The sequence below is a fragment of the Parus major genome, chromosome 11, assembly GCF_001522545.3.
Source record: "Parus major isolate Abel chromosome 11, Parus_major1.1, whole genome shotgun sequence".
Lineage (NCBI taxonomy): Eukaryota > Metazoa > Chordata > Aves > Passeriformes > Paridae > Parus > Parus major.
Window position 1 is genome coordinate 8,904,366 of NC_031780.1, and position 72,089 is coordinate 8,976,454.

Consider the following 72,089-nt stretch of genomic DNA (forward strand, 5'->3'; position numbering starts at 1 on the left):
AAGCTGGGATCCTCTGCTATAAGTGAAGGATTATGGAATATCTCTCCAAGTCACCCACAGCTTCAGGTGTAGCACCACTAATCCATGCCTGGTGGTATTTCCTTGCGTGTTACAGAGATGACCAGATAAAGAAAGAACTTAATTGTAACTCTGTGCTAAAACATCCTGTTTAGTCACTTGATGTTCTTTCTTTAGATGCAGTAATTAATTGCAAATGTGAACTTATAGGAGTTTTTTTTTAAACTAAGATAAATTACTAGCCTTTATCATGATTCCAGGAGTGTCTATAGCCATGTGTTTTAGAGAAGTGTGTAGCCTCCAGCTCATTTTAAAATTACATTTCATTGCAGTAGAGCACAAAATACAGCAGCATATTGTATCCTAATGCCCCTTTCTAAGCCCTGGCTTAAATTGCTGATTTAAACTGCATATTTTTAATGCATGTGGATGTTTTGAGGGTTTTTTTGTTTTTTTTTTTTTTAATTGTGCATCCCATTGTTAGATACATGTCCTCTCTGCACTGGCAACTATAGTGATAAGCACAGACATTTTTCTTTAAAAATGCAAATAATTTAATTTTAGATGATATGCAAACATTCTGTTCAAAGTCTGAAAATTCAACTAATATTATCTCCATTTCTAAGGGGATTCAACTAAGCAAATCAAAAAAGTTAAGTAAGAGTTAAGATGCTGAATATTTCTAGCATCTAGATTTTCACATTATATATGTAGTCAGTTATATGAACATAAATCTTGCCACTCATTAGCCAGATTTTACATTACATGTGAATTAGGAGATTACATGACTGTCATCAGAGCCAGCAATGAAACTACTTAAACAGAACAGGAAGAATGAAGAAGATTGGTTTTTTTTCATGCAAAAAGAGCAGTACTCAAATCCACCTAGCACAGCTCCTCTTCTGGAGGAATGAAAAAAAATTGAATGAAAAGCTCTGTTTAAGGCACATAATGACACTTCATTTTCTGACTTCATGAGATCAAGTGTGGCCAGAAAAATAGCAAAGTTTGGTTACTCTGACTGTACATTCTTCATTTTGATTTTGATTATTCTTATATATGTATGTGTGTACGTATGTATGGTCTCTTCTTCTTTCATGGTTCATCTCTGGATGGAAGGAAGATTATCAAGAGAATTTGAGTGGAATGGAGAAAAAAGGAATGTAGGTTACTTATGCTGTTTTTGGAATTCCAATTATAGGATTATTTTTTCATAGTTATAGTTATTTTGCTTATTTTAGCTTGTTTGTTCATGGAAAATATGTAGAACTGTTCATTCGCACTTTCCTGGAGTTTTTTATAGTTACAAAAGCTGATTTATCCTACTCAAACTATGTAGAATTTCCCAATTATTTTTATGTTAAACATAGGGATGACCACCTAAAAGAGACACGTGACAACAAAAGGAGAATTTTGTGAATGAAGAGCTAATGTTACAATTGATGTGCAAATACTATATAAATCTTCTAAATTTCAATTAAATTTAGAATTAACAAATAAAACTCCTGGTAATAATAAGATCATTGGAAGAATAAAGGAGATTAAATAGTTAGGCTGTGAACACTTGTGAGTGCATATTGCTCGTTAAGCCATAAAAAGCTGAACAATAGTTAACCAGTAAATTCTGTTACACACACAGAAATGCATCAATAAAATATTACTGTAATAATATTAAGATTACATTAACAAATGGTATTTTATAATAAGCAGTAAACTGAAAAAGAGCTGTGATAAGGATAGATAATCACTGTGTTTTATAAGACAAAATTAACAGCTAAATATGTCTGATTTTAGTTAGCATGTACCAGATGGACTATTTTTCAATGACAATTTTCTACTTGCTGAGCTTCTGTTTGTTCATAAAACAGTTTTTAGACTATAAAATCATTGTTTCTTAATACCTACATCAGCATAGCTGCAACATCATAATTAAGAAATATTCCAGTTTTTTTCTCCATGTTGATAGATGTGCTGTTCCCTCACTGATCCTTCAAAACTGAACACAAGGGAAAAAATTAAACTACACTTCTCTTCATGAAAACACCTCAGGCAAGTTTTCTAGTTTTGGCAAATCATAGAGAAGATCAGGGAGCAGGATTCCTTTCAAACTATGTGTTCATTTGGAAATGAAAATGAAAAAAATAGAAGTAAAGTGAATGAATGACAGCTCATTTCATTCTGTTGCATATGTTTGTCTAGGACTAATGTACACAGTATTTGCAACTCATTCTTGTTTGCCTTCTTGTTTGCCTAAAGAATTCTGCTCAAGATTCTGAATGTTAACACATGCCTTGAATTCCTATTAGTATCCCTATTTTACCTCTGGTACTACAAAAGTTCATAAATAGTTCTGCTTCTTGGCCTGGAACTATGCAGAGAGTCTGTAATGACAGACTTCAGTGATGAGCAAGTACAGGGAAAGTTCAGTAAATAAAGAGCAAGGCTGTGGTTCCAGTTTCCAAAAGGGAAAGGCTATATGCAGAACATGGCTTTCAATATAACTGGACATTTCCATTCTGTGGTTTTAAACATATGAATTTCAAATTAAGCCTAGGGTGGCTTTGATCTGGCAAGATTTTATTAAATGGAATCTATGTCTAAATTTTCCTTATATCTTGGCTTCTATTCTTTAAAGAATTATTCTTAAATGGTACAGACCAATATGAAAGTATTTTTAAAGTAATGAGAATGCCAAATGCTAATCTACCTATATAATCTGATTTTTACCATTTTTCCACAATTTCTTCAATATCCTTTAATATATTAATTTGATAGAGAAGAAAATGTCACCTATCTTGCATATGCATATGAATGTAAGTCATGTCTCCATGGCATATGGTATTCAGCTAAGCCTAGTATAGTTGACATATGTCTAAGTAAAGTCTCTTTCTGGTATTAGGTATTTAAATTTCTTCCTTTGCATTTGCTATAGATAAGATGACATAGGGCATTTATAACAGTAATAGAGATATTGTTTTTCTTGAACAAATTGTTCCTGTTTACTCAAACCTTTCCAGTGAGTTACTGGAAAATTTTGCTATGCAGAGTGAAAATACCTAATCTCTACTGCTGGTAATAAATTCAATTTGCAATGAACTGCAGTCCAACCTGACTTACTCTGTTGTCCATAAATGTGTGACATCTCAAGGACTGGAAGACTTTAATCTTCTGCTGTCATTGTTTGCTGTCCTACACTGAGGGAATTTATTGACATTTTTTGGGTAAGGTATCAGGAGTCTTTACCTTTGCTTTCCAGATTTTTCCTAGGCCACTGTTAAATCTATGAATACCTGCAGTGTCCAGCAGAGGGTCCTGCTTAGTTCTTTTAATTCCCCATTCTTGAATTTGGTAAGATACAGTGGGTCCCAGAGTGGAACCGTTGGCTTGTCATACTGCAACAAATCTGGATACTGAATCTTTCCAAAAATTGGATTCACTCCTTGCATGTTGCCATAGCAATATCAACTGCACATTCTGAAGTGAAAGTTTTTAATTTAAAGTGAATAACTGAATTAGGGAAGGAGCACTTAAAAGCTTTAGATGTGTTCTACTTTCCTAGACATCAATGATAATAATGTACCTTAACTTGAATTTGTTTTAGGAAAAGGAATGAGAACAAAGAATTCTTTAGTGGCAGAGTATGTCTTTTAATTATGTAGTTTACAATGACTGCAAAAATGGAGAACACAATTTGTAAGGTTAAATTGAAACACTAAAAGAAAATACTCAGTAATTTTGTAGCTTCATGAGCTACACTCCTGGGTGATAGTAGTCTTCTGCTCTTAGCTTTACTTCCTATAAATTCAGATAGAGTAGAGGAGATGTGTACAAACTATCTACCAGTGCAAACACATTCCTGATCCAACCATGTACATTGTTGTCTTTTATTTTCTCCTTAATCAGCTTTGTACTGTGATCAGCTTTCCAACTTTTGCTCTCTGCTGATGTATAGACTTGGAATGTTAAAAAATATATACCCTTTACAAAGAAAGAAATAAATCAGAAATGTCTGGATAGATTTACCAGATTTTTAACTATCTAATGTTTATTAAGGATGCAAATCTAAGGAGTGCACCCAGCTGGCATGCTACAAAGCTCTGCTTTTATGATGGCAGATCTGTAGGGCTTTTGTTGCTGCAAATAAGGTGGCACTGCTGTACAGTTATTACAACACTGTGGCTGCAGTAAGAGACTGGATGACAATTTAGTTGGGGTGGTTCTGGTTTTTTAAAACTATGTTTTAAAGGAAAATATTTTTCAAATACCTCTTCTCCACACTGCATCAAAGATCCTATTTAACAAGACCTGATTCATATTTAGACCTCAAAATTCAATAGTGACATGTTAAAAATACATGAACTGATTGGAACTTGCTGGTTGATCAGGAGTTTAGGAGAGTTAGTTCTTTCATTTCTATCCTAAATGGAAACTGCTGACATCTTGAAAGAATCTCTCCCTTTAATTGTAGACTTTGATTGCTAACACAGGGCTGTAAGTTTGAGCTTGAAATGGTAAAGTACAAAACACACAGTTCCAGAGATTTCTGAAAGAGTAGCCTTTTAATCTGGTTATTTGGTTTCATGTTCTTTGCTATTTTAAGTTTGTGCATATGGTTGTGCTCCTACATGATCCTACAGTGACTTCAGAACTGTTAGTGGTTGTTATCCTCAAAGCCTAAACTGCTCTTCTTATAGTACAGGAGTATGTCATTAGTTCAGGGCTGTGTTATTATCTCTGATTCCTTTTGCAACCTTGGATCTTCAGCTTCTGATTCTAACACTATCACTAACTAAAATAACACAAATAAAAGGAAGGCTTCCCAACCCACTGATAATTGTCAGTTTATGTAGCCATATATATCTGGATGCTGGCTGAGATTATAGATCTCCCCAGTGCTTATTATTTGTATTTCATTTCTCCATCCTAGGATGGAATGCTATATAATGCTGCGATTAAAAAAAAAACGTGATTTCTATATAAAATATGTTTAAAGCACCCTCACGCTGTGATGACATAACAGCAAACACAGTTCTTTCATTAATAATTTGTTAGCATCAGTTGCTCATGAAGAAGCTGACCAGTCTTTGAACTTCCATTTTGCCCCTTAAGTTACAGGGTAAAACATGGCATAATCTAAACTATCTGAATTAGAGTGTAAATCTGTTGGAAACAGAGCCTCATTGATGGTAGTACAATCCAGGATCTTTCTTCAAAAATAATGGAATTGAAGGGATTATGGTGGTTATAGCCACAGCATTATGACAGGAGAGAGCTTGTTTTTGGATTACAATATCCCAGCTACAATTTTGTCATTTCAAAGTCCAAACTCATTTTATTAAAGGATTGCTTTATTTTGAAGACAGAGGAAACTTCCTTCTACCTACTGGATGACATAAATCAACATGTGGGTATTGGGAAGGGAAAAAACCCTCTGTATTTTTGGTTTGCCACAAAGCTGTTTGCAATGCAAAACTGCCTGTAATTTCAACACATAAATACAAGCCTGATTACTGCATTTGAGGGAAAGCTATTTTTGACAATTTAACCTCCTTGAGAGATACAGTTTAACCACATTATCTTTGTGGAGCCCACTTTGTAAGGTGCTGTTGCTACTGAAATAGCTGTGGTTAGTGTGCTGGTTGCCTAGCTGTACTTAGAGCACCATGGGCTCTTTTTCCTATGTAAGTGGAGCAAATCATGTTATGCAGCTAGAGAACCTTATTCTAGGCTGGGTATCTACCCAGAGACAAGAACAGTCATGCTGAGAAAGTAAATAACTGTTTAACTGCAGTTATTTTTGAATAGCAGAGAAACTAGATACTGAAGTATTCTTTTCCAGTCTTGTTTTTAACATGTAAAACGTTGAACTGAAATATTGGACTGGGAGATTTACTATCCCAAAGTTGTCTGGCCTTACCAGTTAAAGATATCAAGCAGTGGAATAGACTTCTAAAGAAAAATGGCTGATATGGCAGTAAAAGACATAAATTCAGATTTAGTTCAGAGTTAGGATTAAAAATAAAGACAGGAAAGCATATCAAGGCATTTGGAAGCAGCCATGGCAACCATTTAACTTCTTTTTCTTTCAATTACATTGTAATTTAAAACATTCTAGGCTTTTGACTCAGTTTATATGAAATGGAGTTCTAAAAATTACTTTTATTTTCCAGAAAAAATTACATTTTGTTCTATGTTCTCACTTCCTTGCCTTCATATGAAGGCAAATATAAGCACTGTTTTCCACTGACTGAATTATTTTCCTATGAGATCTTCCTTTATTTCTATTTTTAAAAGAGAAGCTCTCTTTTTTTTATTCATGGAGCTTAAAAGAAGTGCATGCCAATTCTTACTCAGAGATTATTTTGCATTTCGTTACAGGATTCATGCATCAAACATCAGTGTAGCTTAAGAATACTCTGCCTGCTAGATTCCTACTTAAATGTTTCCAAGCTGTTACAAGGCATGTGAAATACAGATCCAAACCTAATTTAAAGGGATTTGTGCAACCATGCATCACAAATATAATACCTAGGTGAATCATAGATTTTACAGGTCTAAAAATGCACTTAATACTTGCCTTATGAATAAAATATAGTGGTTGCCTGGCGAGCTCCAGACCTTGAGCTGTAGAGTTTTGACCATAGGATCCATTACAATTTGGGATACAACCTTACTTTATGAAAAAATGAGGTCTGGAGGACTACAGCTATAAGACTTTATAGTCTAAGTAATTTCTAATATGCAAAAAATCACTGAGTTCTGAGAACTGTTACCAGTTTGGAGTTCCAAGTTTGACAGTTACACTCAAAGCTGTGTGAATTAAAATAATGCTTTAGACAGTAACACATCACTAGAGAAACTAAACCATAGTGGTATTATTTTGCAAATGGTTTTGAAAGAAAAGCATAACTTAATACCTATGACTCTCCTGTGGATATTAAATTGTATTTCAGCATCAGCTAATGTAATAGAAGTTTAATTTATAATAAAGCCTGTTAGGATTAGTTTAGTAGTAAATTAAACATCTACCTATGAATACTGTTTGAAATTTATCCTTCAAGGACCTTTTTCAGAAGCAGACCTTGAGTTTTATATAGAAGTGTTACTGTATTGATTTAAGGAGCTTTTTAAGCGAGTAGTGTCTTCTAGTGCAAGCAGCATTTACCTAATACTTCATTACACATTTCATGGTGTGATGTGCCATCTAGTGTCACATTCCCCAAAAGGAGGAAAACACTATAAAATCCTTCATCAACAGTACGCTTGGAGAGTTAGGGGATTCTCTATATGTTGGGTGTTCAGGAATAAACTGATCATAAACAGCAAAGAACTAATGGTTACATCTGTTTGTACTGACTGTTTAATTTAATATTTGCCATGTAGTGCTCTGTTCAACAACCCTTGTTGTCTGTGGACACACATCTATTTAAAAACTCTTTTCCCAGCTACAGCCATGCATTTTGGTGTTTATGCCTAAGGAACTGTTTATACCTGTATAACAGTTATATGAGGGTGCTCTCTTCAACCTATACTTACAAAGAAGTTAAAATACAAAGAGAAACAATTTTCTAAGGGCTTCTAAATGCGTATACCTGGGCAGGGAAAACTGTTAATAGCCCCAGAGATTTTGTAAGGATTACTCCTACAATATGCTTTGTAATGCAATGGAATAGTCTTTTAATAAGCTTAATTGGTCAGCGTTGACTTACTCTGCTTCTATCCTACAAACTGATGGGGTTCCATGCAGTCAGTATGTATGTTATGTATGCTTAAAGACCTTTTACAAAGCTATTGATACCTGGGAGATTTTTTTCCCACCTCACACAATAACTTACATAATGATACATCATTCTTATTCATCAAAACAACAAGGAGAAATGGAGAAACTCACTGTATTCAAGCTCTTTGTGTTTCTGATATTTATGTTGATCAATTTTTTAGCCTCATTTTTAACAGTTTCAGTGTAGAAAACAGTGCAGAAGCAGTATGTTTTGTGATCTGTCGGCCATCTCATCTGAGATGGGAACTGTTTAAAGTACTTGCCAGACAAATACAACTTTATCTTGATTGTAGTTGAAGAAGGAAAGTGGCTTATAGTGAGTAATTTTGCTATGATGGTGGACTTTAGAATGACTGTATTTCTGACTTAGCAGCAGGTGAAGTTGAAGACTATACATGGAAAAGATTAAATGGCACATCTTACAAAAATGACACACACTTTTATTTGAAAATTAATGTCAATTGAAATATAGCAGATCTTTTAAAATTAAAGATTAAAATCATCTTGTTTTTAATGATTTGAATACATTGAGTTTAAACAGAGTAACTCTCAAATCTCTTCTGTTTCTGTATATATAAGCCAATTATACCACTACTCTTGTTGCACGTTAAGTTTTGCAAAAGCTTACATTTAGTCTTCTGTGTTTCTGTAACAGAAAGAAGCAAAAAAAAACCAAGAGAAAAAAAAATAAAAGAAAAGCCAAAAGTGATTCATACAATTCACACAGTTCACTATCACTTAAGGAAATTGGTGCTATACACCTTTCAGTACATGTTCATGTAGACACGCCACTCATACTCAGTTTTTAAAACTTCAGTATGCACATGTATTTAGAGTTATGTGACTAACATTTTGATTGACTGGGATATAATAGTGTTACCTCACAAAATTAGTTTTTATGGGAATCATAATTATAATCATTGTAAGAGTGTGAAAGAGTAAGTTGTTCTGTTCATTAGAAAGTCTGCCTGCAGAATTCTAATTTCACAATATTTATTGGCAGTGGTGGTGTAAGTATTGTGTGCAGCAGAAGGAGCTCAGCTTGACTGTTCAAATCCCAGATGGAACTTGGGCTTCTGCTGGTTGAAAAATTCTATATTTGAATTACAAATTCCTGCAAATGTTGATGCAGAAGAATAATCATGGAACAGGAAGAAATCAGAAAGCTGGAAAAGTAGAACTGATCTGAATAAATTACCTTCCACTTTGGATGACGTTTTCCTGACACTGCTGATGTCTGACTAACAGCTCGAAATGTCAAATGAAGCACAATATGGCTTCTATACCCCAGGACAGGATGCTCATCAGGCAAGTTATTAGTCTAGAGAGTTCTTCAATGTATATTAAGTCAAATTAAGGCACGAAATACCATTTTTATGTTAAGACCTAGAGAAATTTTTAATAACATTTTCATGGGCATTTTAAAAGGAACTGATGTGACGGATTTCTGGAATACTGCTACTCTTGCAGAGTCTCTAGCTGTTCTTCAGCTGGCTGCCTGTGTTACCTTACAGTTTTAAAGCTTTGGGGATGTAAGCTTTTGAAATTCCCTTCTAGGATGTAAGGGTTATATCATCAATTTACAGAAAACATCATACCTGCTACTCTGCACAGTAGGAAATAAACTCTGAAAAATGGATTTATTGAGAGATTTTAAAAGAACAAATGAAAGTGTATGTCATTTTGCCATCGTTCTTTTAATGCATAAAACAAAAAGCAGAAGTGACTCTTCCTCTTATGTTATCTTTTGAGGAAGTGGAAAGAAGAAATACATATTCCATTTTGTTGAATGAAAACATGCTAGTCTAAGTATTGTTACAGTGGCTCTGGGTGTCTGCTGGCCTTGGTGTCAGAGCAAATGCTGAGTGTTTTGTCTGGGGTTAATACTATGAGTAAAGGGAGACTGCAAAATACATAAAAGAGAGTTCAAAATCCTGAGTGAAAAAAGAAAAAAAGAGGTATATAATGGACAGGAAGAATGAATGAGTAAATGAGCTTTGTGAATATATTTAGGGAAAAACAAAATAAAAAGGGAGAACCTAATAGGAAGACAGGAAATTACAAATTAAACAAAAAGTATGTAAAGATGAGGGAAAAGAGTTCTTACACACCTAGAAACAAGTAGTGCTTTGTAGAATCCTTAAAAAAATATAATGCAAAATTATCAGTGGAATCTCAGTGTAGATCAGGGCATAAGACTTTAAGATAGCCTTTACTTTGATATGCTTGCTATCCACCCTGGCATAAAATATACACAAAACATCCAAAAATGTGCTGCCTGTCATGTGTGATCTACTTTTTTGAAAACCTGTTCCCATAGCAACATTGCTATTGCATGGTAGCCTAGGTATGTAAGTATAGCAAATTTAGTTTAAATTTCTATGTGTGCACATACTTTTTCCTGCCTGAATAAGCACACACACACACATACACATTGTGTGGGTACTCAGATGGCATAGTATATGTTTGGGAGCCCAGGACCCTTGGGTGGGATCCTTTCGCACCCAGATAAAAATGAATAGTAGAAATTAATGATTTATATAATATATTATAATATATAATAATAATAATAATAATAATAATATATAATAAAGTATAAATTAATGATTTCTATATGACCCTGAGGCTAGAAAACCTAAAGCTATAAAGTCTATAATTAGCTCTATATTTTTAAAGGTTTCAAAACTTATTTTTTAAAAGAAGAAATATTCTGTGGGTGTAGATTATTAACTGCAAACCTGAAATTCTGTCTGTTCTAAAGATTAACATTTAAATAGTGTATTTATGTTCCATCTTGAATTAGGAATGCTGTGATAATCCAGTTGGAGGTTGGTTGATTAATAACATACCACAGCTCTAAACCACAGCATACTGGAGTGACAGCCAGGCCTAGAAATCCATATGGTGAATTCCCAGAACCAGAAGAAATGTGCAACATTAGCTGAGAGATTTTATTATTGTTTTTCTTTTAATCAGGTAAGGATGAAAGTATAGCTGGTAGCATATGTAATAATGGTAAATGCAGTAGTAACAGATCCAGAGCTGCAGAACAGTGCTTGTCATGACAACTTTATACATTAACTTGCACAAATCACTTATCTCTGCACACCTACCTTTCTTAATCCAGCTGTACATGATGACAATGTAATTTGAGTGTCTTATGCCTGACTGTAGGTGAAAAGTGAACATTTTTCCACAAAGAATAAAAGGAGAAAGGACTCTCTGTTGACTCCAAAGGGAACAGGATGATATCCAGTGTTTGGTCACTATTATTTAAATGCTAAATAGAGGGGAATCCATACGAGGAGCGGCTGAGGGCGCTTGGCTTGCTCAGCGTGGAGAAGAGACTGAGGACAGAGCTCATCGTGGGCTGCAGCTGCCTCAGGAGGGGCAGTGGAGGGGCAGCACCGATCTCTTCTTGCTGTGACAGGACCCGAGGGAAGAGCTGGAGTTCTGCCGGGGGATAATTAGGTTGGATATTTGGAAAAGGTTCTTCACCCAGAGCGTGCTTGAGCTCTGGAACAGTCTCCCCAGGGCAGTGATCACAGCACCAAGCCTGACAGAACTCGAGGAGTATTTGAATGATGCTCTCAGGCACAAGGTGGGATTTATGGGGTGTCCTGTGCAGGGCTAGGAGTTAGACTAGATGATCATTGTGGGTCCCTTCCAACTCAGCATAATCTATGATTCAATTTTCACTTACTATTTCCTACATGAAAACCTGTCACCTGAATAATTTACTTCTGTTTCTACCTGCACTAAGCACTTCTGAACTCTGATGTAGTAGAAGTCACAGAGATTCAGATCAGATGGGTTGAGATGTTTCTCCTGTATCCTTTCTAGAAGTAAAAAGAAATTCTAGTGAATACTAGAGTTGCATATTTGAGAGTTAGATTTCTGCAGGGAGGCTCCTGCATCAATTCAGCCCTGATCTGACAAGCATGTGTTGCTATGGCAATGGAGATTATTGAGTGTGAACACGCTGCTGCAGCTGGGTGACAAAGCTGAAACCCAACTTTTTAATTAATTTTTATTTTTAAATTAAGGGGGAAGTTTTTTCAGTCAGCCTTAAGAACCCACTGTAATCTTCTATTGTAAATTAGAATGTTACTAACAGCTTTATAACTTTGCTTTCTATTCTGCAGCTGGCATGCTTGAGAGGCATGTTCACTCTGAGAAAACAGAACATAAAGCTTTCCTGGTTTAGTTTCCAGCTGCAGAAGACAATAGTAACACTTAACTCTAGAAAATAATTTTTAAAGCAAACATCAGTATGGGTAAACACATTATTGCCTGCATATTCTAGCCATGTTCATCAATGCATTAGCTCTGCCAGATCATCTTCTGGCAGTTACGTAAGGAAAATTAGTCAGTTTGAAAAGGAATACCTTAGTTTCCATGGAGCTCCTCTAGTTTTCATGGGCTTGTTTGTAGGTTAGAACAGTACTGTGGGTAGAAAATGCACTGAAATAAATGGAGCACAGAAAAGCAATGTAAAAAGATATTGAAGAAGAAAGAAATTACACAGTAAAGAATAATTAACATTAGGAACTACATAGGTAAGTACTTCTACAAGTTTTCAGATCACCCTGCCAGACACATAAATACTTTTGTCTTCTAAACATCTCTGAATTTTAAATAGTCAAAGACATTGCTTATTATTAGCAACATAGAAATTAAACATTAGGAATTGCTGTAATGTCTGTTTTGTAGATTTGTGTTTAGTTAGTGCTCTGCTGTGCCCCATTATTTCTGGACCAGCCATCAGGTGTACACTAAGAAAGTTTCCATGTGATCATGGACTCGTACATCCTGTCCTATCAGTTCTGACTTAAAGGATTAAATAAAATCCATCCTAAACCTACTCTCTTTCAGTTACAAGCCATTCCCCCTTGTTCTTGGGCTAAGTATCTCAGTGAATGAGACACCACTTCCTCCCCCAGTGCCATAAAAAAATCACAAATATCCACAAATACTGTAGAGCTCAGCAGGAACACAACTGAGAATCAGCTTGATTAAAAAATAAAAGTCAAAAATCTTTCCTCTGGCAGAGGATCACCATTTTTATGGTGGAAGATGCAAAGCAGCAGTATTTTCATTAGCTTTACAGATTGCAAGATGCCAGTTCTCAGTGCTCAGTGATCTTTGTCAAAAAGGCAATTGTGTCTGACTGGACTTTCCAGTGGATTGACTGTCTCAGCCAGCATCATGCACCCAGCTGTGTTTGAACTGATTGAGTATCCTCTGTAAATCTAATTATAAATATAAACACTATCTTCCACGGCTCATTAAGAGGATAATTACAAGTTTTGGAAACATCTCTAATGAAACCCTGCCAGTCTAGAACTGGAATTAAAAGTCACAAGCTAATTTTAAAGCATGATATAATAAGTCTCTGGACTAAATGTATTTTTTTCAGGCAGAAGTTTTGAAAGTTACCAGAAATAAAAAATTCAGTAATAAACTAGAAGATGTGCTTTCTTCCATAGTTGATTTTCCAGGGAAAGTCTAACTTAGAGAGCAGATTGATGGTAAAGCTGAGGAGAGTTTTAAATGCAATAAACTCAGGTTTGAATTCTCTGTAAAAAGAGAAATGCATAAACACACAACTTTAGAATCAATTGTGGCCACTTAAAAATGCAGCCTTTTGGTCAAGGGTATAACTGCTGTGTCCAAGCAGCTGGTCCTGATGCTTTTGCTGCTATAGAATCATGCAGACACCTACCTATTGTCCCTTTTCTAGCCATGCAGTCTTAGAATTCAAACACTGCTATTTTTTCTAGGAGATCTTCTTAACCACTGAAGATTTTGTTTGCCAGCTCTGGGGCAGTTCTAAGACCTGGATGAACCAAAAGGAAAAGTTGCATTTCTTGATGCACCCAATGAAAGTTTGTATTACAACATGTGCCATATATCTCTCCTGCTTTATGTGAACAGTTACAGAACTACAGAACTTTGGCTACAAAATATGAATGTCTTTAAATTCAAGCGTAGCAGAATTGTGGTACATCTTTGGGAATCCTGGATACTAACAGACAACTGCAAGCTAGGTTTGGAACTTGCACTGGGAATTTGTTCATCATGTTTCAGTAAAATTTTGCATCTCAAATTTAAAAAGAAGAGGAAGTGGGTGTAAAGACAGGTTTGCATCAAGAATGTAGCACTTCTATTCAGCCTTGAAATAACCATGTAAAATAAGAGTGCTTAGGAGGTAAAAACTGGAACAAGTAATTGAATACATAAATAAAGAGTAAGGAGAATTTTTCAAGTGATTCACTACCTTCTTCTGTTCTGAAGTTTGCCCACCCACTCCTACATACCACCTCCTGTGGTGCAGGACATTTTAATATAATGTGGGAGTTTAGCATACAAATTCCTACTGACTGCACTTGTGCATAGCTTCCCACACACCTTTTGAAATGGGGTGCCTTATTTAGAAAAGTAAATGAGTCTTATAGCTATGTCCTAAACTACAAGTGCAGTGGGTTGAAAATTACCCATTACATCCATTTTGAACTGATAGGCATTTCATAATTTTTAACTTTGCTACTGAGATGAGTTTGTACACTAGCTCTGAGCAGTTGGTAATGCAGAGAACGGTGGTCCTGTGCTGAGGACTGGAAAACTGCTGATGCAGCATCTTGAAACAAGGACCTTGCAGAGGGTTAAACCACAATACCACTGCAGTCAAATTTGCTCTGATGTTGACTCACTGCTTGCCTCGATGACACACACAAAGCTTAGGAGAAAATGAGTTCTTTCTCTGCAACCAATTCATAACAGAATTATAGTAAGGATGACATGACAACAGCAAAGGAGTCATTAACAGCTTATCAGTAAAAGTTTGTGACAAGTCTCAAATGACATGCTCTGAGCTGCTTCAGTCAGTTTTGTGTCTTACAGGAAGCTTCAGAGCCTGCTCCTATTTGCTGAAGGCAGCCAGAGCTTCCCAGTCTGTTTTGGTGCTGTCGGCTGGATCATGGTTGCAACTGGAACTCAGAGCTGTCATAGAAAAACAGATGGAATGTAAGGTGAGGTCTAAACTCCACTGCTCTTGATTGATCACAGCAGAGAAAAATATGGCATTTCCTGTTTTGAACCTGCCATTTCTTTGTAAATGAAAGTATTTTTATGGATTATGTGTTTGTACAGCTCTGAAAACTCAGTCTGAACCTGACCTTTCTATTCACTTTCTATTCATTAGTAAAACCAGACAAATCAGTTTAATTTCTCAATTTACTAATTGGAATACAGGAAATAGAAACAAACAATAACAAATTAAATTGTTTATTTTATTGACCTGAAACATTCAGGAAAGAATACTGACTGAACGTACACTTAGCATTTGCAAAAGCCTTTCTGAAAGGAGCAGTGTCTTACTCTATTCAATTAATGTATCTTGCTTCTTAAGGGCCTGATGCTAAATATTAATTCCCAAAAACAGCCTTACATTAAGTATGACTTTCTCATGTAGATTTGATCCCAAATCCTGGCTGCTTCATTGTACATAAATAGGGTGATGTTAATCCTTAAGTATTACAGAAACTGCATTTAGCTGAAAAACTAAATAAAATTTGGAATATGTAAATATTTAACAGAGGCTAGAAGCAAAGAATCATAGCAAAAGTATTTCTTCTTGTGCACCTCACTGTTTCATGCTTCTGAAAAACACTTGCCAGTAGTTGGTCACACTGGGACATACATCCAACAGGTCATTAGTACATGGGAAAGTTAATAACAAAAACAGGTGGAAAAGAAATAACATGATGACCTTGCATTTATTGTACAGGCTGGTCTGAACAGGGAGATGAAATAAACTATGGTCTGTATTCTTAAAATGGAAGACATGAAAAAATGGCAAAATACAGTGAAACTTGTGGTCCTTAGGTAAGTCTCTACTCCTTAGCTGGGAACTGAGACATCTTCAGAGCTGTAGCCTAGAGACCAGACCTGGGCAAGTCACTCACCATGAGTAGTAGAGGTCTCTGAAACCCGCAGTGCTAAATGGCTTCTAGCTAAGTGGAATTAGAAAAAAGGAGACAATGTTTCCTATCTCCACATGTAAATCCAAATCCTCTACTGCTCCTCACAGGAAACATTTTCCTTAGACACATGATCTATATATGGATCCTGTGCAAATAGTTGATAACTTTAGGATTCCCAGACTGCAGCAGTCTTTACTGTTTAGGAGTCTAACACCACACTCTTCTGGGCAGGAAGCCTTCAGTTAGCTCTTATCATGTAGATTTTGATGGAGGATGCCAGTAACTGCAGTCCAGCATGCTAAGTGTGTTTTTCTTTCTCTCTCATGCAGTTAGAATTTTCCTTTGATGAAGTATATTTTAAAAACAAATATCATCATAGCCCCACAGACATCATTCTATGAGCCCAGCCTCTCATTTCTTCCTGCTGCCTGACATTTCAGTTCTTTTTTCTGATTTCCTGACACTCTTAAGCTCTGAGCTAAATTCTATCTTTGTATAGGCATCCCTGCTAAGAAAACATGGGTTTCTTTAAGGTAATTTGTCATTATTGAAGCATTTGTTCTCTCTCCAAAAAGACTCTACGTAACACTTGATTGTCTAGAATTTGCTTCTGTCTGTGTGGAAGATTTTCATGCTGTGTTTGGCTTTTGAAGGTTTATTTTTAAATAGGTACTGAGATTAAGCATCATTTAAGCAAGGAAAAAAAACTTGGGCTCAATGACAAAATGGTTGGAAAGGTCTGAATTGAAGGCAAGGAGGAAACAGCTTATGTCACTGGACTAGGAGCCAAAATTAGACGGAGAAACTTCTGAATGGAATATTTGGTTGCTTCTTTATCTTTCATGTTCATAGAAAGATTTGGGTTGAAAGGAGCCTTAAAGATCATCTTGGGCCAACTCCTCTGCAATGGGCAGAGACTTTACGCTAAACCAAGTTGCTCAAAGCCCCATCCAACTTGGCCTTAAACACTTCCAGGGATGGGGTAACCGTAGCTTCCCCTGGGCAACCTGTGCCTCATCACTCTCTCAGTAAGAATTTCTTTATAATATTCAACATAAACCCATTGTCTTTCAGTTGGAAGGCATTTCCCCTTGACAAATCATGTCCTATTTTATGTCTGTTTTTCTTCATCATATCATAGACTGGCATAAAAATACTAATGGACATAATAGAAACATGGAATATGTGAAACAACATGTACTTATCAGTAGATGAAAAAAACAAGGATGCACCTTCGTAGTGGAAAAATGTCTTTGGAACCTAGAGTTAGTTCAGCAAGGTGAAATTACTAACAAGGAATGAGTTATGCAGAAAATGCATTAATTCACACATATTTTTCTCAAGTATTCTTTCCTCCATCCAAGAGTAGCACAGCTGCTTTGCCCTTACTCTGCAAATGATCTGCAGACTGAAGATGGTTTAATGACAAGACAAAAACTTTGGAGTTAAAGGTATATATTAGATTAGATTCCACCTAAAGGAATTTGAACAAGTTACCTATGTCTGAGTCAAACAGGGACAAGAGTTCTTCCTGCATCTAGAAACACCACAAGAGCTCAAGGCTGAAACAGTTACAGCCAGAGTGAGGATTTCACACATATCAGAGATTATATCATTCTTTGCTTTATGATTTTACTCCTACTGAAACCCCTTAACAATTCACTACACAATTTCTCCTTCCAAAGTCCTTCCAGACGTGAAATGTATAAAGCAGGGCTGGTCAATCCATGCTTTGGCACCTGCAGGACATGCTTGAGTTTGATCATTGTAAGTATGTTCTTGTGATGTGGATAGGCAAGGACCCCTTATTACTGCCCCTCTTGGCAGTGTTATCTCCCAGATCTGTTCACAGATACTACTGTCATCTTTCATCTGCACTGGCCACAATAGTATGTAGTCATAAGTATTTAAAAAGATTTCCTATATTATAATCTTGCCTTTTGTTTTTAATACAGGTACAAAGGCTCTGCTAGCACATCTAAGATAACAGCAGTGTTCCTGGCTAATCTTGACCTGCTTAGACCTGGACTAGAATCCTTCTTTGACTACCTCAGACATAAATAATACAAATAATGATTAAAACACTTAATCTGTAGGCACAGTATTTTCATGCAGTCAAATTTACCATCTGTCTTGATGATTTTACTCACATAAGGTGACATTTTTAGTTATACACAGAATTGCAGCTTGGTCAATAAATCTGCCTTCCCAGAAAGGTTACTAGGTGTGAGTCAGTGGTTACAAGCAAAGTGAAAACTTTTGAGGTACAAGATTTATCCATTATTCAGCAGTGCAATAAGAAAACAGAGCTGGCAGCATTTGCAGCACTTTTTAAAAAATATATTATCTCTTTTGTACGTCATACTACTATACACCAAACCCCTCCATGGAGTTGTAATGTCCACCTTGTGCTTTAATCTGAGCATGTAAATGGGAGTGAATATCTAATTCATGCCTTAGATTGTTTTACTCAAATTTGAATCAAGCTGGTTTCTTGCTTTTTACATCAGCTAGAAGTTCCTCCAGTAGCAGAGTCTACATATGTACAATTGCTTCAGAGCAGGTAACTTTTTGTGGGTATCTTTGTGGAAACTTAGGTCTTCACTTCCCTGCAATTCTGTATCTCTCAGGTGAAATTAACACAGATGTAATTCAGCATTACCTAAAAATCCTCTGTAACTTATATACTACTGCCCTCTACTGCATATTTAGATACACATATATATAAACCATTAAAACAAACTTAACATCACTATTTTTAGTAAAACATTGCATATTCATTTCTTACATTTCCTGGGCTCATACTACATTCCGGTTTTCCCTAAAGGATGTTGATTTGAGAGCTAAACGTTCCAGTTAACTCATTTGTTGATCTGAATGACCAAAAAAGACATTAGTCTTAAACCAAAGTAAACTATTAACCTCAGCCTTTGGAGGAAAAGGCCACAACTCAAGCAAGGGAAAGTCAATGTACTTTCTCAAAACTGCAATCCCATCATTAATGAAATCATCTAAGATGGAACAGCAAAATAGCATCAGACAATCTGCAAAATCAGTAATTTTGTTACTTGAAGGTCGCACAAGCTGTGCTAACTCCAGTCTTACATCCATACTCCAACATTAGACCACATGTGTCTCTCTCATGGCTTTGCATCACTCTACCAGGCCTTTTATCATCCTGTCCTCCTCTTGCCTGTGCTCTCAGCCTTCCCAGCTTCTTGCAAGAACTGGCACATGACTTTAGTGCAGGACCTTCCCCGTATTAATAGGTAGCTGGAGGAAGGCCACATTGCCCATTTTCCTGCAATCATACAGGGTCAGGAACCTTGAGGCATGCATGAACAAGATCTGTGCTGGGACAAGATGTCCAAATAGTGCACCTAGGGCACAGACAGGAACAACAGTCACTAACACTTAACTGGTATTAGAGTTATAAAAAAAAAACCAAAACAACTCAGATGCTCACAGTCTAGTATTACAGTTTCTTCAGAGCCACAATACACTATTTCTAATCAGAAAAAAACTGTTTTATACAACTATAAAACTGTATAGTCATCATGCACAGGTTTGTGGATCAGTTTGGAAACCAACAGTGTAAAGACAACTGCAGGCATTCAAAACACTTCACAACTGAGGAACTAATTTCAAAATAATTACCTGAGCAGAATTATAAGGCATCCTGTGAACTTCTTTTAACACAAGGCAAGCAAGTAAGATGCAAGCAAAAAGAAATTGAATTGTCTCAATCCCAGACCTCTATAAATTCAAGAACAATTAACAGTGAGCTTTACATGTACCACAAGACAGTAGGTGCCTTTGGGAGATTAAGCAAGAAATAATTACTGAGAGGCACCAAGCATCTTTAGCGAAGCAAAACACCAAGTTTTCATTTCTTCTGAGAACTGAGACATCACATTAATTCACAGTGGGAGACAATCTGTATTAGATCAACTTTATTATATTATCAAATTTGACAATAAAATATTCAAAATCTATTGAACACATTCATACACAAGAACATATAAAATGCCAGGCCTCAGAATATGTTCTGTACAAAATACTGGTTAGTGTAGAGCAGCAAAGTCACTGCCAAACATTCCCTGAATTTAAGAGGGCCTTGAACACACTGTGCTCCAAGAACTACCTTAATACCAAACATTCCTTCCTTTGGTCTGCAAATCCTTTGCAATTATTGCTAGTTATTGAAGCTTTCTGTTTTTATACAGAATCACATAGTGACTCTGAACCTCTTCAGAACGACTACAATGACAGCTGAAAGCTTCTTTCAGCATTTTCTATACATGTTGTCAAAAATAAACACATTTGGTCCTCAAGACTAGTTTTGGTTTCTGAAAATATCCTGGAAGAATAAAACTAAGTGAAAATTATGGAAAGAGACACATAATTAATGCTTTAGGTATAACAAAGATACATTAGTGAATTCAGACATTTCAGCTGTGCAGCATGGCAAAGCACCTGAGTTAATCCTCTTATCAAGGTGCCACATTCTCCTTAAAGATTTTTTTTTCAGATCTCTCTCCCCACAAGAATCGAGACAGCTCAATGCCTGTGGCTGCAGTAGGTCTGTAACAGTAATGCTCAGGATTGTCCCTGCAGAGGATCTGCTGCACAGAGCAGCCACTCCTCACATGCAGAGTGCAGTGGTTTCATTTCTGCAACTGGAATAATGTGTTAACTTTTCAATGAGAACTGCATCCTAACAGCAAGAAATTGCAAATTAAAGGGCTGATAATCATTTGGTAGGGGGAAAATAAACCCAAAAGCCCCCACACTTTCTGCACATAAAACTACAGCCTGCAGATGCACCATATCCAAAGAACACCAGAGGTGCTGTGCTTGCTCTCACACAATACTCAGGACTCAGGTACACACATTTCTTTACAACAGTACAACAAGGCTTTATACTGACAAACAACAGAACAAACAAACAAAAGCCTTGAAAAACCTTCAGCTTCATTTTATCACAATAACTATCACAAGTTTAAGGAGACATTCTAGGGTTTGTCTACTAATGGAAAACTGGTTTAGAAATCCTTAGGTTAAAAATACAGCCAACTAATCTCAGGAATACAGTACGAGGTTGCCAAAATTAGGAAAGAATAGAAAAGTTGTGCTCTTTTCTTCTTTTGGGTCACAAAAAGTACCAAAGGAAAAAAAAAGAGGAAAAAGAACAAGCATTCTCCAGATTAGGTTAAGAATCATTTACCCACATTGTTTTCTCATTTTTCAGCCCTTGATGTCTATGTTGGTATCCTACAATACATCCTCCAGCTCCACTCAAATCCAGTGCTCATTAACAGGCCTTCTCCTTCAGCAAGAAATACAGATTGTGATTAGCTGCTTTCTGTAATTTGGTCAAATAGCCATTTATTCCAAAACTGAATTAGACCAAGGAAGAGCTTTATCATCTTCAAGCAATCTTGGAACACAAGCCTGAAGCTTATCCAGCTGACAAGCCCTGCATCAAACAGATCATTGGCTAAAGGGCAATTCTTTGTGGCAATTTTTTTTGGGGGGGTTTGGGATTTTTTCCCCCCCTCTCCTTAATGTTGTAGGGTTTCTTATTCTGTGGGGATTGGTTGTTTAATCTGATTGGTTGTGGTTTGTTTGTTTTTATTTTTTCATTTCAACAATTACACATTACAAAGGCTGTGGGGAACTCAGTAGTAACTCTGGAAAAGTCTAGGTAACATTGCTGCTGGACTGTAGTGTCCTGGGCAAGTGAGGACAAGACTAATGATCCATTATAAAAATGAGGAAAATGTCTACCTTCCCTCAACAGAAGCACTAGGAAAAAATGCAGAGGGGGAAATAAAGCTACATAAAGGAAGTTAAAACCTAGTAAGATATTTTGCTTGTTGATGACCCTACTTCAAATTGTTTTGATTTAACAAGAGATTTCTGAATTAAACCTAAAGCCTTAAAACTACCTCCTGGTTCAATTCTATAACAGCAAAAGTTCAAGCCCATCAGTTCATATATCTTATTGATATGTCCAATGGCAGAAAAACATTTTAGGCATGCTACCAAAATAGTTAAGCCTTTGGACAAATTCAGCTTCTTAAGTAATGAATCCTTAATAGTTTGATGAGTTTCTGAAACTCCTGAAATATTTTTCTTGGACAACCTAGCATTTTTGAAAGCATTTAAAGCTGTGTTTTTAGAAAACTAAGTGCAGTCTGACTGGGTGACTGGTTTAAAGCAAGCAAGAGAGAATTTTTGAGTATAACTATTTCTCCAACAGGACTTCTGTAATCATGGTGGTAAATATGATGGCCTTTAGGCCAGAACTTCTGTGGAGGTCAGAGGTGAAATTACTATTTTAACATACAGTAGAACAACACTGTAGGAAATTACAGAATTGCGTGTTCAGCAATTTATAGGAACACTTAAGGAACCACATGTCCCAACTTCTTGAAACAGCAAAAATGAAACTTTTAATCTATGGGAAATTACTTTTAGTCCTAAAGCAAAAATTTCTTTGCAGTGTAATGCCATGGTGATCTAATCATGGCTTAGTCAGGTGACTGGATCAGAGCCAAAGTATTCAACTGAGAACAAGGTTTATACTCCATACAACATTATGCTGGCTTCCATTCCCCACTCCATTTCAGAAGTTCACTTTTCTTTAAATACTGCCCACCATCCGTTATTTCCACTACAGGAGGTGGTTTTCCACCCAGAAATGCAATTCCCTACCTTATAGATTGTTTGTCAGTATTCAATTAGTTTTGATTTATATGCTACTCCACACTGCTACAGTTATTACAAGCACCAACCACAGTTTAGTTTCATTCCCTCATTGAGAAATAAAGCACAGGCTGGGAATTCCTCAGACCCCAGATCGCATGCAATCAGGGATTCTAGAAATTGATGAGCAAACAATTCCTTCTTTCTAAAATAACCCAGTAGGGCTCCTAATAAAGAAGCTTCAAGTAATTCACACACCTATCTTTTCTCCTCCCAGGCTGTAATATATAGAAGTCTGGATTACGACAATGGTAGCACAGTTCCAGGCAGACCTCTTCCCTATTTTACCTAGTAGATATGCACATTTACAAACTAATCCACTGGGCACTGTGGATCAGAATATGCAAGATCCTTTAAAAAGCTTACTGTGTTTGCCAAATTGTTAATACCATTCCCTTGGACATCCTAAATTGCCATCCTTCTTAGTCTTCCACTCCAAACCTGCAAAGACCATACAAAGGAACTCTGGGGTCTATGACTCCATGTGGTATGTGCAAGGGGCTGCACAGTCTCCAAATGAAAGTCTATATGACCACTGGACACCACACCAGAGGCACCAAAATGCATATTTGACAAAATTTGCAGAATGTGAAAATACCATGAAGCATCATAAACACAAATCAAAGACAAACAATCATTTAGAACACCAAGCAACTTGAACACAACCTTTTAAAAAAGCAAAATAAATAATTCAAATATCTAAATATCAAGGGATTAAAAGGCATTTCCCCATATTTAAGGGAAGGCATCACAGGTGAGGAAAATAACTATCAACACAAGGTTATCACAAATCAAAGAGCAGCTTTTTCACATAGGAGATAGTAGTATCATTGGACAGCATTTCAATGTGCTCATTTCCTGAAAGCTCAAACATAACCACTTCTTGTTTTTGCATGTCCACCCACTTTCTACATTGCAAGGCACTCTGTAAATTCACTGTCCCATCCCCATCACTGTAGAAAATCTTGGGTTCTTTGTCAGGAAAGCTTTCATAATGGAAAGAATCGGGGGTTTCCACGCCGGTGCCATAGAGGCAGTGGATGCGCACCCCGGGCGGGGTCATGTGGTACACCAGGTGCTCCGTGTCCTGCCTCATCAGCCAGCCATCCTCAAAATTGATGTCCCTGTAGAACTTCCAGTAATCCCGGAGTGTGTAGTTAGCTGTGGGTGTGCTTACAAAGACCTTGTCTGGAGGCCACGTGTAGTTGTAGGGGAGCATCCAATTTGTGGAAACTGCTGATCTCTGCTGGTCTCTGATCTTGAGTGAGCTGATAACAGGGATTCTGTTGTTGTCACCTTAGGGAAAAAAGTAGAATTTCATTATCCATAAAGCAAGGCATCAATCTTAATCAGCAGCAATTACTAGCACTCATGGTGATAACATGAATAACAAGTTTGTTCCTCTGGCATACAGTGAATTTGAAAAGTTTTTCCTCATTTATGATTGTCTCGTAAATTAACTTCTGTAAACTGACTTTTAATAACTTCCAAAATTTAAATATGAGTTGATGAATGACTGAAACAAATGGCTTAAACTAACACATGACTAAGTGAAAATTTATATGCACCTTTCTGCATATTTTAACAATTTTTCTTCCATCTTGACAAAATAAAAAATTGCTTAATAAATACAGTGATTACTTTAAAAAGAAAAACAAAAACAAAAGCCTGAGACAGACATGAGTTTATATTCCTTGTTTGTTTTCGTTATCACAGTGTCTGTCATACCTCAATTCTTTTGTCAGTTGAACTTTCAGTTTTATTTTCTATTATTAGATCCAGCTGGTCCAGGTCAACCATGCCATAAAATAATTAAAAAGCTGCAACTGAAACCACTGTTCCTGAAAAGTATACTCTGGTGCTATTTCAATTCCATGGGGTGGCACTATTGCTTCAGCAAGGAAACACAAAGCATAGTAGTGCCATCTTTAGGAGGACTAAATGGAGACATTGCTAGTCTGAAACAATAGAGAAAACTCAAATGCACAGAAAGAATCATAAAGGTCCTGAAAAATGGGTCTCATGATACTGTGTGGTGTAACCACTTCACTGTGCACTCTCATCACTAAAGTGCTGAACTCTGCTTGGCAGCTTTCAGCAGAGAAAGCCCAAGTTCTAAACTGAACAATGAAAGGAATGTGTACAAGATTTATTTCCAGTAGAATAATCAAACACAGAACCTGACTATCCCAGCCTTCACTTACAGAACAGTTACAAAGTGCTTCTCAAATCCTTTGCTTTTCTCATAGGTGAAGAAGTACAGAATAGTACAACACCACATTTAAGTCAGCAGAAATAACAGTCAACAAAACATTAGGTGTAAGGAAGACACTGCTAACATTTCAACCTTTCAACATGTTAAAAATAGAAACAAACCACTATGAGCTTTGTGCCTTTCCCCACTGTAGTGGGGTCCAGCAAAGCTCATGTACAAGTAGCTGAAAGTATCACAGAAATCTCCAGAAAGCAATTCCACCTGTGTACTGTTTACCACTTTGGTAACACAGCTGTGGATTTGACATGAAGTTCCTGGCATCACATATTATAAACAGGAATGGGAGCAGAAAGAATGCATTCATAGAGTGCCTTGTCTTTCCTGCTGAAATGCAGTACTTTGGTATACTAGCCCTGATAACTTTAGAAACTCTTAAACAGACTAATGCCTTCCAAGGGCTGGTGGTGATGCTTTACTACAGAAACAGAAACAGCCTAAAACTGTACATTCTGATATTATGTTTGCCCATGTAACTTTCCCACGATTCTTAAGTTTCTGCTCAAAAATCATGGAAAAACTAAAACAAGTTTAGTACAACAGATACACAGATTAAAACATTACATTTTAATAGAAATTTAGCTATTCATTATGCATTAGTAGAATTAGCCACTTTGCTTGACGTGCATTATAAAGCATAGCAAGGTATGAAGCAGAAAAGTTTAATCCAACAGATATGGGACTATGGAATTTCATATAATTGTGTCATTTTATGAGGGTGATATCAACATTGCTCACTTCTTGCCATTTCTGTAGCAACTAAATATGTCAGACAAAGCCTGTGGGAAAAGGACAATCAATTTTTACAGTGGCATTTCAACAACTTAACAATGTGTAAATTGGATATTTGCATTGAGTCAAGCCTTCTAATTAGTAATGGAGTAGTGCACTACTGTTCAGAATCAAATGCTTTTGCTAAGCAAAGTATTCTTTGCTCTGTCCATGCATGGCTGGCTCTTGCTGTGTGTTTTGCATTTTGATGAAGTCCAATTTTTGATGTCAGCTTTGATTAGGAAGAAGATAGTGGATATCCAAAGCTAACAAGTCAGAAACAAGCTACAAAACCAAGCCAGAAAATCGAGAACTAAATGTTGAAGGACATGATGCAACTATGGTATCACATGATGGGGTAAGTGAACATTTTGCATCAGTCATTTTCAGTTACTTAGTGAAGTACACTGTGCTGCTTTGTTCAATGTTTTTGTTTTTTAGTCTCTGGTGTATTCAGTGTGCTAAACCCAAGAGCCCAAAGATTAATTTTGCTAATCTGTAGAGCTGTAACTTTCACCTGACATTTACACTGTGGATACTGGTTCCCCACCATCTCTACAAATTTCCTTTAATGTTAACCTCAAGCAGCTGTGTGATCATTAATCAAAAGAAACTGCTGAATGCTCTGGAGTCCTTGGTAGCTTTGCAATACTGAACAGAGTAAAATCAGGCTGGTGGCAGAAGGGACAGAAAGAGAAGGCATCAGGCCAAACAGCAGACAGCACAACAGTCTGCTGAAAAGAGGTCAGGAGAGGTCAAGAAGGGAGAAAGCTCCTGGTTACAGGCTGTGAGAAATCTCAGTTTACCCCCACAAATATGAAAAATAACAATTGGGTTACAAGGCTTGAAACATCAAGCCTTGTCATCACTTACAAAAAGGTATTTTTCCCTTCATGGTACCTTAAACTCTCATCCTGCAGTCTTACAGTCAACAGCCTCATTAGTATCGTGCATTACACACCAAACACAGGGCAAAGTCTCAAATTACCTACCTGAAGCCAGCACACGGAGAGTTTTAGCCACTCCTCCCCATGGAGCACCTAATGACACATAATCCTTGATGTACTTGTCTTTCCAATCCTGAGGCTGGCGGTTGAGGAAGTATAGGGTGTACATATTTCCCATACTGTGGGCAATCAGGACAACAGGGCTTCCATATTGCTCATACAGTAACTCTATCATCTTGCGAAGTGCCACAAAATAGTCTTCATTCTCATCTAAAACAAACAGATTGCATTGTGATCATTATTAATTGTGAATGCTGAGCTTTAAAAAAATAAGCTTTCAAATAACTGTGTTGAACTGTCTGTGGAATTAATAATGAGGACCTTAGAAATTCCAGTATTAAATGGGAGGGGTGCTGGTTTTGTGTGCCTATGCTTTGGTGAAATGGGTTTTTTTCTGTTGTTTTGTTCTGTTTTTAAGCAGGTTTTAAGTAGCAAGTTGTTTAAAGAAGAAAAAAAATAAAACAAGCTCACAACCCTGAGCTTGCATTTGCATCCAGGAGTACCCAAGCTCCAGGAGCTAAACAAAATTAAGTTTTAAATATAATTGTAAAGGATGGGATAAGAGATTCAACACATTATTTTCTGGCTAGGAGAGTCAAAATTTCATTAAAGTAACAGTATATTATTTACTTGGTGCCTTTCTCCAGTCATAAGGCGCTCCTCTTACATCTTCATCACGTTTGTAGCCCCAATCCACTAAACTCTGCACCAACATATAAAAGTAACTTCCTGTAAATATCAGATAAGAGAGAAAGACAAGAGTAACAAGGTTAGTGTGAGAAGCAGCTGTCAGGCACTACTGCAAAACAAAGTTCCAGAGGCATTATCTGATACCACATGTACACATTAAACCTGCAGTTTGCCTTTAATAATCTAGAAAGCTGCACACATACTAAACAAAATGAGTTATGCTCACTATCCCCCAAAATTGAGAGAATATCACTATTAAAACTTCTTACTAATTGGCTGACCTCTCAAACATTTTGGCAGCCAATAGTAGTATACACAAAGTGGATAAATCTTACTCAGCAGAGGTAAGTTTACTCTTGAACTGCAACATAATAATTTCTGAGGGGTTTTTGTCAGTCATAGCTTTTGTTGATTGTGAATTAACATCAGGTAGGGTATAACAGTTGGCTGGGCCTCACCAGCATTTATGCTTGGAAACAAATGCTCACCATATACTCCAAGGCAGAACTCTGGAAACTATCCCAAAACTATTTTTGTTATTTCTGGACTAAGACTTAAGTAACTGAACACAAAGCTTTTATAGCAAAAAGGAAAACAGTTGCAGACTGCATATTGAAAGATGTTACTTATTACAAGTTTGACACATAGGATTTAAGTATTCCCAGGACTAAATGCATCTGCTAACAGTGTCAGAACAGTCTACTGAACATCAGAGTCATATTTAAGTTTTGAACAGAACCTCGCTTGTTAGTTTGGAATGTTTATCATACAGTGCCTCAAGCAGAGTATTTAATCACAGCCCTGCTCTAGTTATAAGAGTGACCTAGTGTAGATCATTAAACACATCACTGCCCTTAAAGAACAGATCCATGTTATACACCACGTGAAGCTCAGTGCATTACTGACTACTCAACTCCTCACAGTCTTCAGCCACGGCAAACAACAACTCACAAAAGCTTACCAAACTCAGTGTTTTCTGAAACATGACTTCTACAAAAGCACCAAACAAACAACCCTGCAAACACATTAATGCAGAAAGCTTTTGCAGCACAAATGCCATTATATGACTATTCTGACACCAGCAAAATACAAGGACCTGCACACTGTGGTACCATATCTCCCAATCCAATTAACCCATTCCTAAGGCCAGAGATCTTACTCTTACTCAGAACTTGAGCTTTTGTTTCAGTTTTGCTTGTCAAGCTTCTGTCACAGAATTTTCTACACAACTCATCTCATTTTCAAAAAACATCTGTCCTCAATATGCCCACTCAGATTTCATCCAGCAAACTTAGGTTTGACAGAACACTAAATAACATGGAATTTTTCTGCCTCAAGCTATTAGGCCACGCAACGAACAATACAATGCAATGAAAACTCTTAAAAGACAAGTGAGCTCACAGAATTGTAATTTGAAATCTTATTTCAGAAGGTTGTTGCATAAAGACAAACTAGAAAAACCCTCCAAGCAACAAAGCCCTCCAGACACAGCTTGTACATACCAACGCTCCTTTTACTTGGGTCAAGAAATTCCAAAGAAAATGTCTGCCCAAATCCTGGGACTCTGATATCCACTCCATCTGGTGGTTCTGTAATCTTACTTGTTCGATTATATACTAGCCTGGGGAGGAGGGGAAGAAAACAATGAAAAAAAAAACCATGAAACATGTTTTATTGCCACATGACAACACTCAGCTACACTGGGTCTTACATTCTGAGTGCAGTACAAGAACTTTAAGTGCTGTTACTCAGAAGGAGGAAAAAACCCAACCCAAGCAGACATGACCAGAGTACTCTCATGGCTAAGAGGTTATACAGTGCAAACAATTATTTTAATGCTTCATGTGCAAAATCTAAGACATTGTGTCTCTGTAAAACTGAACATATGGACATGTGACTGAACTTCATCGTTAAAATATAAGCTACTTTATATAGTTCTATACCATTTGACTGTGCATCAAGCCACAAAATGGAAAAATAGTCTTATAAAGGGCATAGAAATGTGGCAGTAGGACTAAAATATCTAAAATCAGACATCAAAAATATTAACTACCTAAAAACAATTAATTTCTATTTAACTAGAAATACCCATACCAGCATGAGAGAATGCTTTATTTCCTGTTTAATAACAACTGGCACCTCAGGAAACATACTGAGGTATTGAGTGTTGTCTAGATACTTTTCAAATCAACTTAGGTTGTGAAGAATCTGCAGCATTGAGTCAGGAGTTTATTTCTTTAATCATCCCTATTATTATAGTTGAGGGTTGATTTGTTTTTAGTACTGTATCAGTACAATTGATATGCAAGTTTTTGCCCCTAGATGGAGTTTAAGAATCTAAACTGATGCACAAATCTCTTAACAAAAATCTCTCCAATTCATAAGGCATAGGGCAAGACAAACCAAACTGCTTTACAACAGCTCAATACATTCATAAAAAAGCAACATGCCAATACAATAGTTTCTAATTGCAACAGCTAATTATTTCTTGTTTTCATATATATTTCTATAATTTTTACAGGAACACTAATAAAGCAGACTGAATTATGAAACAGTGTGAAAGCTTTAAATTAGGCAATTTTTAAAACCAAAATATTTCAGGTGGCACTTCCTATGCATCAGTTTCTGCCCATTTTCTCTTGTCCTATTGCTTGACAAAAAAAAAAAAAAAACAACAAGAAAAAGCAGAAAACCTCCTCCTTGAGATAAGGCCATAGCAGTGTCTGTCAAGTGCTCAAACCTACACTGAGTCACTGGTAGAAGAGAAAGTGGTAAAAACTAAGAGAGCCTCTGCTCCTCATCAGCCATTGCAGTTACCTCAGATGCAACAAAGCTACATCTTCAGACCCTCCTGTTAGCCTACCCAGCAGAATTCCAAGTCATTCCTCTCACTGGTCTTGAATCAGAAAAGGAATTTACAGGCAGCCATTCTGCATATCAGCCTAAGGAAAGTATGTAACTGCACAGAGCAGCATTTCTGATCTTACCTGATATTATCAATCCAGCAGTCAATGATGACAGGCAGAAGCAATTCTAGATTCAGCCAGAGTGTAAAATAACTGTCTGTCTTCTTAGAGCAGAGATAGTGCACCACCGATGGCTTATCTAACTTTGCTTCCAACTGATTACCTAAGTCCCCCGGAACTGAAAAACATGAAAAGGAGAGCAAGATATAAAAAGGAGACAGTTAATTAAAGCACATAACATTTTCTATTGTAGTATACACAGCAAAATACTGCAGCCCTTATATGCATTATCACTGTACCCAGTGTCACCATCAGGTTTTGTAATTGGAGAAAAAAATACTATATAAGAAGGTACTATATATACATTTTCTACTGAAAATATATAAATATTTTCCAAGCTCATTAGCTGAGAAACCAACATGTAGATCATCATGATTCTGGATGAAGAGCTCCTAACTTCAAACAGCAGACTATACAGGAACATGCAAGGCCATCACAGAATCACTGGGTTGGAAGAGACCCTCAAGATCGAGTCAACCCATGCCCTAACACCTCAACCAGACCATGGCATTGAGTGCCACATCCAGTCTTTTTTTAAACACATCCAGGGATGGTGACTCCACCACCTCCCTGGGCAGACCATTCCAATACTTTATCACCCTTTCTGTAAAAAATATTTTCCTAATATCCAGCCTATATTTCCCTTGGCACAGCTTAAGACTCTGTCCTCTCGTTCTGTCCGTTGTTGCCTGGAGAAAGAGATTAACCCCCCTGGGTATAAAAATAAAGACTGTCTAGGACATTAACAAACTTATCTGTGTTTTCAAGTACAAACTGAATCTTTCTGACAGAACTGTTTTTTCAGAGCATCACAACTGCACATGCAAGTCTTTGTTCAGTTTAAACAGTTGCCTGCAAACTATCAATTTGACATTAGAAATGCAAAAAGATCCATTTATATTATTTATCTTCCCTTCTTCACATAAGACCAGAATTTTACAACACAAGACATTGTTTGCTAACAATATAAAAATGCAGTTTCATATCTTTTACATTCAGGTTTTGGCAACAACAGTTTTAACATTTTTTTCGTTTGGACACCTTACATCAGTAACACTTGGAGGAAAGGGTCTTGGGTATTTGCACCTTCTCAAGGCATATATTAAATGCCAGTATTCATTTGACTAAAGTTTATTCTTCCTTATTTTTTTAAACCCTAGATGGAAACAGGAATATTTTCCCAAAAAGAATTAGTCTTAACCAAACACTAACAATTTTCAGCATCAAGTTTTCAGAGAAACATCTTATATTCTGTTACATTTAGTCATTTTTTTCCTCAATAACCAGAGAGCCAAAAACATTTAATTATCTGAAAAGTTTTTCTGTATTAGAAAGCTAGAAGTTAGGTACTTCTTAAGGGTTCCCTCCACTCCTTTCATGTCAATAAAGCCCCCTTTTAGGGTATGCTAGTCAATGTTCAGTTTTGAATTTTTTTAATGCAGGTCTACCCATACATTTGTTCCCCCATATACCCCAGTAATCAAAACAGTTTGAGTTATATAATACACTGATACTGAAGCAATGGTTTAAGGAAAGAGATAATATCTTTCAGCAGAATGCCTAACTTAACTAGAAAACCAGATGTGCTTTTAGAAAAAACTTATTGCAGAACTGAAAAAGGCCAAAGCTTCAGATAACCACACTCTTAAAACCTCCAACCACTGCAGGTTATGCTGCACCACAAGATGTACCTCAGGATTTCTTTATTAACTACCTCTACTTTCTCATTAGGTTTTTAGGGGCTTTATTTTTGTCACCTTAAGTGAAAAGTTAAAAGGCCCAGTAGCTGACCATGGTTTATTTTAGGTCATATTTCAAGGACTCTGATATATTGGAAAGCATAGTAAGAGAGATTACAGCATTGCATCATACCCTAGAAAGAGTTTACTGAAGTTCAGTCTTGTAACCTCACAAAATCCTACTTAGTAATTGCTTAGAAAACTAAGGCAACAACTTGTTCCAGTCTCGTGCCTCTACCGTATCAGTGCTTTTAATTGGAACAGGAACAGAACGTAATTCTATTTATATCAATCTTTCATGATTGGCCACTTTCAGCAGCAGACCTGCCAAGGACAGAACAGGTTGATTTTGTCTTCAGTTTCAATACAAAACAAAGAAGAGTGACATTTTGTTCTAGCCTGGAATCTCACTTCCTTGGGTAAAAATAAAGTTCTTCCAGCAAAGATACCCTTCAAAGTCTTACATAAACATCTGGGGTATTAGAGTTTGGAGAACTTGCTGAAGTTTCCAAACTGCACTCAATCAATCACAAGCACTCCTGCTCAGAGCAGGGAAAACTCACAGCTGAAGAAGTTTCAGATTATAATCAAGATATATATGTATCAACAAAAGCACTGAAAGCAGGAAACTGTACAAAGTCTCACCTGCACTTAATGGAATGATCTTAGATTAACTGCAACTTTCATTTAGTTAAGATATTTTATCTTCAAGCTTCTGGAGGATAGAGGCTGTGCTCCTGTGTCCAATTCAGGACAGAAGACAAGAAACATGACATACCGATTTTTACTCAAGGGATGATAAGGAATAAGATGAAAAATGGCAATTTTTTCAATTCTAAACAAAAGATAAGGGACAAGTTCTACCTGTGCAAAGATAAAATGCTGTAGTTAAAAAATAAATTCTCATGTACAAGTATGATGCATGATTCTTTGTAAAGCAGGGATTAACAAAAATGCTTTTGTCACGTTTACATGTCCATATTAACAGTGAAGCTGCTAATCATTATCATTCACAGCTTGGGGCTTTTTTATTTTCTAAAGTATACCCTGCAAACTGAAGATGGTTCATGATGAACCTATAGGAAACAAAATACTATAGGAACCAAAATTTTGGGGTTTGATATTATGGAAAAAAACATGCAAGATCTTCACTCCTCAACCCACCCAGTTTAACAGTGTTAATGATTTACATTTTGGCTGGAGTGTTTTTTTATAAGTAACAAGTTAAAAAATATCACACTGAAGATTAATTCTGTAGGTTAAGGATGCAGCTCTCCAAATTTTCTGTGGTGCAATATGAAAGCAGCAGAAAAACATCTCTCCCTTTGCTCTCAGGGCATACAGAGGATGTACCTGAGGGCAGAATAATCTGTATGCAGTTTTTCTCCTCATCCTCTCAACTACCAGAATCTGTGGTTTCTAAGCCTTTTTGCTGGAAATATTAAAGAGAGTTCTTATTTTTTAAAGCCTGCAGACTGATCCCAAAATAACCTGTTTGTGAAGTTCTCCAAAATACATCAGCACTAGTTAAGACCAGATGTCCAAGACAAGATCTTTGGCAGAACCCTGCTTCCCTAATTTGCAGCTGTGTAATTCCTCTATTGATTTCAGAACTGCAACATTTGGAAAAATTAGATTTCTTGCTCAGCAGAAAAAAAGTGTTTTCATAAAATTTTGAGTTCTATCAGTTCTAGCACATCCTTCTTTTTCACAAAGATGCTAATCCCAACAGAACTCACTCTAATACATCAAATATAAGTATTTATAGTATCCTTGGCTAACTTTTTGGTCGTATGTGCCCTGAAAAAACTAGTAGATCTTCAACTGGGATGTGCTTTTATATGATTAAACTGTATGGAAAAACACATTTAGAAATATCACTAGAGTTTAAGAGACGTAACAGACTGTGAATTGCAGCAATTAGCTTTAGGATACATTCCTACTACTGCCTATCACAATCCTTAAGTCTTAATGACACATTTGCAGTTCCCACCAAGAGACAATAAGGAAATTGCCCCCTTAAAGTGACTTGCCTGAAGACTGCTCAGATAATAATGAAATATGTCCAAATACGAGGATCCTAAGAGGAAAAAAAAAAGGTACCTATTTAATAACATGGTGGGGAGCCTGGATATTTTTTTTGAGGGGAAAAAGAACGAAGGCCAGCAGCTGGCACTTTTTTACTACTTTTATCTGAAATGCAAATGCCTTTGGGTATTTATCAACTATTGTAACTTTTTAACCAGTATTATTTCCTCAAATAACTGTCATCTTTTTAGTTCTATAAATTAGTCTTCCTTCAAAATGAATCAGCTTTCCAGGAAATTAATTTTAAACTCTGACTACAGGTCTCTGAGAAGGATGTCTTCAAGTAGCTCATAGATTTCATGGACGGCCACAGAAAGGGCCTCGTTTAAAATTAGGAACAAGAAAGCAAACAACGTCTCACATGATACTTCCAGATACCTTGGATCACATGAGGCATAAACATTTAAATCACTCCTGACATCTAGCCAGCTGACCATACAAACACACACAGCTCAATTAGCAGTCAGCAGGAATTCACAGGCAAAGCTCTTTTGCATGTAAATCAATTATTAACAAACTTCATTTAGGTGTCTTTCTAGAAAACTTTAGCCAAGTACCTAACAAATTGTTTGCAGAAGGTATCAGAACATTGATATACTTATTGTGTTGAGTCAGCTCTAAAAGGTAAAGAGTTCAGTGCATCTGACACTGATCTTATAAGGATGGGTTATCAGCTCCAAAAGCATCCAAGACATGAGATAGAGTGCAGTGATTATCAATGGGCTATATGAGAGAATGAAGGAGGAAGAACAGCCACAAAAACTACTTGACATGAGCATTAAAGACAAGGCTGTTGAATATCACCAAACTGATAAGAGAAGTGTAAAAAAATTATAGTTAATCTAAACATAAAGCAGATATGCAGAAGTAATTGCACAGAATATATGTAATATATATTTTTAGTAGGTATTTTAGTAGAACAGAAGCCTTCAGTCAGTTATTTTCATTCTTAAACGAGATTTTCCTGTATGATTATATCTTCCTGGCTAAATAGAAAACACTTTTTTAAAGGCATAAAAGAAAGTCAGCATCATAATTAGTCTCCTTTTCCCCCAAAACACCTGGAGGAGTCTGAGACAATCACCTTAGGTTTTAATGAGCATTGTGCCTTGTATCACACCTTCAAGAAGGCTCTCCAAGTAAGGTTTTGACTTCCACCTGTTTCTTCTTCTCTGATATCACTATTATATGAATACACTTCAATACTTTTTTATTTAAATCTCAGAAAACCAAGCAATTGCACTGCAGTATTTTGCTGTCAGTTACTACCCATGGCAATTTGGTACTTGGTGTTGAATGAACATGAGCTCCAGGCATAGTAGCTCCTGCTACTAAGGAACCTCGAGGATGCACAGACCAGGTTAAAAAACAACCTAATCCAAGCAGTGTGGTGCCACTTTCCTCGTTCTTTGTGCCAGGTCCTCCATTAAAGTAATTCAACTACAAAATTAATCACTTCTGCCTCACCAGGCTATTTCCTCATGCTTTAGCAAGACAAAGGACTCCACAAAGTGGCCAAAAAACAGGTACAAGGAAAGCTGGGTGAGCACTAATGAGCTGCTAGACTGGCACAGCTGCTCCACAGACCCACCTTTCACCTGAGCCAGCTGTGGCTCTCCAAATCTGAGCACTGTTGCCATCCCAACTTGGGCCAAGAGTGACAAGGTTGTATTCATGCAGCTCAGCTGTTTTCAGATGTGAGATTCCTCGAGGCAGCAGTTTTGTCAGTACTTGGGCAGCAGAACAAAAGTTACCCATATATGAGCAACACTCCATATTTTGCAAGATTCTGCTCTAGTTCTCCCCCTGTTACTTGGGTAAGCACGGATTGCAACTGCAAAGTGAGGTCATTACACAAAAAGTTTGAGAGCAAGCTACACTGGGTCTTGTGACCATCCCTGGTCCAAAACATTTCTGAATTGATCATTATGTTAACAATATTCCTTTAAATAGCATTTCTTCTTTCTTTATTCCTTAAGATCAGGTGGCCAACTTGCCACACAGAGTATGACCAAACTTAACTTCCCTTTATACTAAGATGTGTTGACCTTCAAACAGATCAAGAGTGAGTGTTTTGATCATGAGAACCTCTTTACTAGAAGATAAAAAATTATTTTAAAAACTTAACTTATATGAGAAATTAGGAGTCTAGATGCCAGCCTGATAAATCAGGAGGATCAACTCTGTATTCCCACCTGGTATGGGCTCCAAATTCATCTTAAGCTTGTACAGGCTTGTATAATGCAGCCTTACACCTCTGAATCTTCTCATCTGTGTATCCAGGTGATGTGGGTTTTTCTCCCTTCCCCCAAATACATGTTAAGCCAGCACTTAGAATGATTCTCTAATTGATTCTCCTAAGCCATTCCATCATCCTTATCACAGTCATTCCTAAAAACCTTATTTTAACATGTCACATATACAAGAAGGATGAGGACTGAGCAGCAGGAAAAAAAAGCACATATTAAAATGTAGAGACTGACTAGAACACTAATAGATGCAAGTTCTGGAGCATTTGATGAAAAGCTACTGTAACAGCAAGAAAGTCTGTTGTAAAGCACTCTGGATGAATGTGTGCTCAGCCACACAGTATTTACCAGAATGTCTCTTAAGGAAATGTAGGTCAGCCACAGTTCTTAAAACCATCCTTAGGGAACATACATACTTACAGTAGATCCATCAGTAGTAAATCCACACTTCTACAATCAGTAGCCCTTTCTCCCAACTGCTTTTAAATCTTTGATTACTTCCCAGATAGAGTTCAATATTGGATCAGCAACTAAAATATCTCTGTCATCAAGAAGCTTGCACCTGAACAAGTGCCAAGGCCTATTGCTACATCCCAGCGCTACAGAGTGGAAAGATAGCATAAAAGATTGTTTCTAACCTCCTCAGAGAGAATTCAAAGAATTTTTCCTGTTTCAACTCCTGCCTCTTCAGACATCCTTCTGCAGTTTCTACTTCCAAATCCACAGCTTTTCACTCAGTTCCACAGCCTGTTAAGAACTGTGGATTTGTACACACTGTTCTTAGATAATAACATTTATTTAAAATGCTGTGTTAGAGTTTGCCCTTCTAAGACAGAAGTTTGTAACAGTAGTTACAAAGCCACCATCAGAGCCTAAATTATTATCAAGAAATGGAGCTTGAACTGAACAGGCCACTGATACTCCTTTTCCCCATATTTTTCCCATCTTCTTAGCTTTTCTTCCCTTGTGACCACCAAGGTTATTCAGTAATAAGAACATGCAGCATGGTGAATATGTTCACAGGACTCGCTACTGAGATTACTGTCACACTTGCTGTCTTGGGATGCTTAAGAATTACAGTTTCAGTAGACAAGTTATTGAATCACTTAAAATTTATTTATCTCTTCTTATCAATGGATGAAAAAAGCAACTAACAAATATTACTTATTAACTATTATATGAATATTAGCTGAATATTCAAACTATTTTGTGATAACACAGGCCAGTAACGTATGCTCCTTTTTTACATTATATGATGAAATAAGCCTCTTTTTTTTAATTTTACAATTCAACTGCTGGAACACACAATCACTCCTCTTTTCACATATGATTCCAACCTCTTTCACAAAAGGTTTATAGAGAGGAAAGACTTAAGCAGGGATGCTCTGGTGTTACTTAATGAGCTCGAGGTGTATTAAAGCGAGCCCTGTCTGTCCCCCGCCCGCTGCCAGGCCAAGGCAGCCCCAGCCTGGACCTCCCGCCGGGCCGGGCCGAGCTGAGCTGCCAGTGCCGGGGCAGCTGCGGAGCCGCCGCTCCTGTGGGCTCTGCGCCGCCCGGTGCCCGCGGAGCTCGGGCACTGCCGGTAGCGGGCGGGGCGCGCTCCCCGCGGCCGTGCCGGGCCCGCAGCCCCCCGGGCCCCCCGCGCCGCCCGGACGGGGGTGGGTAACGGGGCCGGAGCACTCAGCTCGGCCCCGCAGCGCCCGCCCCGCCGCCCCCCGGCTCTTACCCAGCACCACGGGCGGCCCCACGGGCCGGCGGGGCGGCACGCTCCCGCCGCCAGGGCACAGCAGCAGCAGCAGGAGGAGGAGGCTGAGGAAGGAGCTCCGTCCGGAGCGCGGGAGGAGCCTAGCGCCAGCCGGCAGGAACATCGCCCCTGCGCATAACCCCGGGGCCAGGAGCCGCCACCGCTACGCCGGGGCTGCCGCGGCCCGGCCGGAGTGCGGCCCCGCCGCCCGGCACGGCCAGAAAAGGGCCCGCCCGCCCCGCCGGGCCCGCCCCCGCCGCGTCACCGCCGAGCGCGGCGGGCCCGGGCGGCCGCTCGGCCCCGGCTGTGGGAGCTGGACCCCCCCGAAAGCCCTGTCAGTGTGGCTGCCAGGCACAAGCAGCTGCCCCCCATAGGTCGGTTCTGCTGGGACCGGCAGAACGCTCTGAGGAGGGAGACGTGCTGAGGGAGGGGAGCGTTTGTCTCTCATTATTTCGTCCACATTTGTGTAGTCGTGATAAATTCTAACAGCGAAGTAATTGGCGTTTGCTGCAAAACATGTCTAAAAATAAGTAGCGCATAAGGGGCGTGGTCAGCATGGTTGAAGGGAAAGCCAAAGTGCTTGGAAGAGCTGGGAATTTTAGTATTTATTACATGGTCAAAGGACTGGGCATCTGATAGAGAAGCTCACGGGCATACCTGCACTTCAGACAACACCCGACTAACCTGAGAGCTAATTGGTACAGAGGATCCCTGAGATCAGGTGTTTGGCAACACTGAGAGGGAAAAAAATCATTAGATCTTTATACATGTAACAAGAACAGCAGACCTGTAATTACAGTAATTTGGAACCAGAAGGATTATAAGCCTTTGTGCTTCAGCAATACCAGTTAGTAGGGGCTACGTGCTCTGTTTGGTGTATAGGTCATTTGGTGGGTGTCTGCCTGTGGAGAGGAACAAGGAAAGGTATTCACAGAAGCAGAAAATAAATAGAGAAAAAAATGGTACTTGGAACCGGTGTAATCACACCTTATGATCAGTCATGGTTGTGCTAATGGCCTGGACAAGGTTTCCTTGATTCAGTCATATATCTACTCCTGCTGTGGAAACACACTTTCTGAGCCAGATGTTAGCAATTCATGCTCATGATAAAGCTATTTCTGATAAGGTTATTTTGCAACAGGAGCACTGCACTGTCTACTTCACAGCTTCTTACATCCCCCAGTGGGTCTGCTAATTTTCAGAGATAATCCTACCTTGAATGGTTACTACATGAGGATGGACAATATCACAAGTGAAGATGTGAGTGAAAGACAAGTAGAACTTCCAGCCTCACTGGAATCAGTATTCAATTTCTGTAATTCCTGAAGAGAGACATGTCAGAGATCTGTGTGTGAAGGCAGAATCTGGTAAATCAGATTGACAGCCTACTGAGAGGAGTTTAGAAAAGCTATGTTGTCTTGGCATGCAAGGAGAAGGATTCATCTTCCTCCTTAAATAAGAAAGAAAAAGCAACAAATCATTCAAGGAAGGTAAGGCTGAGTGTAAATCTAGGCTTGCCTTTTTCTAGGCAGCAGCCACACCTTGTATGTTTTCATCCAACAAACCCAAAGACAGGTGCTTAGTCACCTTGCAAGTGTTGACATGAAATGACCTCCTACTAAAACAAACTACAGGGTGTGCAAGTATGACTGACTAAAACTGATTGCAACAGGGAACCCAGTGTACGACTTAAGTTATAAAATGTAGCAAAAGACCTTATGGGAAGGTAAAGCTCTATTTAAAAGAATGACTGAATCTGAAATCAGTTTTCTCTCATACTCAAAAGCCCCAAAATGCACATGTCCAAATAGCCTGGCTGGGATTACTTGTGCTATGACACGAGGTTGAAGGAATGACAAGTCCTCTACATCTTGTGGGTTCCCTTGGGTGGCATCAAAGCATCATCTTGAGACAGATTTTCTGTGCCTGGCTGTAGGCCTCTAAGAGCACTGGCCTTTTGGGATCCATGTACACTTTGTCACCATTTACAAATGCTCCTAGTGATTATCACATAAGTATCATTTCTGTAACCATTTCCTCATTGATTCTACTCAAGATGTCTTCAAACCAGTCTTAATATTTCCTTTACAAATATCTGTGCTGTTTGACAGCTGGGAATGTCTTCACACTTCACTAAAATTCTCTCCATCTAATTCTATCCCAGGAAGAGTCTTCTAAGCACATAATAGCTATTTCTGCAAGCCCAGGCTCTTCAGATAATGGTCTTTCAGCTGATGAATCAAGTATAGTTTGTTAGTTATTTCTTTTATTGCCTTCTTTTGTGAGATCAGGACCATTTGCATTTAAACACAAAGTGCATTAAGCTCTTTGCCTTTGCAAGGTTTAAATATGCACAGGAAATTTCTGTTTTCACACTGAGTGTCTGGTTCTATTGTCATTCAGACCAACAAACCCAGGAACCTGGACACACTGCATTGCTTTCCAGCTGATGATACCCTGCTATTAATTGTGTCACTGTAACTATTCCCAAGGGCTGCTTTGTTAGAAGAGCAATCCAGCTCTTTCTCTACATAAAGTGACTTGACAACAGGGTATTTGTAGATTAACAGCAGTTCAGGAGCATGACCGTGTGTAGCCACACAGAAATCTACCAGTCATCATCCAAGGCAGATTCAAAGTTCAATAGAACCAGCTACACATCTGAACTGCCAGTAAAAGTAAAATGCCAGCCAGCTTGTTATTTTTATGAAATACATTCTACATAAGGCTTCCTTCATGTTTTGTATCCAAAGTTGTCTAGAAATGGAAAATGTAATTGTTAAACTACTGATAAAAGGAGGACTGCATCCTTTTCACTTATGTATGAAGTGAAAAAAAATCATTAGCCATACTTCAGAGGCCACTGAAGTGTTGTTACCACTAGATTTTTTTATGTGCATTATCCATCTTCTAAGAAAATATTCTTTACTTCTTCCAAAAAACCCACACCATAGAAATAAATTATATTAAGCACCAGAAACTACAGTGTCAGTAGCATTATCTTTGTTTAAGAGCCCTTGAGGGCTTGCACTGGCAACTTGACAAAGACCATGAATTGGATATGAGTCTGCACACTGGTTATTTAAAAGAAACAATCCTTTCCAGAAATCTACTGTTTGCTTAAATGTCTTTTATTTGATTGAACAGAATTTTCTGTTTGCCTCTGATCCTTGCCATTGAAGTAGTGTTTGTATTGGCTCAAATACCCTCAAACACAATTGTGCTAGTTACACACATGAGTAGAAGACAGCCAGTTTCAAAGAAAAATGTGAAGACAACCAAAACTGTTGTGCCAAATCTACTCTGTCCTTGCACCTCAGCTCAGTAACACGGTGCCAGGAGACAACCTGACATGTATTTGAACCGGGGCTGCAAAGACACTTCTTCCTTTCACTTCTCCCTGCATTCTCAGCCCTTCACACCCACTTCCATATTGTTCCCCATGCTGCTGCTCAGTAGCATTAGGAGAGTAAACAAAACCTGTGTTCCTCATTGTCTTTCAGGCTAAATTTGGTTACAGTGTCAAATAGAGACTGGAAAAAAGGGAAGAGAGCAATTGAGTAGTGGGAGTACTGAAATGCAGGCTTACGTAACCATCAGCTTACAAACACAGAACCAAGGTAGGATAACCACAATTAACAGATTATCAATCACTCTCATCTCTCCTATCTTCAAACCTTTAATCCATATGATAGAGATCATATTACTCCTTTGGCTTTTGTTTTGCTAAAGCAAATCAATTTGTCCTTGTAAACCATCCATGTAATAGAGCTTCATAGTAAATTGTGAGGATTTAATCGCTAACACTCCGAATTTTAGAATTCCTGCTCAAAGAGAATTTTGTTAGAATCTGAGAGTGAGAAATTTTAGCAAGAATGCTCAGACTTAACTAGTGTGACTTTTGCTCAAGATTTACACAGAGTTGGTATTCTGGGTTGGACCACTGAAGAATTTTGAAATTGGAACTAGGCGATATATGGACTTTAAAGTAAAATAAGAAATAAAAGTGTTGTGGGAAGATGAAATGGGGAGATAGAATTTTGTGTAGGATGAATATATGAGGAAAAGTGTTGAAAATATAATCCATGTTGTGATGCAAGCTGAGTAGGTTGAACCCTCAGGGACAGTTTATGTCTTGCACAAGTTCCCACAAAGTACAACAACTTCCCAGCACATTGCGAGAGTGGTAGAACCTGACACCTTTTGCTCTGCAGAGAAACTTGGGCCCTCTGAGGCAGAAAGCTGACAAAGTGGTTTAATCTGCAGACAAGGTACTTTTTTCTGGGAAGAAGAGATTTGGAGAAAAAGCAGAATTTGGTATGCTGTCACTGTAAGGCTTAGCAAGTCCTACAAGACTGACTGTGGTTAGAGAGGGCACAGTGACACAAGTCAAGCAGCAGCATTTCAGGATTCTAGTCCATATATAATGAAAAGGCAAGAGCCCACTGTTTAATAAGCAGTTTCATCCAGTGTCACACCAGTGTGGTATCCTAGCTGGACAGGGTGTCAGGGAAGTCTCAGTGAAATAAATACAGGGCTTAGGAAATCTGCTAGCTCAGAGCTACTTCTGAAGAGACACAATACCACTGCTTCTGAATCTGACAGATTAGTGACAAAAGTGAATCCATCTCTGGAAACACAAGTGTGTCCAGAAGAACTGAAACTGGTGTCAGTAATTTAGTCGTGTATCAAAGGGGATGTTGGTCTTTGTCTAGTCTCCATAAGGTTTTACTTGTCCATTTTTAGTGGTAAATTTTTCCAACACTAAGGGATGGAAAACCATCTGACCCTGATCACATATGTTGAGAGACTTCCCTTCAGCCTATAAGAAACAATCTGAGAGTTCCTCTTTAATTGGTGCATTAAGAAATGAGAGTTTACCTGAGTTTAAAGAATATGGAAAGATTTTTTATTTGTTTACATCTCTGGCTCTGAAATGGGTATGCAATCCCACTAAATGATGAATCTGTAAAGCAAATGTCATCTTAGATATGAAGATGAAATGTCTGTAGACAACCCAATTATTTTCTATCCTTTAAATCCAGATTGCCACATTAAAAAAACTAAATATGAATAGGAAAACTGACTACACTTAAGAGCCAAACAAGACAGACCCACATTTTACCAAAGTTTCTTGATTAACATAAAAACCAAAGAAGATTAACAAAATTAGTTGTTAAGACCTGAGTTTTGGCTGCCACTGAAAGACGAAAGAAATGCCTGATCTGCTGTTTGGCTTCTACCATGTTCTAAAGTACGGGATAGATTGGCTATGAATGCACAGACACTTCCTGTCTCATCCTTTGGGCAGATAAAGTTTAAAAGTATTGCTTGATGATTCCTGTAAGGACACAGTTCACTTCTAGACTGAGGGTCACAGGCAGTTGGGAAGAGTTGATCATGGGGAAATGGCTCAATCAGCAGCATCATGAGTATCATCATGTGAGGCACTGTCAAATATGTCAGTGCAAAAATACAGCTACAGGGAAATTAAGGTTGGAAGGGACTTTTGAAGGTGTGTTTTAATCTTTGTGTTCAAATCATAGTTATGATCAAATTTGGATCAGGACAATTCTTTTGATAGTTATGTTAGGAAAGTAAGTGAATATAAAGTGAAAATTCTAATAAAATTCCATTTAACACTTTCCTGGTAATAACACTGAATAAAGGACATTTTAAACAGGCAGTAGTGAACTGCCCTGTCATGTTTTAACCTGTATAATATTATTTTAGAGACACTTGTGGACATAGTAGAAAGGAGAAGCTTGCCAAAGGCTATCTGGCTATTTTACTTTGAGAAGATGGATTTACAGGAATTTTTTTTTTAATTAGTATGCTAAAGACAGCTTGAGATGTTGTAAATATTTTTGCCATGCTACACTGACAATAGACTAACACTCATAAGACTTTCTTCACAGTATGGTGAAATTAATTTGGCTATCAGTGCTTGGCAGCTGGATGTGAAGCTGCTCCGATTACAAGCCAAAGAAGCAGTAAAAAATGGGTACTGCTATCATGTGACATGAAAACAAATTTTCTGCTGAAAGCAAGAAATACATGAGCGTTCCTGCAAAAGGTTATACCATTATGAGGCAATTTCAACTCTTCTACTTGGACCTCATTCTAACATGTGAAAATGGTTCTGCTGTGTTTGTGTGCAGCAAAGATACACTGATTAGCTGCAGAAGGCAGTTCACTCAAAGCTGCTCTCTAACTCTGTTTTATTGGATATTTCTTCATTTTGGGAATCTGCTAGACAGTACTGATGCTTTTCTGTTGTATTTACATAAGATTCTTGTTCTCAGATAACACAGAAAGACTAATAGTGTTTAATATGTGAGTTCTTTATGAACATATGGGTAAAATCTGGATTTATATCCTTTACAGTTGTCATCTTAATATCTCTACAAACTTTTATAGAAGTTAGTATTACATGATGACAACAATCTAGCCAATCTCTTAAATAATAAATTGAACTTAACACTGTTCAAAACCTTAGTCAGTGGACTAGAACATGGACAAAGTTTGTGACTGGATCTGTGATTTGTTGTGACAAGGGGAAACTCTAGTAATTTGATCAATAGATACTCATCAGCAGTGTGTGCCAAGAGTCTTAACCATGTTTTCCGTGCTATGTTGTCTGTTTTTCACTCACTAAAAGGTCCCATAATGTGCCAAAAAAACAACCCTGTGTATCAGGGTGTATTGCACATAGCAAACACTTTGCTGGGCCAACATGAAGTACATGCAGCTAACCCTGAGTACAGCCAGGGCAGCAGAGCTTCGGTGAGAGCTTCAATGATACCATGGTCAGATACCACAGGCCTTGGTGAATAGTCACAAACTCAAAAGACAGGAAAACAACAACCATGAGAGAAAGAGGAGTCACACATTTGCTGTATCAGAAAAGAAGAGGTGCTAAAGAGATACCATTCAATACCAGGAGTATTAGATGCTTCCCACACAGCAAGGCATAACAGGACACAAAGCTACCTAGAAAAATGTAACAGATGCAATTAAAGCTGCCTTTCATACATCACCAAATAATGGCAATTTTAGATTATACTTGACTTCTAGTGTTTTAAGCACAAAACAGGACACACAGCAGAGATACAAAGCTCTACCAGTCAGGGGATAACCTATGGTTTAAGGATTACAAGGTAATTGCATCACATGAGGATTTCTATGATTGTGAAGCATCTGGAGTATATGAAGGAAGAATTACACAGTGACCTTTGGAACAAAGTCTTCTAAATCTTAGAGCACAGACTGGCATTGAGAAAGACAAAAGCTAATTATTATTTTTGTGGTTTGAATGTAAACTAAACTAATCTCCAATTAGAAAAAAGAAAAAAAAATAAAGACATGTTTGAGTGCAGTATGCACTGCAGCACTGTTACACTGCAGCAGGGTGAGACAAACAGGCTGGAGATGAGGGAACTTTGACTGCTGTGTGTCTTGATTTCTTTAATTTTCCCTCATCAGCACACCGTGGTTTAATTGAACTACTGAATTTCAGAACTAGCCTGTTCCTCTGTCTGAAAGAAACATAAAAGACTAGAATGAAGAGACAATGAGAAGGATGAAGGGATGATGAAAAGCATGGGAGATTTCTATACAGGGTGTAGGAAGGTGTGGAAGTGTATTCCTGTATGTAAAAACTCTTCAGTCTGTAACTAAGAAATGACTGACAGATGTAGGGTTTAATCAAGGAAGGACTGTGGAAAGGATGAACATAGATGTGCTGTTCACTGTTTTTCCAGCATGAACTGTGGGGAGCCAGCTGGAGCCAACAGAAGAACAGCAAACAAACAAAAGGAGATGCTTCTTCACACAGATTGGATCAAAGCTGCAGTGCTAAAAGTTCACTTGAGTTCAAAAAGAGGCTTAGGAAGTCTACAGAACAAATGTCCACAAAGCTTTATTAAACATATAGAAACCACCCCTGATCCAAGAAACTCCTCACCCATAATTGACTGATTGCCAGAGATTGTGTAGGACAAGTACAGACACACATGGCTTGTTCTTACATTCTTCTCTAAACACCTGCTTGTGGCTGCTACCAGAGACAAGATACAGGGCTAAAAGTACTTTTTGATCTGACTCAACACTACAGCATAAGTCTGCCTAAAACCATATCATATTATTAGGCTCAAGGGTCAAATATAGGAAATGTATGACATCAGATGATTTTACAGCCTATTAGCTTTACAGTCTATTAAATTCCATAAATAGTTACATGTTTTAAGAAAACGGTGCTACCACTTTCTTCCAGTGAAAACGCTTCATTTAATGGAGAAGTTATCATTGTTCATAGTCACTTCTAATATATAAAAGTTCTACAGAAGCAAGAGCTCACATTACAGAATGATGAAACATTACCTGTGCATGAAGTTTGCATATCTTACACTTTTTCCATACAGTATATTATGTTTTTACCAAATAGCTGTTAGTGTCTGTATAGCATCTTAGAATGAATCCTGACTACTTTTTGTTTCAGATTAAAAATGTTTGGATGAGACTGTTCCGAAGAGCAGTGTGGCACAGGGTGCTGGTTTCTCTGGCTATGGAGAACAGAATGTCAGGTATGCTAATTACTGAGTGACTGAGCACACAGGCATTCCTAGCACACAGTGGTGTCTGCTACAGAGCAGAAGAAAGATCTTTGTACTCCCCATGAAATCAGTACGGTCTGCTAATTTCAGCCCAGTTATCAAGCCTGCTGACATAAGGCCACAAAATCAAGACTTCATGTCACACTGGGACCAAACTTAAGGCATGTGTAATAAAGGAATTAAATAAGTCTTGAAAGGTGCTCAAATCTGCTGGACAAGGTTGTTTCACAACCCAAGAGATCACAGTTTGATCTGCTTTTCAAAGAGAACACACAAATGGAAACGACAAGGAAGGACCAATTGTTAATATAATTACAAAACTTTCCAAACATTTTTCCTTCAGAGGCATAGAAAAGGAAATTTATTTATTAAAATTAATGTTATTTTTTGTCTCAGAGGGAGCTGTCCTTGCCAGAGCAGTTAAAACAGAATGTATCACTGGAAGTGGATATGTATCAAAACAGAACTGAGAAAGCTAAAAATGCAAGTATTTAGGAAATAATGTGATGTAAAAGACACAGAAAGACGTTGTGATTTTTCTCCATAATTTTATTGAAGTTTTAGTCACAATCACCCAACCTTATTATGCAAAAGAGTCATTTCAGTAGAGACCCATAGTATTGAATGCCGTGCGCTCCGTGCAGAGAAAGGCAACACCTCCGGGCCTGCAGGCTGAGCCAAAAACCAAGGGATGGTTTCCTAGTGCCTCCCTGTGTTGCAAACACAGTAGTGCACGGACAGCCCTTCCACCTGGGCAGAACAGCTGCTGTCTGGGGCTGCTGCTCAGGCACTGTACAGTATCTGTTTGTGGGTTTTTAATCTCAGATCCTCCACTACAACATGCTCTGCTAAACACTTTCATTCATCACGGCTGAATAACAAAAAGAGACATTGATCCTATAGCAAAATAATATTTACTTGCAATCCCAGTAAACAAGGTAGAAATTCCAGTAGGTTTGGCTAAACAGTTAAAAAAAATAATGAAGTAATGTTTGGCAGCAAATCATTCAAGCAGTATTTGTCATCTGTAAATTATTACTCAAAAGGAAGAGCATGTAAACGGTGTGTTTGATTTACCCAGCAGCAAACTCGGTGCCAGACATACCTGTATCCTTAAGGAGTTTGGCTAGCAACAGTTTGTGTTCAAGTAGCTACTTTGTAGTAGCTGATTCACAACGGGCCAGTCTTGCCTTAAATTGTAACCAATTTATTGTCCCAAACTTGTACTGTAACAGGACACTAAAACTGTACATATCCATAATGTCAAGAAAAGGTGTGTATAAATTTTTCCATCATCTCTGCATAATTGTTATTCCTATTCCTGCTTACAGTCAGAATTATCAATACAGTTCTCCACTATTTTAATAACACCTCTAATCTAATGCACTTGGTATGTCCTTACAAGGGAAATATTTCTCTGTGGTTTTCACCATGGGAACGTTCTGATTGTCAGTGATCAGTCTGCTGGGGCAAGAAAGGTTTTGAAGCATTTTGATGTGAAACTCTGTTTCTCTGAATAAATGTTCAAAAGCTAGAAATATCAATTACAATTTACATTAGTGATGTTTGAAAATGCTCAGTGGTAGTGTAAATTACAGAACATCCACCAGAGGGAAGATCTTGCATTCATTTAGAGTAAAATAAATAATTTGAAGGATGAGAGAAACACACACCTGATATTTAAGGCAAAGCAAATACTGTTTAAAGTGTTTCATAGCAGTAGAATGGACTTTCTGAGCTTGGCAAGTTTTCAGAAGTTATTTGCCAATCTAAAAGTAACAGACTTACAGAAAGTTTCCTGTATTGATCGCTGACTTATTGCATTACATATAATATACATGCAACACAAAAAACTAAAAGTTGCTTGGTTTTTTAACTTACAGATGCAGCATAATTTCACTGCTGTGATGAAGTAGACCAGAGCTTCTGTCGTCTGAAGTCCAAATGCATTCATACATTAAAGCCCACCCACATGTGGTCACTAGAGTGAGTAAAATACTGAAATGTTTAGACACTGTTGTTTTTAGCAGTTATTGACTACACTATATTGCTCCCCTGTTAATGGAAATATTTGCTAAATTGTCCATAAAGTTTGTGTACTACTAATTTAAATTCGATAAATAACAGTCAGACACTTTTAGAGAATATTAAAGACAGCTTACAGTCTGAAGGTTTCATAGTGATCCAGCAGCTACATAGAGCTGCTCAGAAACATGCTCTTGAGCTAACGTTAACTCTAATGTCTGAGATATTTAATTTAATAGCCTGACTTCAGAGTCTTACTCAAGGAAATCTTAACAGTTCAACACTTCTCTGGGACTCTTCTGAAACAGAAATTCCAGATTATGGCTGCAATTCAGAGATCAATTTGTTTTCTTGTTTAAATGAAAGACACAGGCAGAGGCCATCTGGCAAGCAAACTTCAACTCAAGTGGAGAAACATATTTCTGGAAAATGTAAGGCCAGATGCTTCAAAAGTTCAACCACATCCATACCCTACTGGATTACAACTATACTTATACCAATGGCTGTTCACACAACTGCTCTTTTCCACCAGAAGTTTTACCAAAAAAATCCTACAGAGATGTCACACAATGGTACAGAACATGCAGGTCGTTTTAGAGATCCTTGATAGAATGAGGACTGGGCACAAGATTGTAGCTACAATAAGAGCTTTATTATGACATAAAAAATTCACTTTTCAGCATACCTTATTGTTACCTACAATTTCTAGGACTTAGTGTATCTTACTACTACACAGGATTTTTAGCAATTATCCCAGCTTTCAGTAAAGCAGAATTTCTAGTAATCAGTGTAGCTTTCTTTACTATCTAGAGTCTTTGGTTATGTAGGCTTTTAGTCACCTGAGCCCTCTGCAATTGAGGTCAAAGTCTTGATAATCAGTGTGTGACACAACAATCATAATCTAGATTGACTTTACTTAAAGAACCGGCCAGTCCCTGCAGCACTGGGTAACAAGAGATTCCGAGTATCTATCCTAGATTATCTTTTACCAATAAAAATCTACAATTTTGTTCAATCTAGATATGCCACTGGCAACAAACTAAAAATAGTCTATGAAGGTACTTCTGGAGAAATAATGTGTGTAAATGTGATTTCAATAGAAGAAGAGATACTGCCCAGCACTTCCTCCCATTAGTTTTTATAAGTTGTTTTCAGAAATTCCCTTCAGAATACAAACAACTTGTTTCATGTTTTTCCTTACCTGATATTCATTAAATATACTTAAAAATGAAAGGAACTGGAATCATGTATCAGAATAAATCCCAATTAAAAGCTGTATTACACAAATAGTATTTTGAAGATATAATACTTAACTTCAGTGGGGTTATTCTGGATTTGCTTTTGATCTCATTATACTCTTATGGGAGCAAAACCGGCTAAGCTGCTTTGGGGGTGCTGATGCTACAATCCTTTTTCTATGGTGAAAAATACTTTTTGACTAAATACTATGCACTACATTTGCCAGGTTTGTAAAATTAGGGAAATAATTTGTATCACGTTCTTAAATTTAAGAAAGCTCTAAAGCTTCTGTGAACTTTTTTTTTGGTAAATACCCTTCCAGTTCCACTTCTTGAATATTTCTGTCGGCTTTGCTGTTCTAGTTCCTCCTTTAATATTTTAGAAATGAACTTCAAAACTTGTTTTGAAATCAGGATAACAAAATAGTTTCATACTCTTTGGCCAAACTCAGAAGAATTTAGGATTTCAGTACTACACTAACTACCAAGTTTTCTAGAAAAAATCATAAAAGTCATAGCCCATTGCTGGCACAGCAGGACAGTAAAGTAATCATGTATTTTCTCTCTGACATGAAGCATTTGCTCCTTTAACTCTACATCCAGACTGAATATTCTGATGGTTATTTTTTTGTAAAGAACTGCAATTTCCCAGAGAATTAGAAACACAGCTCCAATCCACTTTATTGTACCAGTACAGTACAGAGTTGACTTCCCTTATGCCAAGGTATTTCTAAAATATAATTGACAGTTTTCTACTGAATTAAAAAAGAGGACATGAAGGTAGAAAGCACAGTTCTTTGTGCTTTAAAATTCATGTCAAATATATAATGGACATTTGTAGTTTACCTGCCACCCTGCTTTTTTGGTTTTTATAAAATGAAGTACCAAGCTATTCATAGGAGCAAGAATAGAATAGCAGAAAATAGTTTCTTTCTCCCCACAGCTGTTGATTAAATCAGTAACATCAAAAGAGCAGCAAGTTTCCTTAAATAGGGGCACTTTAGAAAGACCACCAATATGCCATAAAATTTGCTGAAGCGCAATGGATGTATAACTAACAGCAAAGTCAGGTCCCACACTTTTTTTACTTTTGCTTTGTATGCAAAAATACCCATCCTCTTAAACAACAGGAACTGCCATATGTGGTCAGATGTCTGTAAGTGTGAGCATGAGGATGTGAGCTCATAGTCTGTATTAGCCTTCAGAACATCAGTTAGAGGAGAACTTTTAAGTAGTTCACCAACACCTGCAGAATAAAAGCAGAGCATAGAGCAACCGGGAACGGAAGAATTTCCAGAATGAGTGAAGCTGAGGAAAGCAGTGGCAGCTCAACATGGAATATTGTGAGGCCAGTAGTCTGCATAATACTGGGCTTGTCATTTATAATTGGCACCCCTGGAAACTGCATAGTCATCTGGACTGTTTGTACAAAAATGAAGAAAGTATCTCTTTCAGTCCTGCTGATCTTGAACCTGGCCATTGCTGATGTCCTTGTACTGATCACTTTACCAATTTGGATTTACTCTTTTGCTGACTCATGGGTTTTTGGAGTAATTTTCTGCAAAGTGCTGGTTTTCATTATTTACTGCAGTATGTATGCCAGTATATTTCTGATTACAGCACTTAGCTTGGAGCGGCTACTGGCTGTGTTTTATCCTTTCACAATTCAAACATACAGAAGAAAAGAAAAAATTTCTTTGATTTTGTTCCTCGTTTGGTTCCTGTCTATTGCCTTTGGCATTTCTGTCATCCCGTTTCAAGAGACAGAAGAAACGAACGGTCAACTTCTATGCACGTGTCGCAACTACTCTTCTAATAGACAGAAAGTGTCGTATCTTCTGCTGGAGACCCTTGCAGGTTTTGCAATCCCTTTCTTAATTATTTGCACTTGTTATGTGTGTGTTGCAAGAAGGATAAGCAGAATGACTTACCAATCCAAGCAGCGATCGGAACGTCTCATTGCCAGTATTGTGGTGGCTTTCATTCTGTGCTGGTTCCCTCACCATCTCTTTAACATTCTGGATGTTATTTCAATTGAAATAGAGCTCTCTAATGAGGAGATGTCTTTGGCACTGGAAGAAATCGTAGACAAAGGAGTGTACATCTCTGGAGCACTTGTATTCATCAGTAGCTGTATTAACCCTCTGCTTTATGCTTTTGCTGCACGAAGATTTCAGAACCACCTGAGGTTTGCCAAGATATCAAAACTGTTTGAACAGATCAGTCAGACTGTAACAGAGGAAGACAAGAAAAGAAGTCTGGCTGTAACCAAACATGAAGAACCTCTAGGAGGCACAGAAAATCTCTAACAAGGAACTGAGTGAATAATCTGTGTCATTGCTTCAGCAGTCCTTTCTCCCCGCTCTCAGTTCCATTTACTGAGTGGTCCAGGGAAAGCTGGAGAGAAGGAAAAGCTTTTTGGGTTTTTTTCTTCTTATAAGAATTGACATTAGCAAACTTGTTCAGTACATAGGTTAACATTCACATCATGAAATGAGCACTATTTCACTGTTGCTGAGAACCTCAGCAAGGTGGCTAAATGCTCACATTGTAAGGAATACAGCATTTTTACTTTCCATCAAACTTATTTCTGACTTCTGAAAAGTCTGCATGCAAAAAACAGTAAAGAACTGCATATGGAAAAGAGAGACTTTGAAATCTTAAAACTAAGTTTTTCTTCAGGAAATAATTTGTTACATGTTCAAAAATCCTTTTACAATCTAAAGTTTTAAGAAGTTAAATTCTTTATATGGGTAAGAATGATTTTAAAGTGTAATAATGACACAAAACTCTTCTGGGTCAATGGAAAATTTAAAGCTATTTTTATTCATTGCTTTATTTAGGTTTGAACTTAATAAGAGTTGTTTACACAATCAAGCTCATTTACTGCATTATCTTGGGGTAGTGGGTATGAACAAGTCAAATGTGGAGTGCGACACCCAGAAGCAGCAAGAGGTATGAGAACTGTGTTGTATGGCAAACATCACTGCAGACTGTATGCTACATTTGATGGCAAACACATTGCATACTTCAATGGCAATTTGATGTATTAAATATATATACTTCTAGTATCCTCAAAAATTTTGATTCAAAGAAATTAGGCTTCCAAGATGTCTATTGAACTGGGGAAGAATCAGATCAGTTTCAGGTGAGGAGGAAGGAGAGATCCTTTTTATTATTTTTGATGTGTAAGAAAATTATGGTAGTAGTACAAAGTCTCTCATATCATAAGAACTTCACCTTGCAAATAAAAGCTCTTATAAAATCATGGACTTTGCCATAAGAAACCAATAAAATTAGCATTTGCAAGGGCTTTAATTTTGTGAATGCATGTAAACTCACTGTGAAAAATTTCATGGCATCAAGTGTTTGCTTTTGAAGTTTTATTTATTTCAATTGTACTTAACATTTTTTATACTTGCTTTGTAAATTCTTAAGTCAATAATTTGTAATAAGATCAAGATTACTACTGATTATGAAGCATATTGTGATTTCACATTCCTTGTTCTGAACAGCTGCTAAATCGCTACATTACTCATCTTTACAAAGAAATTACAAATACTAACCATAAATTAATTTTTGAAGTCTGATTGTGTCACAGTGAAGGGTATGTGAGTTGTATTAATTTAGCTTGTAAACTGAAATAAACATGGGAACTAAAATCCTTAGCTGATAATGGAAGAATATTTCTCTAAACTTGCATATGTGTTTGTTATTCCTGCTTCTTATCAGAAAGCATTTTTTCTCCTGAATAGGAGAAAAGTCCACAGCACAGAAGGTTTTCCTTCAATAGGACTCCTTCACTGAAATTAAAGAAAACTTTAGCAAGATCTTGTTTGCAGCAAGTAGTAAGCAACAGATGAAAACTTTTAGACTTTACCCCATCCTTTTCCAACCAGTCTTTTTCACCCCTCTAATGGCTTTTAATTGCTATAGGACATTTAATATAGAAATGTGAGATTATCTCACAAAAAAAGCAGTGGTTTCAGTTATCTACTCATAAAAAAGTGAAGCTGTATTTCCCAATATGTTCTTGAGATAGGAATCACTCACTATTCAACAACAACACCACAGAACAGAGGAGATTTACTATCTCATGAGCACATGAGCACTGCAACTGAACTTCTAGGCCACAAGGAGTCAAGCATTTCACAACTTCTAGGTGAGAAGACACCCAGGCAAACTTTAGTACAAGCTGCCTGACCAGTATTTTCTTTTCTATGAGTCTGTGCATGAATTTTCTGCTTCATTATTAATTTTTTATATTTTTTTCCACTGCTTTTTACTCACAGTACTGAAGTCCTTGTAGATCAGGAGGTCCATCAAGTAGCTAGAGCTGTCCCTCTCAATTTTCTTATTAATGGCCTTGGTTCTACCTCCAGTAGGCAGTCATCTCTAAGAACTGTGTTTCTTTTGAAGGCTGTTTGAGAAGTATTAGAACATACAGGAATCTTAACTAATTCAATTTTTATGTAAATAGAGGTAATTCTTGCAAATGTTGGTATGAACAGTTAAAATTCTCAATGATTTAATAATTTTGTCAACACATCAGTCATGTAGCTGGGAGCATAAGAGTCCACCTAAAAATACAAGCAGATTACTTGGTTGTTCTTGGTTGCTGCTTCGTTGAGCAGGTACACATCAGGCCTGGCAATGCAGCCAGATTTAGCACTTCATCAGTGCTGACATGCTCTCACATCCATCCATTGTTCAAGCTACATCAAAATAATGACTTCCTAAAAACATGAGATACGATCAGATTCTCCTGAGAAAATAGAGGCTTCATGTCATTTGAGTTCCTCCTTTTCTTTTCTTTTCTTACTTCCTAACCCTTTTGTCCTTGTTTATGAAGTCTGCTCTGTGGTTTCAGTGTCCTGCTATTTCTCATGACACAGCAAGGCAGAAGGCTGAGCTAAGAGAGGCCACTTCAGTCACCTGAGTCAAATCACCTCAGACTACACTGAAGTACAGGGAACATGATGCAGAGTCAGTGCAAAACTGCTTAGAACATGAAGTACTAGGTAACCAGATAGTTTGAATTTCTCACATTTGTAAAAATTAATAATCTTCTAACATTAATCTCTTAACATTTCTGTATTTCCCAGCCTGAAACTTGCTGTGAACGTTCTATGGGTTTACATCAGGATTTTTTTCACATTTACTGTAGCAGTAGGATCATGCTTCTTAAAGTGGATGCATTAAATTGTATTAAATGGATTGAAGGAAAGCCTGAGGAATTTTTAGTTCATACAGCCAATATACAAGAAGGATAGAAAAAGACATAAAGAAAAAGCATCAGCCTTACACTATTTGTTGCTTGTTGACATCAAAATGTTTATGTAAGCATCATGGTAAAAGAGTTATGACAGATATCTGGATCATAACAATAGAAGTTTGTGAATATTTACAGTCAACTGGTAATTTAAGGAGTAGCACAAGGGAAATCAGAGATCCTTATTTGTGAGCAGAAATAGGGAAACTGCATTATAACAAAGAAAAAAAAAATTTAAACCACCAGAACATTTTCTAGGAAGTAGAGCAATAGACACATTTTGAAGACAGTTAAGGCTGCAGTAACGGAACTCTTAGGGTTACAATTAACAGGACAATTAAAAAATTGCCTACAATGCCTGGGTGAAAGGAATAACCTGGAAGATAACAGATTGCACAGAAACAACACAGGAATGCAAATTCTTTGACATTCAAGCAAGAGTCTGATTAAGAATAAATGTTTTAGAAAATGCAGAAGTAGCAAATATTAACAGCGGTGAAGGTTTTCTCTACAGATTAGTGCACAGCTCTTGTATTATTGCCTTTTCTGCATATATTGGGAAAAAGGAAGACAAACAAAAAATTATTGGGTTTTTTGAGTGGAAAAACGTGAGAAGTAAGTTAGTCAAGATTACTACTAATAACATGGACTTAAAATGAAACTGAGAAGTTCAGCTATGAAAGCTGAGTATAGAAAGAGAACAGACAGGGAAGTGAAAACTACTCAGTTGCAACAAAGCTTCAGATTTTTGTGAATGCTTTCTTGTCAGGTCAGTTAATCACTGAAACAGCTCTTTATTAGAAAACTCAGTGTGATCCACACTGGTGGTCAATAGGTTAAAAGAATCCAATTAACCAAAAAAGAAAAAAAAATCCAATAAATCAGAGTTTAGAGAGACATAAGCCTGTCCTCTGAGAGGGTGAGAAGCTTATGCTGCTCCAGTTAGTATTAAGAGCTGGGTGTGACTGTGGTGTGACTAAGGGTTATGATGAGGGACACCAAGATTTCAGAAACTTTACAGCACTGTTTACAGTCCTAAGAAAGTTCTTGCACTGATAGGTATAGAGATAAGAGAATTGTATACTATTGAATTTCTTTGTGTCTTCTTTCTCATTTAATCAAATGTGCGAAAAATCTTGTGGATGGTTCTTAGTAAGATTCAACATTTTAAAATATATTGAAGTTGAAGAAATGTTCAGATTAGAAGAAAAATCTTATTATGGAATTTGTCAAGTCAGTGAAAATAGCTGTGTGAAGATCGCTTTTAGTCACTGCATTTCTGATGCTATGGGAATATATTACAATGTAGACATTCTGAAATCATGTTGCAGATTCAATACCTTAACTCTACTACATAATTTCTAGTGTTACTGTATTATTAACATTTACTGTATAATTCATGGTGAACTTGGTGAGTAGTATCAGAAACTTAGAAGTCATGGACACTTTTTTAAACATTGCAACTAATGAGTTACATTAGTGCTTGTTAGATTTAAAAATACAGCCACAGACCTTCAGCTGTGCTGTAGAAGGAAATATTATGCATTTAAATCTGAGGGAGGCATTTAGCAGTGCAGGTTTTTTACATGCCTTGTTCTCTCCTGCCACCATGTGGCTTTTCCATTTTAAAAAGCTAGGTTTAATTTTAGTACTCTGGAAGTCACTGAAACAAGCAGTGAAGAACTTTGTTGGTTGTTTTAATTGTGAACCATATTTAAGGTTTAGGTCATTGAGAGAGAAATGTTCACCAAAAAACCCACAATAATATACTAAGCATTCAGCTTCATTTCAGAGTGCTCTACTTCATCTCTTTCTTGCTTTTCAGGATCCTAAACTCACATTGTTTCAAATATTGCATAAATTAGCAAGCTGAGAATGTCTGACAGAATGTAATTGCCTCATGCCAGTTTGTGAGAAGTTTATGCTGGAAACAGCTCCTCCCTGCCCCCCCAGCAAAATCATCAATAAGCACGTTGAGCTGGACCTTAACTTGGAGTGGCTCACATCTCCTGCCAGGTGATACTGATTTCTAGTTTTTTGGTAGTTTTGAGATGCTCTCAAAAAGTTTCAAAAAGATTTGACTTCCTTGAGGTTAAAATTCGAAATGGTTCTTGCAGTCTTAAAGATATCCATGATAAGAAAACTGCAAAAGCTTTGCCATTAAAAAAGTCAGAGAAGTGTTAGGAATAAAGCACAAAGCAGAATCAGTAGGTTTGGTTTCAAATACCCTTATTCTCTAAAGCAATATTTAGTTTCTGTATATAATGGTTTTGGTGTCTTTGAACAAGGCTGGGCCTAATCCTCTTACATTTGTCATGTTGAATAGCATTATACTAATTGATTAATCCTACTTTTATAATGATTAGAAGAAACTGATTTTGCTGAAGAACTTCTCATAGCACTTCTAGGAAGAAGACATAATGAATTAAAGGTTTCTACCCAGTAACCATTTCCCTAAATATCCATCCTATCCCAAGATTTGCATTGTATATTGCACTAAAATCCAACTATTTTAGGTTACACAACTTATTTTGTTCTTTGACAACTAAAGTAAAATGCAAATTGAAGATTTTCTGCCTCTGGGTTCAACCCAGGCTCATGTTTTTGGTTATGGGCAGATGAGGCTGGCCCAAGGATGAAGCCAAGGAATCAATCTGTATGTCAGATTCAAGGAATCAATATGTAAGGTCAGGATCAGGATCAGGTCCATTGAGAATAAGCATCATCAGAACCAGCCAGTGATGACCCAGCAGGACCACAGTGGTCAGTCAAGGTCACGTCAGGATAGGTCAGGACCTGTAGCAACAAGGTACATGGCCAAGCACAGGCATGGCCAGGGCAGAGCTCAAATGGGCACTTCAACAACACAGGTCAAGTAAGGGGTGAAGTTCCAGGCCTGGCTTTCTATGGACTCCCAAGCCTAGAGGCAGAGTCTGTGGAGTGGAGCATCATTAAGAGTAACTAGAGCAACCAGGGACCAGATACATTTCCAACAGCAATGGAAACACAAAGAACAAGAACAAGAAAATGCAAATTATTCAAGGAATAATGCCCCTATGCCACAATTGACATTTTATGTAATGGCTTTAGCTAGGCAACTTTGTAAAAAGTGGGGGAGCTTACTAGAAAAAATGGTGTTGTTTTTACACTTTAACATTTCAAGGCTGCTATTTTTTCACTTATACTTACAGTTTTAATATGTAATATTAACATTAATATTACAAATAATTTAATTTATATTTAATTTATATATAATTTTATATTACTATTAATTTTACAAATGAAGAAGAATTATAAGAACTTCAGAGTATTTTTCCTCTGTCTGACCCTTTTTCTTCCCTTGATTCTTCAAATTTCATCATGGTTTTTCTGTGTTTGATACACAAAAGATACTTTGCTCTCTCCAAGATACAGAAAATTACATCTTTTAACCACTGGAAATACATAGAAATTCTATGAGCACCAGAGCTAGGAAAGCATATGCTGTTCTAATCACAAAGATGTTATCACACGCTGCACTGAGAATTTCACCTGCTGTGAGTCACTGAACTTTGGCCTGAGTTAACCAGATGATTAAATAGCCCAGTGTAACTGTTGAATTTGCCATATGATAGGATCTTTCATTTAATTTCAATAATACCATTGGTTGAAAAAAGTTAAATATTTAGCATCCTGAGCACAAGAACAAAAAAAAAGTGCTTGGTATGTGTTTGAAAGTATAGCTATGTGTTTCCCAAGCGCCAAATTCATATTGTGTTGGTTATAGAGTACTTGCTTCCTTGTTGCTATATAATTTAACTCAGGTAAATAGTTTTAGGCACTCTGATAATTTCACAGAAGGATTGTGGTGTAATTTAATCTTTTAAATTGCTGGTGTTATCCACAAGTACTAAAGCATACCAAAATGAATCACTCTTTAAGAACCCAGGAGCATTTTGCTGTTTTTTCCCTGGGGGTGAGGGAGCTGTGGGAGGTGAACAGGCCTGTGGCAGTGTGGTCTGCCCTAGGCTTTCCTCACACACACATTCCTCCTTACAACAGGGGTCAGAACACCCCTTTTTGTGCTTCAGCTGCTCTTGGAGTTGCTTAGTTCCTACATGTGTAAGGCAGCTTGGAAACGCCATTTCTGAAGGAGCTGGGCCGCACTGCCCCAGCCAGGCCCTTGTAGCCCAGCCCAGGCCAGACCTCCCAACCCCGCAGCAGTTCCACAGTAGGTGAGCTCATTGCCAGCCCTTTCCAGGCAGGTGAATTCATTGCCAGCCCTTTCCAGGCAGGTGAATTCATTGCTGGCCCTTTCCAGTGTGTCAGAGCAGCACAGTGAGACAATGGCCTACAGATACTCCTCCAAATCCCCACCTTGCTTTTTGTGTGCTGAGGAAATCCCTTCTCATTTCCTGTGTGTGTAGGCAAAAATAAACACAGAGTGTGGCATTGCTAAGCTTGGGAAGTGAAGTTTCCTACTTTCAGGGTAAGTGTAAACATACATTTCACCTTGGCTGCTTGAAGCAAAACCACTTCCTTTTCTTTCTACGAGTTCCCCTTTCCACAAAGTCACCACCATTCCTGTTTAAGAAGCATGATGTATCTCTGATCACTGGTAAAGGCAGTAATTCTGGTGTAGAAATGTGCCTTAGATCAGTACTTTTATGTAAAGTGAACAAACAAGCAAAAAAGTCCCACAGGAAACCCAATTTCATTTGTCTGATCAGAAGATAAAGATAAGCCTCTTAAGCTAGCAACTTCCTATATTTTGATTGATATTATACTGTATTCAATTCTCCAAAGAGCAGTATTACATAAACAGTAATAACTAAACAATCAAATGCCACAAAAAAACCCTTTACTATAACATCATGAACTAATTTGAAATAGTTAATTATCTCTGAAATCTGTTGTTTAACTCTAGGTGTGTAATTAATGATTATATGATAGCAAATAAGTAATACAGCATTAATTTTTTAAAATATTATTATTTAAGGGAGAAGGATTTTAATCTGTACAAAAAGAAATTCAGGAAATGAAGAATTGCTTCTTTGCAGTGGTTAATGGAATTGGTAGGAATCCATTCAGTCCACAAGAAATTAGGGGGTGCCTTAGTAAGAAAGGCAGTAAAAGGCAAGAAATATTTGTCTACTGAATTTAAAACTGGCCTATGGAAACCAGAGCTGCAGGTGTTCTTGGACATAAGTGGTGTTGTAGGAATTTTAAAACTCTGTAACTTTATGATCAGCTATCCAAGCGGAGGCAATGATACCAAGTAACCCAATCTACTGCCTCAGGACATGAGCAGGGTCAGGAGGGCGCTCCTTTTAATGCCCCAACACTACTTGCATCTCAAAAGAAGAGTTTTGTTTGTGTTTTTTCCTGAGTAGAATTCCCATTCATAGCAACTTCAGATGGTTGTTGATACTGGGCAAGGAGTGCAGTTTTGTATTTAATATAAAACATTCCTGTAGAGATTTCGTTATGCCTCAAAAGGAAAGCCAAAGGCAAGAGTGGGTTAGAGGGGATGCCTTGATGACCTGACTGCCAGCAAAGCCCCTCTGTACAGCTCAGAGAGGCTGTGTGTGACTCCAGGCTGTGCTGTTATTGTTCCTGGTTTACAGTCAGGAAACCAGAAAGTGAAGGGAGGCACCCAAGGCTACACAGTAAATGTCATTGCAAGAGTGACATTATATTACCACAGTTAAATATAATTCTAACAAAATTATCATCACACAGCACAGGTGTGCAGAACACCTCAAAAATTTTATTATCAAAAGACTTAGAATTTTTTCATCCAATTGATAGAAGTTCTATAGGAATTTACACTAATTAGGTAGGTATGTATATAGACCTCTCTTAAACTAGTATGGAATTTACCTTAGCAGGGTTTTCTAAGTAGCTTCCTGAATTGAGAATAAAGCAGAAATAGTAACAGAGAAAGTCACATTAAAATAATGCATTAAGTTTAAAAATTAACATTTCCTCAGGGTACAGTTGGAATGACTGAAGTATATATTAAAGCTATAAATAGTTGCCTTTATAGAAAAAGTTCCCCATAACTTAATTAAAGTAAAAGTTTTATATTTTGGTTGCAAAAGTCTCTGAAGATGTTTTAAGTAAAAGCAAGGAATATGCAGTCACAAAGCAATCTGAAACAGCAGTTTTAATCTGGAAAAATCATTTTGCAGGAAATAAAAAATAACAGCTTCCAGAGTGAACCCCTGCATTTTAGGTGTTTGATTTCAGCATGTCTCAGAGGTCAGACTGGAATCCCAGGTTATTACACTTACAGGAAAAATCATACACAAATAGTTGGTTTGTGTTCATCACAAGTAATCCCTTTTTTTAGAAATGAGCCCAGAGGCTACTGTAAGATGTCTTAGAAGCATGAAAATGTCTCTTAAGAATTATTAATATATTTAAGACCCCTGCTGTATTTCCTGGTATGCTGTGTCATGATTTGTGATTTTAACATCAGACCTGTAAAATTGTATTTCAAAATGATTATGTATTTTCCATGTAGATGTAATGAACATGGTAGCACAGGACATAATTTTTGTAGATTAGTTTAATTTTGGGCAAATTATACTTCAGAGAAGCCAAACAAAGTGATGGCTACATCTATACTTTCATTCAAAATGGATTTCCTTCTCAGTTAACAACAGGTTTATCTCAGGCACTGCCTTCGTGTCAGGTATTTATCATGGACAGCTTTCTCTCAGCAATTTAAACGTTGGCTCCAGCTCAGGCTGCCCTTTATGCATCTTTGGATGTAGAAAACACAATTTTCCATTTCTCACCCTGCTACTCAGCACATTGGGCTGCGAGGGTGCTGCAGATGGCACACGATTTTTCTCTGAGCTTTAGTTTCATGTAACACACCTACCTCAGTGGCTCTGGCATTTGTTTCTTTTAGAACCTACAATATTTACATATCCACCAGAATACAAAGAAAAATTATACCTATTCAGAAAAGGTTTGATGAGCTAACAAATCATGATTTTACCTTTTGCTCAAGCAATATGAGGAGCCAGTCAGCACACAGGAATGGTTTGTGTTTGTGTACACACATACGGGTGCAGGGACAGACCCTGGGGGACATAGGGAGAGATTGGTGTACAGAGGGTGTCATATTTTAACAGTATAAATAGATTGTTTTGCTACAGTCAATCAAATAATTTTTTTATAAAAGCAAGGAAAATCCCTAATGGTGCAAGAAGTTTGTTTCTGCAAAACTGATGCATAAATTATTTCCCCTCATCAACTCTAATATGACCACTCCCAAGCTAAAAATTAAGTATGTGCTGAATGCTTAGATTTTCAAAGGAACCAAAGTATAAAAATTTTCCCCAAAAGAGAGTGAGTTTCAAGGGCTTTTTTTCTTTTGGAAAGGTTTCCCAAAGTGTATTTACTCTTCATTATGAAATTTCTGATGTCTAGAAGTTTCTTTATACATGTGCACATGTGGTTGAAATTTGAGATCTATCTGCCCTCTAAAAATATTGGAAACTTAAAATTCCAGTTGTAAAGAAGAAGATAATGTTGTACATTAAGAACAAAGGGCCTAGCACAGTCACATAGCCTGAATAAATATATATTGTACACAAATTCCTGTTGGCTAACAAGGTATCATAAAATACAGTTTTGTGCAGTAAGAGGATATAACAAACTAGAGAAGGAACAGGTTGCAGAGCTTCTGCAGAGCATGTGGTGTGCTATGTGTTCACACTCTGGCATGCCCTGTAGCAGCCTGTTTGTATATTTGTTCCTACAGGCAGTAGAATCATTGTTTCACCTTTTGCTTAAACTTCATTTAATAGGGCCAAACAGCCTGGCTATTAGAATTAGAAAAAAAAAAGTTGTAGACTGCCTAAATTTAATCTGAATACCATACACAGCCTTCCTAACTAAGGTATATTGAAGTATATATAAGGTATATTAAAGAATCAGGGATTTTTAAATATATAACCAAAGGCTCTATAAACAAGAAAACAGAGAACACCACTGAGAAATGAAAATTTGAAAATTCAGATTGTCATCTATTTGCATAATATAAGGTTTTGAGGCTAAAAATAAAACCCAACAAGCATAATGAGATTTGCAATAAAATCTAGAGGTTTGTAAATCTAATACTAGCTTCCTCTTGTGTTGTACTGTCAGTACTATAATAAAAAAGCAGTGCTGTGGAGCAGAATAGCACAGGAGAGGTTGGCAGTGGAGGACATTCCTAATTCAGCTTTAATAAACTTCCAGGGAGATTATTTAGTTAACATTAATAAGAAACATGAGGATGTGAAGATACAAGTCCAAGAACAGTAGCAGCACCTCCTCTGTGTCCATAAGGGATGGCAGAGGCACAGTTCCCTCTGTCTAACTGAATGTGTTTAACTAAGGTGCTTAAGTTACAAAACTGGCTGGCTTCAGCTAATTGTTGCCAGAAAGCACTTACCTTTCCCTCTGCCCTCCTCCTGTAACCCACTCTGCTCTTGGCTAGGTGATCCCCCTGCTGACCTTGAGCCACCTCTGGAGCTCATCTGGCTGCAGGTTATTCAGCCTGATAGAACAACAGAAGTTACCTTTGCCCACCTTCCAAAGTGTACATTTTTTGCCAAGTTAGTGAGTTTTATTGCCTGACCTTGCAATGAATCAGATAAACTTCAGAGGCAACACAAGGAAGATGTGGGAGAAAAGAAAGAGAAGCTAGAAAGGTGGGGACAGGACTTGATGCCCTCCCTCCAAGAACTGTTGATTTGGCTCAGCCACTTGTCACTCTCTGGACTCCCTATTTAACCTGTAGAGAGAAGTAAGCACCTCCTGAAGCAGTTTGGTGGGGGGGAAGGTCTTATTTGCATATCAACTATACTTAAAAATAGGGAGAATACTTTCCCAATTTATTTTCTTATACTAAAGGTTTAACTTAATGTGGTATAAATACCCTGCCTTCATCTTCCTTACTCTAATCCAACCTTCACAGCAAGCTGGAAAATATTCTATGGTTTTCAATTACTTTTTTCCATTGCTAATATTTTCTGTTTGGCATCTCTCAATAGTCCTTTTATTTACATTTCCAGGTGTGGGGCTTTTTTTAAAAAAAGTATTTTTTTTATTTTACTTATTCACTAAATTCTTAATTTGACGTTTTTATTCAGCGAATGACTTTTTTTATAATTCTTCCCATTCCATCATTTGTATTAACAATATATCTTTTGTTCTCACTATTAGTCTTCTTCTAGCTACAGAATCATGTTTGCATTCTTCTCTGGTTGCTTTGACTACATCTGCTTGAATTTTCTTCTGTGAATGTTGTTTGCTATTGGACATCATAGTTCTCTTTACAATTGCTTGCCTTCTGTATAACATTTTATTTGGGGTATTTTTCCAATTACATATATTTTTCTGTTACAGGGTTTTATTCCCAGAAAACAAAATAAAACAAAACCAACCACAGGTAGTTGCAAAGGAGCAAGACTTCACTAGCAAATAAGAAAAAAGCCTCAGGAAAAGTAAGAGACAGCACTTTTTATCACATCGAACTTGTTCACTCATTTGTTTAACCCCTGTCAAATAGGCTGAGTCAGAAATTTGACTTTTTCTGGTGTTATAGATATAGCCAAATATTTGTTTCAGAAGATGCTTCTATCACCCAAGGCATTTACTCTCTCCAGTTCTGTAGCATCTTAGATCTGTAGCTGTACAAACAGGAGATCCCCTTGAACAAGCAGTGTCCTTCTGCCCACAGGTCACACAGGTGCCTTGGAACAGATGTGTGGGAAAAGTGCTGGGACCAGAGGCTGGAGGGAGCCTGGGGCTGTGACTGAGAGATGGGAAGAAAAGGGAAGCTGTGGCAGTGCCCAGCAGAGGTATGGAGGGCTGGCTGTATGAGAATGTGTGTTTGGAAGAAGTTGTGGAGATCTCATTTTAGTGCATGAAACTTGATAGATCTGAAAATTACTTTCAGATTTTTCTATATCTGAGCTGCCTATCAGATAAGCATTCTCTCTGATTTTACAGACAGAAAATGTAGCAGATTAAGTAACCTCTATACAATATTTTGGAAATACAGGAGGTAATTTGGAAAAAGAGTCAAGACTTTCCAATTTCATGGCAGTTCCTTCCACATTAGATTGACTTTCTCAGATGTTTTTGGTGTACTTGTTCTTGTTGTCTTTGTATCTGTCTCCTGACAGTTGTAACATTCACATTACATTAACATTCATATTGAATTTAAAACTTTTTTTCTCCTACATTCACCTTCTTGTTTCCCTTTTCCCTTGTTTCCTTAGCCACATCTTTCAGTTATTCAAGTCCCTTCTTTGGGAGATTTTACAGCACTTTTGTCATATTGGTGCATAAGGAAGGAAACTCCTAATATCAAATATTGGAAGAAAGATGGGTTTGAGGTACACAAGTTCTGCTAACCCTGTGTCTTGCAAAACTATCTCATTAATTTTCCTTCTGTCATAATATGAATTTGTAAATGAAAATAGCCTCATGTGGCAGTTGACAGCAGAGGCTACACCATGAGAGATCTCATTATTCTGTTCAGTATTTTGTATGTCTATTTTCTCAACTCATCTTCATAAATGCATGACATCATGCATTAATTGAATAGTCTTTCTAAACAAATATTTAATTTATTTTGTGACTGTCTGTGAATCATCCTTTAACACTGTGTGAGCTACTACAGCAATAATGAAGTTTGTTATTTGTTAATTGTCTCTTAACCCTTGCTGAGTAGACCAGAAATGTCAAAGATTCACTGCTGCTAGGAACAGCCCTTTTCCTGTCTGTATGTGTGTGTGTGCACATATGTCTGTGCAGAAAAAAACACATTAAAAATCAGGGGTAAACCGAGTTTCTGCTTATAAACTTCAGGGATTCAGGATTTTCTTTCTTGCATAATATAATATAGAATCAGATCAGTTTATTGTGGTGAAGCTTATTTGATCTGATGGAGTTCGGTTTGCTACATTTCCTTTCCTGTTTTACAGATGACTGAGTTTTTCCCTTGGGAAATGGAATAAAGATTTGAGTACAAGAGCAAGCTTTAGTCTTTCAAGTCCTTTGCCAAAGTAAGGCCGATAAATGTATATTTTATTATATCCTACTAACAGCTTTAAGGAAAAAAACATCTTTGCTTCTAAATACAGTTAAAATCAGTTTGGGTCTAAAAAATTTTAAAAGGTGAATTTAGCACAGTGCTACCTGAGTATAAATGTTGATTAGGCAGCTTTGCTCCTGGCACACAGAAATTACTTAATACAACCACAGTATCAAACAGAAGAGACACAACAATAGTGAGCTTTCTGTCCCATTATCTTCAAATAATGCATTGAGATTTATTTCAGCCATATTGCAAAAGCTGCAGCAGCTAATTTAGTGGAAGAAATAATAAACAATACAGAGAAACAAGTCCAGTTATTTGCTTACTTAATAGACTTCCTGAAGCTGGAAGTAAACAGTGTTTATAGTATCAAAATTCCCTGCATACAACCTTCCTCTCCACCGTAACTGGCAGTTTACTGTAAACATCAGAGTATAAACATGTCTTGAGGTTGGTAAGTTGAATACTAATTAATTTGAGCAGATTTTTCTAGATGTAAGGGATAGTATGAAAGACAGGTTTGGACATAAATAAACAGGCAGCAAAAACTGGCATCTAGCTAGGAGTATTGGATGGCAGGTGAAAATGTCTGTGGAGGACCAACCTCATTGAGGCCTGTAAAGGTAAGGATAAGATGGGAGTAAAAATGAAAGATATTAACAGCACCTCTGACTCATTTCAACAGCAATTCTGAAAGATTTAATTTAAAATGTATGTTTATTGATTATTTTGTACCGTTCTGATTAGTTTTGGTAGTGTTCTGGTCACTGCCAAAGCAAGAGCTGATTGTGCAAAGCCACTCCACAGAAATTAGGAATTTGTATCTTGGGTGCAGTTTTTTCTCTCAGTGATAAAACAGTTTGCAAAGTTTGCTCGCTTTATACCTCTATCCTCTTGCTTGGTCCTTGGTGATAGTGCATCTGTTCAGCAGATCAGGGAAATGATCTGTTATCAAAATAACCCTTTTTCTTTGGGTTAAATTAACCTTTAGTATCTTAAGAAACAGGGTGATTTTTAACACTGATAAGTTACTTGGCGTGTATCATTATGCAGCCAGCCCCACAAGCAGTTGTGTGAACCATTGTATCAAAGCCCAAAATGGGGAGAGGGAACTCCTCAAACAGTCTTTGCTACAGAAAACACAGAATAGCAATACATGTCCTTCCTTCAAGTGTTTGAAACGTAGATTTTTGCTTTTTTACAGTTTTTGAGTGTAGAAATGTGCTTTATTGTTTCTGTGGAAGCCACTAGAGAGCAGCATATATTTCAGGAATGTTCAGTCATGAATGTTAACTGATAAATTGACATTGAGATGATCAATCAGGTAACTACAGAAAAGAGGCAGAACTGGGGCACTACTTGCCTGACTTTCTTACAGGTATCTTCTTGGTATTTTTCTTTATTTATTTGCAAATAGACAGTACACATTTCCAGGTATAGTCTACAGGTTATTTCTTTTCACTGGTCTCCAAAATGATACCTATTCTATTCAGAAGTAAGTGTTTCATTATCATCACAGAGAACAGTCCACCAGTCTGAAGGGCAAGACCTGTAGGAACAAATTATTGCTAGTGAGAAAGTTTCTCTAACTGGAATTAGTCTGTTTTAAACTCTGAACTTAATTGCAATCCAGCGTGTCACTGGACATATAAAATTTTTTTTATAAATATCACTCACACTTCTCTCTTCTTGATTAAAAAAACAGCTGTCTGAACTGGCCCTTTGATTTTCGGCATCAGCAGATAGATGAAGGTTAAAGGACGTGGAAGTAAAATCCACTATTATTATCAGAAACTCAAAAAATGAGTTTTTTCTTTAAGGGGTTCAAAGTATCTTTAGTAGAAGTGTAAAATCTTGCAAATTTGGCTTCCCAGTTTCAGAGTATCCCTTTAGTCCATTGTTTTGATCTGCTGGAAACGTGCCTCAAAGTAATAGGAAACCTTAATCTTTCTGTTAGTGGGCTCCAGGCTTTGCCGTGAATGTGACTGGGCATACCGAACATATTTGCATGCTGACAGGTGGGGCAGCTGTGCTCCCCTCGGGGCAGGGCTGGTGGATCTCAGTTCTACTGAAAACATGCCCGTTGCACTGAGTAATTAATTACTGGTGGGAAGAGCTTCAACAGTGGTTTTAGGATGCAAATGCAGAGAATCAGCTGAAAAATCTTTTCTCAGAATCCTAACCAGGCTGAAAAAAATGGTTGGAGTTCTTTGGAGTTTAAAGATTCAGGTTGTCAGAGGAATTATTAAGTAGATACTTCAAATACAGCTTTTGTTCCTTGCTGTGATGATCACTAGTTTTACATGTGAACTAACACATATACTGCTGAATCTTCTTTTCTTGATATTTAGTGGAAAAAACTTGTACTAAAAGTTGGAAAAATTTCATTACTAGCAGTCTATCATCACAAAATAGTTAGATATAGGTTTGTGAATTTCAGAGCCCAAAATTTTTGTGAAGTTCTTTGCATTAAGTTTTCAAGCTAACAGAATATTAGAGCATTGAGTTTTTGTATTTAAACGTAAACAGTGGCAACAATTAGAAAGCCTTTATAATTAATTTTATAATTATAAAGAATGGAAACTATTTAAAATACTTTGTAATTAATTTTATAATTAATTTTTTCATTATTAATATACGTTCAGTCTTTCATATGCTGGACATTTTTATATTACATTAACGGTGCTGTACAGATTTTTTGACTGTTTTTTATAAGACACTAATTCCATCTTCCCCAGATGATTATTTTCCCGGGGCCAGGTCCAGGGCTCTCAGGAAGCCTGGGCTCTGCTGAGTCTGGGCCAGTTCCACAGCAGTTTAGGATGAGCAGGATGAACTCTGCCAGCACCGTGGTAGCTCCATCCCTCCCGTCCCCTGGTGTCCTCCCCCATCCATCGCAACCTCTCAGGGAATCGAACCCTGGAGCTGGAGGCAGGCTCACACTGCTGCTGCCCAAGGACCACCTCTTTTAGGAATGAAAATTTTATCAGCCTAAGCAGGAATCTCTCAGTAATAGGAAGTTTTATTCCAATTATTGATTTCTAAGAAAGATTTTTCATTGCTAGAAGAATCTCTCTGTTAAACTGGAGATGGCTAAAGAAAGGCCCAACAGTTTTCTCAGTATTCTAGGCGAGGTGACAATTTCAGAGCATTTCTCTGAGTGCAAGGTGTGAGCCTCTGCAGCACACACCATTACAACCTTGGGTGGCTCCTTGGGGAACCACTAGAGGCTGCTCGATAAGCACAGCCTCACCTTTGCCTCTTGAGGGGGATGGATGAGATCACGTGTACGACTGAAGGAAAACATTCACAGAGCACTTGCCTAAAAGACAGCATGGTCTTTCTGGATGGGATAGTGGGGATTCACAAGAATAGACATAAAAAAAAAAAAACCCCCCCCCAAAAAAAAAAAACCCACCAAAAAAAAAAAAATTCTGATTTCTGGGTCATTTTATTTGCTGGTTAAAATTGCTAGCACTTGAAGACATTATCTTGCTAACTGATGCCATTTCTATTACACAGAGGCCATTTTGTTTGATGAAACTGAGGGGTGGAAAAAAAAGAAAATTTGCACACACGAACAAGTTAGAACTCCAGCAAAAATATCAAGGGATTTCATCCTTGTCCACCCTAATGTATAGGTGCTGGAGAAAAAAAAGGTGTATGTATATATATACATCCATAATTTACATTTTAAATATATATGTATCAATAAATGCATATTTATACTGTTGAGGAAAGATTTTGTAACAAAATCTGTTCCTGTTCTCTTATTTCCATCATCCACTTGAGTTTCTTGTTTAGTTCCAATGAGAAATAGAAACTTCCTGCTGTCTGGAACTGCTGTCTTTTCAATAGGTTGACCAACACAATGCTTCCTTGTGATCTTTGGTAAGGCCATAAGGAAATTTCTGTAAGTATTGTACTAAACCCTGAACCCCTAAACTTCAAACATCATCTAGGATATGCCCAGATGAGAACAGAAACGCCGATGATTTGAGTTCTGATTATCAGAAAGCACCACTTCACAGAAGCAAATTGCATGTACTGGAATTCTAGAGATAGATCAAAAGAGCAAGAGGTGAGAAAGTATCATAGGTAAATGTGGGGTCTAGAATGGAGTACGGGAACTTTCATCAGTAAATTTACTATTGTGGAGCTGAAGGATCAGTAGTCAGAAGGTAACTTGTAGCTCAGTGCTGATTCATCTGGGGTGTTAAATGTTTCATTAGTTAAGCAACAGCAATTGAGAAAGAAGCTCTTTCTCAGAGATTAAGAGGTGATGGGGAAGACTCAATGGCCTGAGGCTTCTTTTGTTCTTAAAAGGTGGGGATGGGGAGGAAAAATGCTGCATGGTATTTATTCATGAGCAAAGCTGGTTAACAAATGGGGACAAGGCGTTTATAAAATGACTATTCCAGCCATCAAATTGGATTTTTTTTCCTGTAAACATGAGCCATTTTGTAGCTAACTAAAGTTATACTTAAAAAAAGGAACTGTTTAAAAGGCTGTGTCTGTGCATAATGCTTTAGATACATGTGCAGAACTGTCTGAAAGGAACACTCAAAATACATATGGTTGTGCATCTGATACATTGAAAATATCTGCCCTTCACACCATCAGGTTTTTGTGATATTGTGGGAAACAAACACTGACATCCTTGTTCAAGATCAGTTTCTGTCTTGGGCATTGATGGTATAAAAAGTTTAAGTACAGTGTTGTTCTATTCTTTTTTCCTCAGCTTTTTCCTTCTGTGCTCTAGCTGTCACTCTCAAAAGATTTGCAAATGTAAAATTCCAGCGATCCAGAGGCTAAATGCTTTGGGTATCATTAACTGATGAAGACTTTGGCTGCTTACTGTCACTTTATTGTTTTGTCTCCTTCTAAACTTGCATCTGGAGTACATTACGGTTCTGTCTTTTGATCAGTATGGTCAGTATTAAACTGACTAAAATGTATGCCACAGCTCTTCAGCCAAGGAATTTCCTTAAGGAAGTCTGTGATTACATTATTGTCACACTAAAGTATTTGAAGGACCCTGTAAAGACTTGATAGCATGGTGATGGTGATGGTGATTCCTCTTCACAGCGGTACTTGTGAAAGTAGCTTATAGTTAAAATGGTATTTCTGGCCCCAACCTGCTGTCAAAAAGAAAAAAGTTGTGAAACTATGACTTAGTTTAGCTAAAGAATAGTTAGGGAATCAAGGCTTCGAAAAATTACCTGAAAAATTAACTTGCCGAAACAAGTTCCAAACCCCTGGTTAAAAACACAAATCAGCTTTTTACATTGTGTACATTATGAAAGGGAGGCTACATAATGGCTTTGGCCAGTCTTATGGTTTGCTAAAAGGAGGCTCTCTTTTCTCCCTTCTGACTGTGGCCCCTCTGTTTATGTAGGCTCTGGCAGTAACAGAATTAAGTCAGCCTGGTTGGTGATCAAAAGGGGTTTTACTGTGAATTAACAAGTGGTTTTGGCTCAGTGAGTGTCTGACCACAACTATAGCAGGTACAAAGAGATGGGATACATAAAGCTGGGAAAAAGAAGTGTGGGGAAACAACAAGGGTTTCCCACTGCTGGCAACACCAAGCTGTTAAACCAGCTTAGCTGTAGTATTTAACTTCAAAAATTGTGTTCAGAAGCTTTACCTGAAAAGGTGTATGTCAAATTTCAGATTTTTCTGAGCAGAGTGTAAGTTCAGAATTCAATCA

The 72,089-nt window shown here is 37.5% G+C and overlaps 2 protein-coding genes across 3 annotated transcripts; one reads left to right on the forward strand and one right to left on the reverse strand.

Annotated features, from left to right (window-relative positions):
* Positions 1-19,719: 19,719 nt before the first annotated feature.
* On the reverse strand, positions 19,720-38,344 carry PLA2G15 (phospholipase A2 group XV). 2 transcript variants are annotated; one of them, XM_015639766.3, is made up of 6 exons: positions 38,123-38,344; positions 30,282-30,438; positions 28,797-28,915; positions 27,235-27,333; positions 26,590-26,814; positions 19,720-23,850 (listed from the first exon to the last, which is right to left on the reverse strand). In XM_015639766.3, exons 1-6 carry the CDS (start codon positions 38,262-38,264, stop codon positions 23,339-23,341), a joined length of 1,254 nt encoding a protein of 417 aa, XP_015495252.1. In that variant the 5' UTR covers positions 38,265-38,344; the 3' UTR covers positions 19,720-23,338. The 2 variants fall into 2 exon arrangements, with proteins under 2 accessions (XP_015495252.1, XP_033373057.1); XM_033517166.1 differs by lacking the exon at positions 38,123-38,344 and adding an exon at positions 35,739-35,802.
* A 12,584-nt stretch (positions 38,345-50,928) lies between these two features.
* LOC107209754 (leukotriene B4 receptor 1-like) lies at positions 50,929-53,686 on the forward strand. Its single transcript, XM_015639767.3, has one exon. The coding sequence runs from the start codon at positions 51,317-51,319 to the stop codon at positions 52,325-52,327; it is 1,011 nt and encodes a 336-aa protein (XP_015495253.1). The 5' UTR covers positions 50,929-51,316; the 3' UTR covers positions 52,328-53,686.
* The last annotated feature ends 18,403 nt before the right edge of the window (positions 53,687-72,089 follow it).

What these genes read in the sequence shown, in the direction of transcription:
- PLA2G15 (XM_015639766.3), bottom strand. Translation starts at nt 38,264, where the DNA reads ATGTTCCTGCCGGCTGGCGCTAGGCTCCTCCCGCGCTCCGGACGGAGC. An exon ending in GGGGCCGCCCGTGGTGCTGG is followed by an intron (nt 30,439 to 38,122) that starts GTAAGAGCCGGG and finishes CATGTTTTTCAG; the next exon opens with TTCCGGGGGACTTAGGTAAT. An exon ending in CCCAAGTAAAAGGAGCGTTG is followed by an intron (nt 27,334 to 28,796) that starts GTATGTACAAGC and finishes TGATATTTACAG; the next exon opens with GAAGTTACTTTTATATGTTG.
- LOC107209754 (XM_015639767.3), top strand. Translation starts at nt 51,317, where the DNA reads ATGAGTGAAGCTGAGGAAAGCAGTGGCAGCTCAACATGGAATATTGTG.